Consider the following 59,659-nt stretch of genomic DNA (forward strand, 5'->3'; position numbering starts at 1 on the left):
CTTGGCAATAACGTGGCATCGTGTTTTCTCTCGGAGAAAGTCATCAATCGCTCAACAGCTCCTGATAGCTCCTCCAGTGACTGGTAGAGCACATGCTGTACCGGAGGCTCAGCACACACACACACACACACACACACACACACACACACACACACACACACACACAAAGCACAAAGCACAAAGCACACTCTTCTACATGCAGACGGCCTCTCCTTTCTCACCTCAGTACTCCATAGATGGCATTTTGTCTTCTCTCTCTCTCTTTCCCTTTTGTTTGCACAACAGTTTTCTTTTTTAACATCTTCATACAAATTCATATCTGAAAATGTGTAGTTACATGCGACCATTGTTTACAGCAAATAATCCACTTAAGAGGAGGAAACAATTCTTGGTTCGTAATTCCTCTGTGATACTGAAGGCTGTTGCACAACTCCCTCTGCTATGAATAACAGGAAGACAGTTATTTTTCTTCTTGGTGTAATTGCCTGTCACTCACCAAAATCCTCAGCGGCAGCCTACATACATGCAAACCAAATATAAAGGTAGGCGTTGTTCATGTGACATACCTTATACATGACGCTTTGGATAAGAGAACTTTCAAGATTTTCTTCGGTTTTTCTTTGTTATGGAGGCACTTTTGTTATCACGTGCTGGGGAACACAGCCTAATCACATGCAGTATCTGCTACATATACTCACATAATACTAATATTGCTAACTAACCGAATAGACATAGGTCATGTGCTAATTTTCTTATGAGTGAATCACATGTCAGCATTTCTTTCCTGTTTGTCACAGGATCAACTTAAGGGCTGCTTGGGTTGGCCCCTAACCCTTTTCCTACACAGGGACAACAGATGTAAATCAGCTTATAGACAACTCTGGTACAGCAAAGTACCTGTGCACTGCCCCTGTAATAAAAAATAATAATAATAAATAAATATTTTGTAATAATAATAATTCTTTATGTGTTCTCAGCTCACTGACTCATGATCTCTGGGACCCATTTATGTGTCGATCTGTTCAAAATGTTCTCAGAAAATTTGAGTCATAGGAGAAATTTGGCTGTTGGTAGCTTACAATATGTTTACACACAGCACTGATAATAAATGCATGCTTAAGATACCAATATAGTCACACAACTGTACAGAGAACAATATAGACAGTGTTTATAAGCAGACAAGCGTATATCTATTTGCGGACAAGACACATGAAGGTGGTTGTCGGTCATTTATGCTGACATACTGTAAATGGGTCCACATTTTTCTATAATTATTATTGTTATTCAATATTCTTATTCTTAATTGTAGTGGTAGTATTTGTATATATCAGTTTCCAGTGGCCAGGCAACTCAGTTTTATACTCTTAAAGGGTGGAAATTCAATGTCCAAGGCCATAGCCAGGATGTTACAACAAATGAGGTTCCCCAAAATGCAATGTAAAAATGGTTGTAAAAATTGTGATGTGATCGTTGATTTATTCACTTCACTGTTCAGTTATGGTAGCTGGATTTATTTTCCTCTTTGCCTTTCTTGCTGGCAAATAGTCAGAGTCAGCACGGTAACCACGGCCATGACTCTGCCACGGTAGCAGGAGTGAATTTCAGTTTTGTTTTTCAAGAAGGGTTTAGAGGGTGATCCCTTATGAGTGCTGCAGCCCTCAGAGGGAAACGGGTCAGCATGAGTGTCCTGTAGTGACAGGCTGGTACAGCACAGTCATATGTATATTGCTCATCAGCAGTGTGTGAGTCTGCTGATGCAACTTCTCCCTGATACTGTGTGTTGGTCAAACACAAACACATGACTCACACTGCGGCACAGGTAGGTCTGCTCTCTTTCCCATATATAGTCATAACAACCGTAATCTTTGTAGAGGCAGTGGAATTTGTAAGCTCCACTCGAGCTGTGACATCGAGTGAAATGACAATCCCAGAGATAACCTGGTGTTCCTGCTACGACTGATTATAAAATAAAAGCTTGTTTTACAGTTTTGAGGCACCACTGTCATGACTTACCTCTGAGTCATGAGTCACTATAAATGGCTGTTGGTCAATCCCTGTGAGAGCAAATTTCCTGTTGTTAGCATGCCTGCATAATCTCACTGATAGCAGACAGGATATTGAGTTGAGGTCATTCAGTTGGAGATGGTGCGCAAAGCCAAGTAGCACAGCACATTCTGCTACGTATAAGACCGCCATTTGGTATCATTTAACAGCACATGCTCTGTCACAGGACTTGCACTAAACTGCTTTGGGATGTTGATTCAGCTGAAGTTATGAACCTGATGAGAATTAGAGTAACAACACAAACACTTTTTTTCAAAGAATCAGCTGCTAAAAGTGTGTAATCTTCTGTTTCTGTTATGTAGACCCAATGAAATCCATCATACAAATGGCCCAACAGCATGTTCATTGATGAGTCTGGTTCAAAGTACATGGATCTCATTACAGTGAGACAGTCAATGTGGGCTTCCTCTGTGTAATCAAATCATGTTTACGTCTTTGGCAGCAGAGGGAGGACTCTCAAGTCTCTTAAACAGCAGCGTATAGTAACTGAGGTACCCTCAGCAACTGATCACTTTTCTACATTTTTACATGGACACTTGTCTATATTCTACCATGAGCCCTCAGTGAGGACTTAAAAAAAACACCCAAAAGAAACACTCAGAGCCCAGTAATTGTTCAATATTTTACAATGAAGAAGACAATGATGAATGAACAAATAAACAACTTTACAAAAGAGCAACAAATGGACTCTGGTAGATATTCAGTGGAGAGATTGGCTGACTCTTTTATGTTCTTTGTACTGAAATCTTATCGGATTAATTAATTCCTTCAGTATCATTTACCTAATATGTTTCTCTCAACATAAAAGCTGATATTTATGATTATATTATTCTATATGATTATTATATTATATTATTTAACAAACCAAAAAGCTGGGGAACTGGTGATGTGTTTGAAGTCATACTCTGTCAGTGCATACTGATAACTGTAAAACAGAGAAGGTTTTCCTGATGATGCAAGTCTTTTTGCATCATCACGCCTTTTCACATTCACTCTGCTTAGCAGGGCTTTCCCAGCCTTATCCAGGGATTTGAAGTGGTGACCATGAGACCTTTAGTCATCTCCGCTCCCCTTAACTCTATTCAAACTGGTTTGTCTTCCAGCTTCCAACTTTTTTCAGACTTAAAAGTAAAAAAAACATCAGTCATAACATAAAGACTTCTCATAAAGGCTTGGTTCTGCTGACTATGAACATTTGTCATTTTTAATGTGCTCAGAAAAAAGTTAAATTGCATCACCCAGTGGTTGCATTGCTTTATTACAAGCATTTGCATTTAAATACTCCACTCCCTGAGTCACAGGTGCAGTTTGACTTAACAGACTTCTTCTTCTTCTTCTCACCAAATTTAAAATCTATCATCAAAACTATCATATCGCCTGCTGAATAATGACACTTCATCAATTCAGAATCTTTACCTGAAGGGGAAGAACCACCATAATGAGCCCTGCCTATTACCGATTTCATGCTATGTCAAATGAATGATGTCCAAAATCTTACTAGTGTCTGAGATTGGTACGATACTGTCCACTGCCTATTGTACTTAACAGAACACTAAAGTGGATTCGATAAATTCCTATTTGAACCATAATTGCACATTATATCCCTGCATACCAGTCTTCCATTTGCATTTATATGACAACAAAACCCCTCAATCTCAGATAACGTATGCATAGAAGATGGAGCATTTGGTCACAGACCATTGCTTTTCTTTGTGGCTGATACAATTTCTCATTCTCCTAAGCCCTATTCACACACCCCTTGACAATATGCAAATAATGTCCCTGGGCTACCATTGTGTTGCTGCACTTGAACAATATGAGAGAGAGGAACATAATTGTTGCTGGAGTTGTTATCAAATTCCGTGAGCCTTTAAAAATGGCTGCAGCATCATAATGTAAGGGCATAAACAAAGAGATCTATGTGATCTGCCTAATGTTTGGAAATGAGAGTCCTCTAGTATCAACAGCATGGAAATGAGATGCTCACATTTATACAGCTCATTTCAATTTAGTCCACCTTCTAATATGCAATTGATATTTGGTCATTTTGAGATAAAGAGATAGAGCATGATTGCCAGTGATAACTGAGACACAACGACCTATCATGAGGATAAAGCTACACCATTTGAAGATTATATTATATAATTTCACCAAATTAATTCAATAGTAAAACCTGAGCTGAATAAAATGAATGACAACGAATAAAAACAAATAAATGAATAAAAATGTCTGGCACTCATCAAAAGATGAACATCATCTGTGAGCAGTTAAACCAGATAATGATTTTAACTTTTCAGAAGTATCCAGTTTTTCACAAAAGCCACAAAAAGAAAAAATCAGAAATGCTGTGTATCAGAATTATATTTTATCTATATTTTGTCACCTCTCGGTGACTCGCTGACACGATCCCCCTTAGTTTCTGCACAGGGACATCTGAATGTAATCAAACACTTTGCGCATGTACGAGGAGGGTCTCAGCTCCCATCTGAGGACAAAAATCCACTCCCCACAGAGATAATCTCCTGTTTATACACCACAGAGTCTTTGTCATCCAATTCAGTCCAACATGTTACTCATTATTTGATTATATTTTGATGTTGAGGACAGTACATTTACTAGTACTAGAATTTGGTACAATTTTAATGTTCGTGTATGTTACTTGAGTGTATCAGTTTCAACTTGGAGGGAACTCTTGTACTTCTTACTCCACTGCATGTATCTGATTATTTTCCAGACACAAATTAATATACAAAATATTATCAACAAATACCCTTTTGTATTATTATATCAGTCATATTATATCATGTCATGACTTTATTGATATATATATATATATATATATATATATATATATATATATATATATATATATATATATATATATATATATACACACATATATATATATATATAAATACATTCAAATTAGTCCCACATTTACCAGCCACAATATTAAAGTGATGAACAATAATGCATCAATAATTATTATCCAATTATATAATAAACATTATCCTACTCTGCAAAAAAGCGTTTCTACGCTGTGGAATTGCTACTTTTCCATTTAAATCAAAGGTCTGAGTAATTCTCCTCCGCTGCTCATTCCCTCTGGAGTGGCTCTCTGAACTCTTAACGAACATTAAATCAGTTGTTAGACTTGTCACAAGATGGCAGCAAAAACCCACTGTGACTGTCCACAGTAAAAGTGTGAAACCCCACTGAACAAAGTCCACTTATAAAATGCAACCACCACAAAACACATGCCAATTATTTAATGCACTCTGGGTGGATGCTAGTGTTTCTGAAGAGAGAGTAGAGACATGGTACAAAGTCTGACCAGACAGTCTAACTGCCTGTCTGCCTGCCAGCCCGTCCGTCTGTCTATCCATCCATCTGAGCCACTATCTGTCTGTCTGTTTGGTCAACAGTGCCTAATATCCAGTTACAGCTGGAAGAATTAGATACTTTATCTCTGTCCCATGTCAGGCGTACAGTTTTATATTTCTGAAACCCAGTGAGTTCTGTTGACTTGTTTTTTGAAACATAATCAAATCAATCGCAAGAAGTTGGAAACCAGAAGAGAAGACAGTTTATGTGTTTGTCTGTAAATCAGAACTATAGTTTTTCTCCCTGATGTTAATCCTGTAGGATATTAACCAAGATGAACTTTGTGAAGATTAATATTTTCTCATTTGCTCTGATAAGAATGAAATCTCACTCAACATCTTCACCTTCATCTTATGTCTCTTTTACACTCTATTGTTGTGTTATGTTATGGTTATGGCATGTCTATGGTGTCATTTAAGCCAAATTTATCAAAATTAGCAAAATTATCTCTTTAAATGAACCTTTTATACTCTGTTTTAGGCTCGTGCATATTTATGTCAGCCTAAATTGTTAGGAAAGCTTCGATGAGTCATTTATTTCCTCCAGTGTGTCCTTGGCTCAGGTCTTATGTGTGGTGGTAAATGACTTACAACTGATATGCATATTCTGTAATTAAGAACAGCTTTGTGCCAGATACACCTGAAAAGCAACATGTTGTGATGTCTTTTAATGCCATGCAATGATTTTGGCAGCCTGTATATAAAACTCTTAAGTGCGCAATTAGAAAATAAGGTTGTAATACAGCAGAACAAGAAAAACAGCCAGCAGAATCCGGTGTTGATGTTATTGTCTCCCATGGATCATTCAGATCAGTCTCTCTCCTTAAAGTTAGAGCTGTGAACATATTCAGGTCAATATGGTCAAAACTCCGGTAACTCTTGTCTGTCTTGTCAAACCAACCAGTTTTGGTAATCATAAAACAAGGTCATCACAAAAACACACTACAAAGAACATTTAAATAGGGTTCATAAACATATGAAAGACAACCAATTAGACTTTTTCCTTTCTTTTCTCACTTCTGGTTTATTCATAATATCAAGAACTAATGTTGCAAATTAAAATCTTATATAAAGAAGACATAGATTTTCACTCGTATGCCTACATGACCAACCCTGTTAACCTTATAAATGGACATCAGTTACTGCTTGAGGAATGGATGGATGTTGGCTTGTCATGTCGCGCACAACCTAAAAGATTCAAGTTCTATGTATCTACTGTCTACAAAAGACATTTTTAGTCTTATTATTTAACTATCTTCAGCTTTAGTGGACATTCTAGTCAGCTAATATGACAATTTGCTTAGCATGCAGTTTGCATGCACTGCAATACATTATTTTTAAGGTTTTAATGGATCACATACATATAATGATGCATTCAAATGACTGGCATCAATTTTCCATTACAGACTGTAAAATAAGAAGGCATACTTTATTAATCCCTCCAGGGAAACACTCCGCTGTTATTATACATACAGGCCCGAAATACACACATGCATAAACAGAACCTATACACATGCATTAATGTATGGAGGGAAGTTACCTTGCTCTAGGGGTTTGTTCAAGTGCGCATCAGTAGTGCCAACCTCTCCGACTGAGCTCCTACCGCCTCTAAAGGTCTTTAGATTTCTGTCTATTCACATCTGGACAAATGGATTTCCTTACTGTAGTGAAAGAAGTGGAAGCTAATGGCTGTCATGAAGGCAGAAAATATAGTAGTCTTGAACAATAAACTGTCCAAAGACTCCAGCTCGAGCTCTCCAGTGATTTCATGTTCAATGACATGTTTTTGGAAAATTCCTGTGAAAAAATGCACCAAAAAGAGTGTCATGCACCTTCTGTGTGGTGATAAAGTGTTAATCTTACAGTGTCCAAGTAAAGGATAACTTGCATGTATAATCTGTCATACACAATATTTATTGAAGATTTTATCTTGTGGTGTAACAAGGCAAACCCCAGAGCAATATTACACCAACATTTCTGTGGTTTCTACCTAATTTCTGAAAGAACATTGGTGCTTTTCAGACCTTGAGGAAGTCTTGCTTTTCATAACTTTCCAGCATACTACAGTGTAAATATAAGAACAAAACACTGAGCACAGAGAACAAAAAAATGGGATTTTAAGGCAGCAGTGAAAGCCAACTGTAGCGCTGTGGGGCATGTGTCGACACCTCCTTCAAAAATCTTAAGAAAACCAGTAGTCACGATAATTTTGCCTTCAGGGCTCAGGCTGGTACTTGCAACACTAGCACACTGACAGGCTGACATTAATTTCTCACCTCCACCTCAGTTTGATTGACAGCTTCATACAAAAAGCGTGAGAACCCCCATAATACACTTCAGCGGGGCAGACCTGAGGACAAGCGTGGGGACTTTGATTTGAGCTGATGCTTCCCTCGCTGCATCTCTTGTTCGACACCCAAACTCTCCTTTTTTGAAAGACTATCTGGTTACTGCTGCAGGAAAACAACACAGTTTTATCTTCTCTTGTCAATATGATGAGTCAAAAGTGAGTTCTCTGAAAGTGAGACCCCTCAGTTTCAGCCTTTTCTCTCCGTTTTTAACACCTTGCTTGAGACAAAGAGCGAGGGATGAAAAATGACTGTATACGTCTGACTGGTTCAAGAGGAGGTCAGACAATAAGGCTTTGTGGCTTCAGTTAGCCGCCACAGTTCATTAAAACGCTTTGATATGAGGAATAATGTCTGTGTGTGTCAAAGAGAGAAAGAAAAGAAGAAAGGAAAAGAGATGAAAGAGTCACGTTTAATGTCTCCAACAGTTTGAGGTTGTCTGATGCAGAGACCTGCACTTTTTATGTTGGAGTACAGTTTAGTCTCTGATACAAATAGCAAATAATGCTGATGCCACAGTTTGTAGACGATATGGGTGCAGCTGGTTAGAGCAGGAATAATTATACTTACAAAGATGAAAGCCTTTAGAACTGATCCATTATGTTTCCAATGTATAATTAATGATTTTCAATGATTTTATGAATAGGTAGGCCAAAGACAATTTTAAACGAACAGTTTGAAAATGTAATTAACCAGAATTTACTTATATTTTATTTTGTTAAAAATATAAAAATCTCATATCTTCTGGACAGGTGTATAATGCAGAAAAGCTCTGGAGCAACTTACAGCCAATTGATGTATAATTATGTTTTTGCTGCAAATGCCTTTTTCATTTCAAACCAAGGTCAGTGTTGTGCCTCTAGAGACGGCAATGGTGGTCTGTTAGTCAGTACATCGCTTTAATCCAGACCAGAGCATTTCAACAAATATTGGATGAACTGCCATTCACATCCACTAATAATTCCCCAGATAATGAATCCTAATGACTTTAGTGATGTCGTGATTTATAATATAGAACCACCAAAAGGTTCACATTTGTGGTTTTGAGTGAAACAAATGTTGGATTGATTGCCACTAAATTTTGCACAGACGTTTATATTCCCCCCAGGGTGAGTTGTTATAACTTTGATGATCCCCTGACTGACTTTAGCACATTCATCATGTCAATATCTTAATTAGCTCAGTACTTTAGAGTTTATGAGCAAAAAAACCTGCAGAACTAATGACAATCCCATCAGCCTTAGCTAGTGTGACACGTATGCGCTTTTGCATGCACCATAGGCATTTTCATCAGGATGGGAGACAATTATTCCAGTATTAGCACACCTACACAGCTCACTTTAAAACACCATGGACGCAATGAACGCAGCATTTTCGTTGCTGATTGTATTGTGCTGTACGATGTATGTAGTAAGCTTCCCAGAGTTTTATAGAAAAGATCAATTTTCTCTTCAGCATGACAGGTAACCGTTAGCATACTGACAGGTTCTGTTAACAAGAGCCACAAGCTATGACTCATAGACTAGTAACAGCTTTGACAACTACACATTGATTGATTGACACACATAAAGACCAATCAGATATGTGGTGCATTGTTTATGTTTTCTTTTCTTTTATGGCACATGCTATTTACAACCAGGTGTCAGTTGTCAGCAACTGCACCTGGGTGTAAATAGTGAATGCGGGTATGTAAACTTCCTTTTATGTTTGTATTTTACTTATTATTTTAACCCAAACCATGATATTTTCCTAAACCTAAACTGCAACTGAAAACTTATAATATTAAAAGAAAACTGATTACTGAAACTGTGATTAAACCACTCAGCCACCACACCCACGTTATTCTGATTTATAATTTATTGTTCTTTATACTGTGTGATTGGACAAGGTGTAATAGCCAAAGAGCAGCTGTCTATTTGTACCCATTATTACTCTAATTGTGATGAAAACTGGGACATTTTACTATTTTTTAGTGTCTTTTTTAATTTGTCAGGACTCGGGACATCCATCTTAAAACCAGGACAAATCTGCATGGGTCTGATAATATGTTCAAAATGTGTTTCTTCCTTTTATATTCAATTATTACCATTGTTTCCTCCATTTTTACTTGAACTCCCTCCAACTTCGTGTACAAAAAATCTAAATGTTTGGGGAACAGACACTCAAGCAGTCTCTGTATGAACAGAACATTCCCACCGCCAGTTTGTCACGTTCCTCAGTGTCTGATACCCACACCCCTCCATGGCAGTATTACACAATCTGAGCAACTGCTCCAGTCGGCCCTTTGTGGGTTGTTTTGTGCCAGGGATCACCTAACTGAGCAGACAACGTGGATAAGTCAGCTGTCTGATGTATACACTGTAAGTGTTAAAAATCAATTTGATTCAAATTGATCTCAAAAGAGTGAGAGAAAAAATAAAGTCGTACCTTAACATCTGTCCAAGGAAGATAACAAAAGGGCCAGACAGGGTGGCGGTGGTAGGAAGACCTAACTGTGGTGTCGGCTGCAAAAGTGGATGGGACAAAACTGAAGCCGTGTTATTAGCGAAGTCAAGGTAATGCAAACCATCAGTGGCCTCCTCCAAAAACGGCTGGATGAACGATGACCTGACGGCTGCAAAAAGTGGTGAGAAAACTCAACTTCAGCCCTCGTGTCCCAGCCTGAGATTCTTATGAATGTTACATCAGTTCTGCCACCAAAGCTGCTCACAAGATAACCACGGCTGTCATAGCGGGAGGTTATACAAAATACATCCAGGCCCCCGATCAGCCATTTAAAAACCATGAATCATATGACAGCTGGATGGCAGGGGACGTGGACAAAGATAACACTGCAGGAAGGAACATGTTAAAGTGTGGGACAAGCTGGATATGGAGCCGGCGAAAAAATCCCTCAAAGTATGTGTGTGTGGAGTTGATTAGCTCTAGATTGCATAAATACAGAGATGATGGTGTAGGATTTCATTCCCCTAAAGCCCAACTTTAAAATGAGTGTGTGTGTTGATTAATTTGTGGAATATTGTTCTTCAAGGTGTGTGGCCTGACAGTGGCAGCTGACAGCAGCGAGGACCACCTAATCCACTGTTTCAAAGAGGGAGAGCCATGCGGATCAGGGCGAGAGTTGTTGGCTCAGACAAGACAGGTAGAGTTGGCTGAAGAAGAAGTTAAGAAGTTAGGAGGAGTAAAACGATGAGGAGGAAGAGTTCAACAACGAATGAATCCATGCGATGTTATACATCTACTGCAGCAGCTTGTTTATGCTATTAACACACAGCCAACATTAGCATGGTTAGCTTGGTTAGTTGGTGAAATGTCAGCGTGTTAAGTAAAAATTTCTTAAGACGTACCGGTGAGGGAGCGGAGTGTTCTTGCTTAATCATTGCAATGAAATTTGTCACTTATTTGTTTGAGAAGGCTTGCAATGACACAACCATCAGTTAGGTGACCCTGCAAGCATACTGGTTCTTCATCATCATGGTAATAATCATAAATACATAGTTAACATATTGAAATTGTTTTGTTTGTATTGTTTTATTAGGTTTTCAGCTCTTAGGTTCAAAACTACTTGGCTAGGTTTAGGAAAAGGTGATGGAGTGGACTTTAAAATACATTAGTTACATAAATTAAGTTTCACTTTTCGTTTCCCACTGGACAAAGACCCCAGTCTCCTGGGTGAAAGTCATGTATTTGACCAATCCATCCCCCCTGCAGCTTCCTCATACAGCATCTCACACAGACGCCAAAGGGTGCCTTGTTTGTCAGTATCAAATGCCAAAGGGGGTGACAAAGCGGTGATATTTGACGACCTGGGAATGGGAAGGGTCTGGGCTGCCAGAATGCAGAATAATGATGCTGGGGTGGCTGAAACATACTGTATCTACACGTTTCCTTTTTCCTCATCGTCTCATTATTTCCAAGTTATTTGCTTTTTACCATGTTGGTACATTTATTTGTGTTTTTGAGCTGTGCTGTCCTCATAGCTCCACTTTAGTTCATCTACCTCCAGCTAAAACACTGTCAACAGTTTAGATTACATGGATGTTGAAGTTGACAGAAGAACTGGTTTGCAAAGAGCTTGATAAACAACCGTCAAAGGATGCCTTTGGGTCAGTTTAGTAGCATGCAGTGTCCACTGGGAAATAACAAGCTTATCCTCAAGTCAAGTAAACACATTTCCACAAGATCTGAAATGAGCTGAATGGGCAGTAAGAGGAAAATACTGTGTTCTTCTGAGGCTGGAGAACTAAGAGAGGGCGGAGACTCCTGAGGTCTCTCTCCCAGCGAGAGGAAACCTGAGCAGGGTCGGTACCGCGCTGGAATCTACCGCACTGGCATCTGCCGGAGCCAAAACCTCATTGTGGAAGTTTGGAAAGCAAAGTAGAGTGACAGCATTTCCTGCATCCATTTAGAGTCCCACAATATGGAAAACATTTGGACCTCTTAAAGAAGAAAAGTCAAGTCATACATTGGTTGTGCCGTGATTTTTTTTCTGGTGGTATTTTGGATAAATGCAAGTTTTGTAAAGGAAACCTTTTATCTGCAAACAAAAACAAATTGAAAACAGAGGGGGAGTTGTTTTGATACTTGATTGTGTGGTCTTGGGGCAGGATTGTTCTTTGTTATGGATTTGTAGAATGAATTATATCAAAATTTCTATGAAAATAGTCAAACATCCTGTGTGTCTCTGGAAATGTGCTGCAGTTATTGTCTGGGTGGTGTGGCTCTGTGCCAGGATAACCAGGCATGATATTTATACTAACCACTACTGGACCACTATTTAACCACCTTATATGTTGTATACTTGTTTTCACTGCTTTTAAAACTGTAAGTGCATCAATTTCAAAAGTGTGTGGGAAACACAAAAATGGCATGTCAGCCCCGAAACCAGAGATAAAATATTTTTTTAAATTTATGAATCATTCCTAAATCATGTTTACTTCATGTGTGGGTGTGTCGGGTCAAGTTTTCACAACTTTATTTCAGACACATAAGTCCATATCGGTATGAAAATAAAATAAAACACGAGGTCAGCAGTGCAGATATGTAATATTTCCCACAACCCAAAAATCCTGTTCAGGTGTTTAATATTTCTATCCACACCAACGTATTCTAAAAGTTTCCTCTCCACACTAAAATCTAAAACAATCCAAAATGAGCTTCAGTCTCTACTCTCATTCACCTATTTTCATTTGCTGCATGGATCCTGGATGGATGGAGTGAAAAATGTCAACTCATGTCTTTTGTGAATGACTCCTAAAACATGAACTACTCAACAGTAAATAGCTTGTTTTTGTTGGCATGAGTCAGCCATTTTTGTGGGGGGGTTTTCACATGACAATCATACTTGAAAGGCTAAATTTCAGTGGTCTTCTTTCAACCTTCAACAAGGAGCCAAAAGTTGTGTTTTCAGTTTTTTCTTTATTAGTGCAGACATAGTCTGTGGATTGCTCCCTGCACAAATAGAGTTTGTCTTTTTTAAAAGAAACCCATCGGAGTGTTCTGTGGTTTTGGCAACCATTTCAAGTTGTACTTGCTGTGTTTACATCCTTTTTTCCTGCTCAGATGTCCACTCAAATGTCATATGCAGGTGTATGCAGTATTGCCAAATACACAGTTGCCCCTATGTGACCTTTTGTGACGCTGCTTTTGGAAATACTCAAGTAAAATACAAGTATCTCCAGGTGCAGAAACACAGGCATAATAAGATGAAGGAGGCGTGAAGCAGACACATTTCTAATAAAATGAGGCTAATGGCAAAAAAACCTTTAGTCTTTGTTCATTTTGTGTACTTGTACTGTGTACTGTGTAAGTGGCTTTGGGAGCGACTGAAGAAAAAGACACAGAAGTAAATGTTCCTATCCTGTCATCTACAAGTAGCAAAAAGATTAAACTGCAATGTGTGTAAATGTTTCATGACTAAAAAGTTCAAAGGTGGACATTTTTAGACATGACAGATAAATATTCAACATCTTAGATCAGAGATTTTTTGAGGAAACCGTCAGGTGAATTGGAAGAAAGAGCTCTTTGGGTGATCTAAGGGGTTAAACAGGAGTCGAAGAGTCTCTTGGCTGCTATTCAAGAGGCGAGCAGCTTCAGGCGGTACTGGTCGCGGCTCACAGCAGCTGAAAGAGAAGGCTGTCTCCAACGCCTCCCCCCCTCCTGTGTCTCTGTCTCCATATAATTACACTATGGCTGACAGACATGGTGCTTAAAGTAACAAAACAAAACCAGGCTGGAAAATAAACAGCACCTCAGTCATTCACTGAAAGGGCGAGCCTGAGATGTGTACATTTCTGAGTTTTATACTAATAGTTTAGCGGAGAGTTCACAGTGAAAGCAAAGCTATGTGCGTGGAAGCCAGGTGACTGACAGACAGTCATCCTATTTCTCATTTCCAAGTATTAATGACGTAACAAAAAGCTCCATCGCAACTGTTATTATTGTTTTATTTCCAGTGACATGAGTGAGTCATGTTTTTTTTTCAGTTTACAGTGATTTCATGCTTTAAATTCCAGAAATAAAACTGGGGGATGTTGATGTTTGCAGAGAGATGGACGGAGTGCAACATCTCTTAATACTTGACTATTTAAATATCATCGTAAGACACCAGCAAAGATACTGTATGTTTTCATTATAACTGAATGTTCATGTAAAATGTCAGCAGCCACAATAATGGGACATCACGTTTGTTTCATTAATCAATTAGACGATCAACAGAAAATTGATGATATAACTGTTGTAACAATTTAGTCATTTATCAAGTTAAATTACAGATACTTTGCTGGCTACAGCTCTAAGACTGGCTTACCCTCCACACTCTCTCTTATCAACACAAAACTGACTAGAAACCTTCACGGCAACTCCCTACAGTCTAACCCAACCACAGGAAGCCAAAACACGGGTTATCATTACACATTCATTAAAATGTCATAATATTTTGGTTCAAGACTGCATGAGCTAACATTAGTTATGTTAGGTAGCACTGCATTATAAAGTATGGTAGCTAGCCTTCCTAATGTTAGCTAAACCTTTTTCACTTCGACTAAAAGCATGCCAACAGCTCTTGCATGGAATAAAGCTAAATTTATGTAGATTGATAATTTTTTACCTGTATTAATATTATTATTATTATTATTACAATATCTGTAATGATTTTCTGCTCCAGAAAAACACTATTAACACTTCATCTTCCCTTACTGGGAAGATAAACGTACCTTGCAGAAGATAAACAATTATCTAATAGATGTCCTTTTTTCTTCTTGTGTCCAAAATGTCAGCTTGGTGCAAAAGCTGCTTCATAACCTTGCAGGCAGATTGCCACAAAATCAGCTTCTTTGTTCATGTTATTATTATCTGAACCAGAGTTGATAATGTTGGCCAGGGCTAACTAGCATGACCACAGCTGTGTTACTGAAAGTATCTGAGTCAATTAAATTCATTAAGCCATAATCTGCAGTGAAATTTGGAGATGGTGGGAGTGAATGAAATTCAAAACTTTAAATTGACAGTAGCACACTTGGAGAAACAAAGTAGATCCCACTTAAAGTGAATAATATGGAAATTTCAAAAATGTGGTTAGTTTCAATTGAAAATTTGCATTTGGGACTCCTTAAGTTTACACTCAATAAATCACCAGTGAAATGCTAAAGTGGTTTTACTTGCAAAGTAATTTTAAGAAAACAATATTGAATGATTTATTAAGTAGATCAAGCAGGATGTTTTTTAATCAGTGCACTGAGAAAGACCCTACAGGCACACTAGTTTCGGTTTGGCAGAGTTTCATAGACTTGAGCCGAGTTTGTACCAATATCACTCTAACATAAATTTATTTTGATTTGTCTTCTAGTATTAAAATGACTGACGATGGCGGCAGAGTCACAGAGTGGCGCCTTTAAACAGCTCTGACCTCGGTGTCATTGGATGTTTACTCTTCACTTACTGATGACTCTGCAAACACACTCCATGTTTCCAGGATAGCAACTTTAAACTTTGAGTTGTCCATTGGTGAATTTGTTGCTGAAATCTGTCTAAATTTTACAAGCGTCCAGGAGCCACACTAATAATCCTGGATTATATGCAGCTAAGAAACATCAGAAATAGCTGTGGATACTCTTCACCTAACAGACTTCAGAGGACATAATAGGTTTATAGTTTTTAGTAACCGCCAGCTGTTTATTTCATGGTTCAGTGAGAGACTACTTAGGATCATCATTCTTTGACTGTGAGGATGACATTAACAAGCAACGATGAGCAATCAGGAGCGAGACAGTGTGGAGATGTCTGAGCTGTCTGCGGTTTCACACAAGAGGGCTCGCTAACAGCCGATGTATCGATCCGCATGCTCTCTGAGCAGTAAAGTGACAAAACACTGTCAAGATGATGATGGCGTGAGGAGGGAACAGGACTGTGGATTTTGGGCTCTTTCTCTCTGGTGATCACTTGTTATGCTTCAGGTTTCTGCTCTCATGGGAGCTGAGTGAAAACACTCTTTTGATCTCTGTATGGACTGATTTATTCTATACGATGTTGAAGACGGCCTCCTTATTATATAACTTCACTATACAATTACTTACTTGTCATTATTGTGTTATAAAAACTTAACAAAATTGAGTGACTACAATAATATTTATAGGATTTAGATATAAAGTGAACATACCTTCAGTTTCCCAACAACTTAACATCCTCTTTGCTGACCTCCAGTGGCTGCAGTGATGCACAGGTGTACCCCAGGATGCCATGACATCACTGTGGGGTGTGGTGGTGGCACATTTTTGACTTTGCCCAGATGTGAAACTGGATTGAAACTTTCAAAGAGAGGGCGGCAACACGCTCATTTTCAGCCTGCTGTTACCGTAAATTAAGTCTTGAGGTAAAATTAGCCTGTCAGATTTTGTTGTGTTGTCTGCAATTAATCAGGTTTGACTGGATATGAAATGTTTCAAAATAATCACCATCATCAGTTTGTCATCACTGGTGTGTTGCAGCAGTGATGTAGTGTGGTAAATCCATACATTACTGGATTTTACTCATTTCTAGACAAAATGAAACTATTTGCAAGACATCAAGTCTGCTCTAGTGGTTAGTGTGCTCTAGTGTTTGTCCAACTTACATTTCCACTATATCATAGTGTAGACTTTTACATACATACATACATACATTAGTATTTTTGCTTTCAGTCATGATTGTCACCTACATATGCCCCCCAACTACTGTACACACACTATAGACCTACACTAGCTTTATTTTTTACACTATACAATAAGTATTTAGAGGTCAGAGGTCAACAGACTCCTTTGAAAACGGCTATGCTAGTTTTCCTTCCAGAAATCAAACTTTGGAGCATTATTTGCCCACCTTGGTGACAAGCTTGGCTGATATGGTTGGTACCAAGCCTGCCAGAGCCTTTTTAAGACCTTGCACCTTGGCCATGGCCCCCCTGGGTAGTGCCACTGTACCGCATGCTTGGCATTTTGTACCGCTCGTAACATAATTTAATGACGTCATTAACTTGCAACACGGGTGTGCAACGTCGGTCGTCAGTTTTCAGAGGGTTAAACACTCATGAAGGTTTCAAGAATCTGACAATTGATTTTCAAACCGTGCATAAATGAATTTACCCTCATCCACCTCAGCAGGCTCCAAGTTGTGTGTTTGTGGCTGAGCCACAGCGGCTCCGACCAATCAGTGTGAGCTGTGGTTGGGGTTCAGGTGTGACAATAGTGAGAAGCAACACTTCGTTCAAAAACAATAAAGGAAGAGCAAACAACAGCACTGAAGGCTTTTCTTGGTGGAAAATCTTCTCCTTGATGGCTTCAGCAAGAGTTTTGATCTGATTGGTTGAAGTTAGACTGTGTTAAACTGTGATAGGCAGATACTTCATCCAATCACCTGGCTAAAAAACCACTGACTGCTTGCTAGTTGTGACCCATTCAGCCCCTACATTTCTTTTTTTTTGTTTTTTTGGTTCATTTTACTGCTTTTAAAACGGCCTGAAACACCCACAATTATCCAGTAAAACACAAGAAATAAGAAACGATGCATGAAAAATGTACATTATTTTGAGCAGAAGCTTTTTTTCTTGCAGCCTCTCAGATTTAACTTGAAGTCCTTTTTAGGGGGCCCATCCCACAGGTTTGGAAACGCTGCTTTAGGACATGCATTTGGAAATGATCAATAAATACACTGGTATTCCTTTAAGCAACTTGTTTGTAGCAAAAACAGAAAATGTCCTCCATTAATTACCCATCCCTGATGTATTCATTAACATAATTATAACATCATAATCTGGACAGGGATAATTATACGGTGAAGGGGTGGAGCTCGAGAGCCAGCGGCAGGATTCAGCCCATTTTCCTTCAGTTCACAGTGAGGTCAGCACACACCGCAGCCCCGAAGACGAGGGCCAAAAACCCTCCTCCACCACTCGCTGCCTGGGATCCATTTCATCGTCTCCATGACTCTGAATCTTGACAAAGGAAAACAATTAAGGCAGGAGACTGGGGGTGTTTTCAGATGAGAAAACCAAAAAAGAGATTGAAGAGAAACATGGTAAGTTTTTGGACTAGTTCTGCCAGCAGCAACTCTCCCACCCCAGTCCCTCCTCTGAATCCTTCCATTGTATCCTAACCACAAATCCCACACTTTGCCTGGAAAAGCAGAGAGGAGACTTGACTGGAATATACATTGGAATTTTTGGGGGGTGCATGGGAATACCCAGAGCTTTAATAAAAGGTTTTATTCAGTTTTGAATGTTGCAATGTACAAATAAGAGTTTAAAAGCTAACATACTGTAGTTCCAGCGCACAAATGTGTTTTTTGTGTACTCAGACTGCAAGCCAAGAGCTTCATTTTTCCTGAGGATCGCTGCGACTTTGTAATCAACTGCTCTTTACTTTTACAGCTAAAGTTAATTACAGGTTTCAGCAAGGAGCCTGCAGAGGTTCAGGGTCAAAACAAAAATGCCTGGCTGCCTGAGCTGAGCGAGGTGCCGCTGCTGCTTCATAAACACACGTCTCTGGAATGGTTATAGCTTTTTAACTGCTAACATTTCTTTTTCATCTCACTGTTCTTGCTCTTCAACCTCTTGCTCAAATATAAGTTTCCATAAATAATTGTGTTGTTGAAAGACTCAAACAGGATGCCATTATGCTATAAACACAGAACTTTCTCCTTACCAGCGTCGGTTTGGGCCTGAGTGCTCTGCGGTGGTTTGTTGTGTAATCTCTCAGTTATGCACTTTATTTTCTCACCACTGGCACTATGACGCCTTTCACTGTTTTCCATTGCCACTGGTACCTTAATGCCAAAAAGCTTGATTATAATTTATACAGTTTGAACACTTTTCTAAAAAGAAAGTATGCAGTGTAATCCTTTTGCATAAATACAAGTACAAAGAGCAAAACATCTGAGCATGAAAGTTTATTTTTGACTTTTTGTAGAGAAGCTCAAAGGCCCATTTAGTAGTTTTCCAGAGCTTTTAATTGCATCTCACAGTCTTCCTCAGCTGGCTCAGATGTCATCATGTGACCCATAGCTGAGTCTTACTTGACAAAACGATGTCGGCTTTTACCATTTGATTGTACAACCACAACATTAGATTTATTGCACATGATCAGGCTGTGTTGTGCTTTAATTATATTCCACACAGTAACTGTGTCTTTCATTTACTTTGTGGCGTACTGTAGGAACTGGTTTTTACAACCTCTATTTAGCCGTGTGCCATTACTGAAAAGAAGTCTAATGTCATGTTTATGTTCTTTCATTCACTATTATAGAAAAGGGTGATTGCAGCGTTGCAGTGGACATGGCTTTGTTAGAGGCGTGATGCTGAAAAGATGAAGAGAGCTGAGCCTTTGACCTACATTATTTGGTCACAGCCAAAATTTCGTCTCATAAAACTAAAAATAACAAATTGAAATAAACATTTCACCTTTAGGTATATAAAAGATCTTTAAGCTGTGTCATTTAACGAGCTGTGGGGTGGAAATATGGTATGCAAACACTTTTTTGATGTTAGATGTTTGGATATTTAGTGTTAAGTTAATAGAAAATTAAATATTAGCCCTCTCCACTCTACCAGAAATTTGTTTTCCTTCCAAACCGCTTTAAGACCTGAATGTCAGAGCAGCTCATACTATGTGCATATCTGTCCATTTAATATGAAGCCACAGCTAAGAGACAGTTAGCATAGCTTAGCATAAAGACTGGGAACAGGGGGAAACAGCTAGCCTGGATCTGTCCAAAGGTAGCAAAGGTGGCAAAGTGTTTGTCTTAGTGTCGATGAAGATGTTATTAATGGATGCTCTTAGTAACCAGGTGCTTGGTCATGGCTCTGCATGTCAATAACAAGTCCAACTAACACATAGCTAAGCTTAAGAAGCACTTAAGACCAACACAGAAACCTTCATTTAATACAAATACTTTATTGACAATGTGTTTGTGGCATACTTTTTGATGGAAATGCTAAGTCATGAGAACATAAACCAGGTTTGTCTTATTTTTTACAGTTTATATTTTGCAAAATGACACTGAGAAACTGTAATGCATATATAGAATCAAAAGTGCATATTCTTGTTCCTTTTTTATTTTGTCCATATACACGGTACACTATACATAAATAATTGCATTGTAAAAATGACTCAAGTATTTACATGTATAATATATTTTATATAATATATAAATTTTATATTAAATCTAGGTAGATTACATTAAGGATACTGGGTCGGGAAACCTCATGAGAGTCTGTGGTTGTGTGTGTGTGTGTGTGCTATCTGTGGTTATTGAGTAGCACCTCCAGCCAGCACGGACAGGAGGTGATGAACTGTCTGGAGTAGCAGGGGCCCCATCCTTTAGCAAAACTGATACGAACACTGTGGGGGTCCCAGGGTCCCTCCTGGCTCTCAGGCTTCACGCCGTGCTCCGCCATCCAGCTGGAGCGCTCATAGTCAAACACCTTGAGGGAGAAGCCCGGCATCACCCTCTTCACACTCAGCCCTCGAGCACTGGGTGGGTCCAGAGTGGGTGAGTGAACAAACACCGGGTGCTGGCTGCGATTGTACACCCATACTCCGTCCGGCTCCCGACTCAGCACGATGCCGTAGCCGATTTTACTGCGAATCTGTTGCACGCTGCTGCTGCTGCTGCTGCTATTCCCTCCACTTCCATGGCTGTGATGTCCATGAAGAGATGTGCCGTGGCTGCCCGGGTCGTCGCGGCGGCTGTGGTAGGCGTTGGCGTGGAGCTGGCCGAGGCAGAGGCCCGTGCCCTGAGGTAGGTCATAGAAGATGTTGAGCGAGGGCTCGTAGGCTGGATAGAGGCGACCCACACGTGTGCGCTGCTCCCAGTAGGCAACACTGCACCAGTGAGAGCGATGTCCACCAGAGGTCGAGGAACCGAGGGAGGTACCAGTGTCTGAGGGGAGGAAAAGAGGGGGAAGAATTAATGTTTGCATTGGTAAGTGCACTAATTTTTTACGACTAGTACGATTGATTCCTCTTGAAGGGAGGAGAATGATGTTATGTTAAGGGGGGGGGAGGAAGGGAGGATGGGAGAGGAAGTTCCTATGAAAGCAAGAGCCAAACATTTTGGATGCTCATTCCTTTCTGTGTTTTCACTAGGGGTGGAAAATATCACAAAAATACCAAGTAACGCCAAGGCCAGAATCACCATTATCATCACCAACACTTTTAATATTAACAGCTGCTAACACGCTGACATGAAGTGGAGATGATGTGTCATGATTCATAAGGTAAATGCATCAATACTAGGCTACTTTATTCATTTTAATTACCATCAAATGCTTTGCAAAAAAATAAGTGCTTCTCTATATCATATGTTAATCACTTAATTAAGACCATTAAGGCTATTTATGCTGGTGAATAATGAATATTTATTATGCAAGGCGAATCTTCACAACAGCAGCACAGAAGCAAAGAGTGCATGCACTATAAGTGTTCATGGCCCCAGAATGTGATCAGACGTTCTTGGTATCGATCCCACTGATGCTAGTCGACACTCAAAACACCCTCCACGACCGCATTCGTTCTTCAAACGCAATCAAATGTTACAGCTCACTACAGCAACAAGTTCGAATTTTATGTGACAAAAGACAAATCATTCCTCCCACTGCTTGATGTGCATAGTTCAGTACAACCTTTAACCTGTAGACCTACACAAGAGTAACGAAATAAAGGAAAAGCCCACGCAAATTGTCTCTCTCTGGGTCTCTGAGCTCTACTGGAGGGAGGAAACACCACTCTTCCAAAAAGTAGTCTCTCACTTAGAGAGCACTGTCTAACTCATCACTGCAAAATCTGCTAATGGCCGCAGAGGCTATGATATATGATTAAAAGATGATCAAATAAATGCTCACTGTTGTTTCGCTCTCAGTTCTTGTTTATATTCAGTCGGGGGGCTGCTGCATATAAAGTACATCGCATCTATTACAGTGTTTTTCTGTATAGTAATAGTACCTAAATAAACTAATTGATAATATAAACAAATAAATAGCCATGACTGTGTGTTCACCAATGATCCTCCTCACTTGAGGAATAGATGGAAGCATCTGTATCCACCATGTTTCCTCACTTGTTTATTCATGTTTTTTCCTTTAATTCGTCACTCAACTGAATGTTTGGAAAAGGTGGCTAAAACTGCCAACGCTGAACAGCCCACTTCCTCCACTGACATCCCTCATCATCTCCCTCCGCAACGCTCCTTCAGGTCTGGAGTTAAAGAGGAGGTAGAGAGCAGTGGAGAGGGAGGTCAGGGGCGGGGGTGGTGGTGGTGGAAAGCATTCAGCTCTCTGTCAACCTAGCGCAAGCCCGTGAACCCTTGACCCCCCAGCCCTCATGCTATCAGCTCACATTAACTCCCACACAGAGTGATGCCATTATTTTGCTCCAGAGACTCTATTGACACAGAAGATTTAAAGACCCATGTGCCTGTGGCCCCATTCCTTTCATATTCCAGCAAGCACCCCCTCTTCATCCGCCAGGGGCCAGGATGGCTGCGGCCCTTCTCCCGTTAACAAGCTGTTTTCTGGTGAAACTGGGACTGAGATTAGGCTAGGTGTGTTATGTTTGCACAGCGGCCATTTTCATTTCAGGGGATGGGGTCGAGGAGGTGGCGGTCGTACGGGAAGCTGGGAGGAGGAGGAGGAGGAGGAGGAGGAGGAGGAGGAGGAGGAGGAGTTGTGCGTGTGAATGTTTGTACACAAACACAAGCACACACACACACACAACACACACTAGATGATGAGATAGGGCCTCACACAAATACATGTACACACACAAATCAGGCCTTCTGATCCAAACAGTTTGACTATAACACACACAAACACACTAACACACACAAAATTGCACTTCTCATCTGAGGCCCACGTGTGTCATTAGTGAATTCCAGGCTGGCAACTCCTGCGGTCTGGAGTTTTTACAGCTCACCAATAAGAGAGCAGGCTGCTCAGCTAGCAGGATCTCTCCCTGTCTCTCACTCTATCTCACACACACACACACACACACACACACACTTTTACAAGCCATGCTCTTCCCTGTAATAAGGCAACACAAACATGTCTGGGGAAACACAGGGAGACTTTATGAGCTCACGATCAAATTAATTCCCAAGACATAAAACAAACTGGGACTTTTTAGGGGTTTTTTAGACATAGTATACTTTAATTTCTATCATATAATGAATAAGGCTGCACAGAATACAGTATTAAATCCTGGCTTTTAAGTTTCTAATGCATTAAGCTTTCATAGCACTCGTGGGATATTGCAAACAGTCAGACAGACAGAGAGAAAGAAAGCATCCATAGAAACCTGAACATTGAGTTTTTGTGCACCCTTTCTGCAAGAAACTCTCAGCGCTCCTGTTGAATCTGTCTTCTTCTATTTTACCTTATTTTTATATTCTATTTTATTTTGCTCTTTTTTTATTCTGTTTAAGTCTTTTCATATTTTCTTGTGTTTCTTTTATATCTTGACTTCATGTCTTCTGTCTTGTCTAAATCACTCGGAATTGTCTTGTTGTTGACGCTTGTTACGCCAATAAACTTCAATACTTCGTATCTTTAAGTTGCTATTCAGTGTTTACTAAAGAGTGCTTGCTAGATTATATGTATATGTGTTTAATTATCAGAGCAGAGTTTGATTTCAATTGGCTACAAGTGTCACTGCCCACTTCTGCTTCTTTGTCTTCTGCCATTCATGTTCCTCCTTGGGGGTCATTGAGGGATCAATTAATGCCCAGAAAGTCTAAAAACCAATTAAATGTGAATAAGAGTGCACTTTTACATAAAACATTAGGACCACAGTCCTCTGAAAATTGACTGATATGCTGTGAAGTAAAAAACACTCATTCGTGATTTCCACTGGAGTCTGATTGCGCGAGTGGGTACAGCACGTCATGTTTAAGATGTTTCTGGTGCAGTCCTTAGTGTCATCATGCTCGGCCTGGCTACCATCCAACCAAAGGTATAATGAGCCTGTGTGTGAGAATGACGAGGGAGAGCAGGGAGGGAGGGAGGAGGAGGAAGGAGCGTGTGTGCAACCGACCTCTTCGGTGGAATTTTTAAAGGCGGGTTCAAACTGGAGGTTATCAGTATGTTTATGTTCGAGCGGAGGAAGTTGAAAAACTGTGCATTAGTGTGCGACTGTGTGAATGTGCACGCCTGCATCTGTATGCGAGGGCTGGCAGCAATTACAGAATCCTGCAAGCATTTAAGCCAACCACCATTTAACAGCTCTGTTTACCAATTAGATAAGTAGCCATTGTTATTTCATTTCAAGATCACTGTCTCTTAGTGCCAATCTCATCGAAGCGGCCAGTAAACCTTTTCACCCAAGGCCTGAACAAAGGTGGGAAGATAGGAGGGATATCAAACAAGCAACTTGCTGTAATTAAATCACAATAATCCACAACTTAAGTCTTTTTGGACTGTGATAAATAACAGTGAAAGTTCAGGGGTCAATGATAAGTTTCCTGTCGAACCTTCAATCAATGACAGCACCTCTTGTTTTTCCTTTGTCCTTTTTTCTGTTTTTTTTTTCCTTCCATCACAACTGAATAGATATTAAAATAATAGCTTGACATCTTGGGAAATACCCTTCTTCACTTTCTTGCCGAGAGTTAGATGAGAAGATTGATACCACTCTCCAGCCTGTGCGGTAAACAAGAAGCTACAGTCAGCAGCTGGTTAGCTTAGCTTAGCATAATGATTAGCAACAGCTGGCCTGGGTCTGTCCGAAGGTACCAAATCTAAACTTCACCAATTAACATGTTATATCTAATTCATTAAAACTGAACAAAAAAAAGTGTGAAAACAACTATTTGTGGTTTTATGGGGGGGTTATGCCAATTATTCATTGGCTCTGACCAGTTTCTGATGGTTCCCTGACACTCACACTGTGGTCACAAAACAAGCATATCGTACAAATTAAAAAAAACTAGGTACAATATATTAATTAGTGAGCCTTTGGGGTGGTAAAAGGTGGATTTTTACCTTTGGACAGGCTAGCTGTTTACCCCTTTTTCCAGTCTTTATGCTAAGCTAAGCTAAACTAAGCTAAGCTAAGCTAACTATATAGCTGACTATAGCTTCATATGTAACAGACAAACATTAAAGTAGGCTCACTCTTCTCATTCAATTCTCATGTAAAACCAATATGCGTATTTCCCCAACTATTCCTTTAAATTCCCTGTTTCCTCTGTACCTGCAGTCTGAGCAGTGAAGGCTTCCTTCTGCTAACCTAAACCTGCACAGAGAGGAAGAAAGTTGGGGGGAAAAAGGGGGAAGTAGAGGAGTGAAAGAAAAGAGAGGGAGAGAGAGACTGGGTGAGAGAGGGAGCGGGAAAATGAGAGGGAGAGAGGGAGAGAACCTGCCAAGCATAACCAGCATCCACGGAAAAAATGAAGAGAGAGAAAGAGACTGTGAGAAAGAGAGGGAGGGAGGGAGACCCTCGTCTTTCATCCAGTGCCAAGGATTAGATTCCCCTCCAGTTATTAGACTCTTCCACTGTGCTGAAAGAAGTGGGTGGGTTGGGGAGAGGGAGGGAGGGGAGGCGTGTAAGGGGGACAAAGGGACGAGAGGGTAGGATAGGATTCAGCCACTGACCGTTGTCGGTCTCCTCTAAGATGCTTTGTTTTGATTCAACTTCCTCAAATTTCCCCTCAAAGCTCTAAAAATGTAGAAATATAACAAAATAAGGGGGGAGAAAACACCCCTCCCTGGACTCAAATGGTAGGTTCTGTGTTGTTTGAGACAACTATCATTACAGGGCAACTTCAATCCAGCAAGCCACATTTAAGCTGGCGTCTCGACTATCTCTGCCATCAGAGGGCTGCGTTATCGCCAGACATGGGCTTTACAGTCGAACACAACGGGGCCCTCGCTCACAAACACAAACACACACACATTCTTGCACACACACATACACACACACACTCTCTCTCTCTCTCTCTTGCTCTTTTTCCAGTGTAAAGTGGATCTTGTGCTGTAGCCGGCTGCAGTGTGCAACTAGACATCTTGCTCTGCTTCTTGCAAAATAACACACGAAACAAAATTCTCCAGCAGCAGTCTATTATTTCATACAGACAGAAGACCGCATTCCTTGAACCTGCAGGACAAACCGAGCCACCGGAAAGTTACTGTGTCCCGGTAAAATTCCTAGGAAGACGTGTTTGGAGGAGGCTTGGAAAGCTCCTCCAAGAGGAAGAGAGAAAGTTAACCAGTTTCCTGCATTTCTGCTGCTACTTCAAAGTGCCAGACAACTTCAGCCAAAGAATGTGTCAGGATTTGCATACATCATTGCATCCTGGACAGTCTGTGCTGTCATGTCACAAATAGTCCACCAAGACATCAAGTTCATGTTGTCATTGCGGACACAAAAACACTGGAAATCCAAATTTAGGTGATTTTGATGTTTTCACTTCAGTTTCAAGATTACAGTTAAAGAAATTCTCCTAACTTGAATAATTGTGAAACTTTTAATGTCTGTTGTTCTTAGCAGCTTGAAAGCTGACACATGACATATAGGTCTTATACTGAATTCATTAGATGCCATTGTTGACATTTATTCCTGTTTTTTTGGCAGACATTGGCAGACGTTTCATGGGAGCAAAGTGAGAGAAGAAACCAGCCAGGTAATCAGTGCCCCCGCAGGGGAAACTGTAGGCCTATTGTTCTTGGCTGTGCGTAAAGGCACGTTTACATCGCTGGTGTTTAGCTGTTGTTCTGATTTGTTCTCACTGGCTCCAGCACATGATAACAGCTCTCGTAGATGTAGTGAGGTTCCTTTTCTTTGCACAACAACCTTGCCACTGGAGATTAGGAATTTGGATGTTCAGAATTTCTACATTTTTCACAGGTGAATGCGGGAATAACGCGAGCTGCTCAGACACGCAAATTCACACTGTGAAATGTCCCTTGAAATTGAAGCTAAACAATAAATAAGCAGTGACAATGAACTGCAAGGCTCAGCTTAATGAGCAGCTAAAACTTACTGTATGTTTTTGGATGGTGCTGCCACTTCTTTGATATAAAAAACTGGATAAAACAATTAATCTGAATAAACAACATTGACTGGCTGATTTGATTCTTTGTCATTTTGGGGGGTCCTGAGCTGATCTGATCTTTTCATTGAAGCACGTTTAGTGTCACTTGCAACTGTTATAGTGCAAATTAACCAACTAAGCAGGAGGAGGGTGGGACTGAAGCTTATTTTATACTTCTACAGTGCATTAAGGTGTCATGGGAGGTACAACGTGAAGTGATTTATTGTTCTGCATAGGCTCCATCTCTTCACTGCTGGAGCACCACTGTTATAGTGATGTAATCAGGGTCAAATCCTTAAATTGTGACAGAGAGTGGGCAAAACAATCACTTCAAAGAGAAAGTTTGCACTGGAGACCGCTTTGCTAGATGATGATGAGCTAATCTGTTGACCATTTTTGATAAGGAGGACGTTAGTCCTTTCTAAAGCCTGCTCTGTGTTCTCGTCACCATAAACAAACACAGCAGCCAAAGCCCAGTTCATGTGGTGTCTGTACAGCCCCTATACATTACACTGACAGTTGCACTTTTCAAGAGGTGTAGAAAGTACGACTCCGTCTGTACCTACAGAGGCACCAGAGACACACACACAGGTATCATTACACCGCAATCAGGCATGACTTAGCTTCATGAAGAAAGATGGTATATTTTAGCTTTAAGAATAACTGGCCTTTAGTTTTGCACAAACGACTTAAAGAAAGATGACTTAAATCTGAATAGAGAGACAAAAGCAGTTATAGAGAAGCAGAGCTGTGTCGTTGACAAGCCTCCCCTCCCAACACATTCCTGGACAGGCCCTCTTCCTCGACACTTCCTCCCCCCGCTCAGCCAGTCACAGGGGTCAAGTTGACAAGTCTCTCATTGAGCCTCACGTGGTCCGACTATATGGCCTTCACTCCTCACAACATAATAACACACATTTATTGGTGGAATAGATCCATTTGTTCCACTAGGAAGAAGGAATTATGAAATTCCTTCTAAAACTTAATTTGAGAGAATTATCTGAATGTGAAACTCCAGTGTAGACGAACTGGCGTGGAAATGCACGACCGGGGACTGACAATACAATGCACAATCACTATACATAACTCACACAGTCATGGGGTGAGACAAGGACTGCAAATCATTTAGTAGATCTACCTTAGTAATAACAAATGGAAACACTTCATCAATTCATCAGAAATACTGATTAGTGCAGCTTTACCTGTGAAGCTGTGTGCAATTTAAACACTTTGAACAGACCTTTCATTTTTAAAGACCTGTCATGATGACTGTTGTCTTGTTCATAAGGCATTTTAGCCACTGAGATAATTTGAACTGAGATTGGTCAGTTGGTCAGAATCACATGACAAACAGGACTGTTTGTTTCTCTGGTGTTAATCACAAATATTTTGCCACTGGAACCATCATTTGGTCAAATGCAGACAACTTCGAAGACCATTTCAGTGTGAACCCACATAAATTTTTCCCAAAATGTGAATTATTCTTGCACCTTCCAATCATCTTGTGTTCTGCCTGAGCATTTAGAAATGCTAATATGGGAGTTAATAGATAACTACTGTACATTATACACAATACAGTACCATTTAAACTAACTACTGAAACTACTGAAAACATGGCTGTAATCTATGATGCACATGAGTTGGAAGTTTCAAAGAAAGAACTGAACAATGGCCAGTGGTTACTGAAAGCTCAAACACTCTTCTGTGTGTAAAAGATGGGTGTGTCTGTGTCTCTCTGAGTGTGTATATATACATGGCCATACATTCCTGATCAAAGTCTGATAGTGAAGCCTGAACACTGTATGTGTTTTCCTGTCTCTGTAGTTTCCAATATCACGGGTGAATGCTTAGCACAAACACACAGACACAATTGTTCTCACTAACAGCAGGCAGCTACATCGCCTGAAATCTCTTGAAAATGTAGCTTCCCTCAAATATACTTCAGTCTTAACTCAGCAGTGCATTCAGAGCTGAGAGCACAGGCGACAGTTTCCTACATTTCATAGAGTCAGAGCCTGTCGACATCTGCAAAGAATCTTTAGGTTCAGCAGCATGGCAGGATTCCATTAAAAGCCAAATTGCGGGTTGGCAAAAACTCTGAGGGAACAACGGAAAGCCACAGCCAGTCCTGTAATTTAAACCTTATTTTAAATTGTGATGGCCTGACAACATGGACCGAAGCAGAGGGGGCGAGAATAAGAGTTGCAAAGACAGAAAGAGAGAGGATAAGAGGCTGACAGAGAGCGAAAATGTGTGTACAACAAGCAGAGGTAAAATTAGCACTAAGACAGAGAACGATAAAAGTGGAGTAAAACAGAAGGAAAAGTTGATAGTGTAAAAAAAAGGAGCAAAGTTGATAAAAACAATACTGTTATATGGCACAATGTCACATCCCTACTTTATTGTCAGTGTTGCATCTGATGCATAACACTTCCGAAACTTGCAGAGGTCAAGGTCTGTTGATTCAGTGTCACTCATAATGAAACGCCTGAAAATGTCTGAAACATTTCTGCTCCTCCGAGCCTGTAAACACATTTATATCAGGCTGCATACTGAACAGGATGCATCTACCAAGACAGATCAGACGCTAAATAAATATATCTATTTTAGAGGTGTGTGTGTGTGTGTGTTGACTGTTTGGGGCCATCTTCAAGCTACATTCACCCACAAAACGTTTTTTTTCTTCTCAACATCATATGCATCTTCACTGACAGATATTTCAGAATTAAAGTCTTGGAGGTTAAACGACTCCATTTGTTCCACTGTTGCTGTGATTTTTCAGATAACGTCTTTCTACAGTACAAAAAATGTTTTTCCAATGACATGGTGCCAAACATCTCTGTCTGGATTATGTTTACAAGCAATGCTATTTTGAGTGTCGTGTGTGTTTAATGTAAAGAGCAGGACTTTGACACCACAAATTTGGGCTTGTATCCTGAGCACTGTCTGTGGTTTGATTTAGGCAACAAAAACACTGGTTAATGTTAGGAGGAGGATGTGGTTTTGGTTGATAATCACATTGATTTGACTGTTTCTGTGTTAAACCAGAATCTTTCCTAAAACCTTAACCAAGTGTCGCCATTCCCTAAACATAACCATAAAAAGTTTAATAAAGCTGTTGCTATTACGAGTGGATGGTGTATTATAAGATTAAATATTTTGGGAGAAAGCAAATTAAATACAGTGGAAACATTTCTGCCACTTTCCATATACTTTAATTAACAACATTTCATCATTATGTTGATCTGGTGGGAATAACTTGTCCTTCAAAACACAGTGACTGTTGTATTAGATTAGACTATTAAATTAGTTGTATATAAATCTAACTGGTAGCAGTTTAAATCATAGTCTAAGCATTCTGCCATTCAAGCCTAAAATGTGAAAAAAAAAAAAACTAAAGGACTTCAGAGAGAAATGACCAAACTGACATAAAAGAGCTCTGAGTGAGTCGTGCACTGCGTCCTCAGCTGCTTGTGGTGAAAAAAAAACAAAAAAGAGCCGTGATGGAAAATATTTGAGGAAATGGCAAATGGTTAATGGGCCAGCACTTGATGTTGAATTCCATAGTCTAATGTGTCTCAGTCAGGCATAAGAGCAAGTGTTGTACGCGTGCCAGCAAACAGGCTGGAGGTTCAGGTCACTGAGAGGACCCGTCCAGACTTAGACGGATAGATTCTCACTGAGTGCATTATAACGTGGGTGTACTATTTTTATATTTAAAGATTTGCACAACCTATTGAAATTAATTCTACTTTTACAAAGGTGTCTCAATTAATGTGCATGCTTCTGTGACTTGAGATGCGTAGATCCTCAGTTAATGATTTCCAAAAACACGTCCTATTATGCCAACCTGGACTGACCTGGGAAGCTTCACACTTTCTGAGCTAAACTCGCTAAAACAGCAAAACAGCGCGGTGCAGTCAAACTCTTAAAAAAAAAGTCTCCCAAACCTCCAAGAATGTCTGCCCAGCTCCGTGTTTCTTAAGTATTAACGGTGATATGTTCAAACATGTATCAGATGTCACTCTCCAGAGTCAGACCCCCTCATCTCCCTCCCAACTCTTTCACTCCGAGACCCTACTCCCCCTCACCTTCCCAATTTCCCAACATTCCTGGGCCGTGCCCCATCAGTCAAAGGGCCAATTCATGGGGTTAATGCTGCAGCGAGTGCAGACAGGGCTTTGAGACAGGATGTTTGGTTGATACCTTGCTCTGCTTAAGCAAACAAGCCACCAAAATATGATTACCGAGGGCAGAGAGGGAGCAGTCTTCTTGTCTCACTTCAGTGCATCAAGGCCATACTAATGTCCACTAAGTATCATTGCTTTACTTGTTTCCACATGTTCAAAAGCCACAGACTAATGACAACAAGGTGGACAAATGTTTGACAAGTACAATGACGTCATGTGGTCAAAGCTGACAAGGACTCTGTGGTATTGTCCTTCTAGACTCTCAATCTCTTAAAATGAAATAATGTATACTTGACAGTGCTGTGAAAAACAAGTGCACACTTAAATGCTACTACTACTGAAAGGCAGTAGTAGTGTGTAGGACACAACTTCCTCTTAGTTGGAAGCCTACCATAAATGTAAAATATCGCCTGCATGTGTGACGGAGGAAAGTAAACAAAAAGGGTTTATTCAATGTACAATGGTCATTTTAAGGCATTGTGTGTGAATTTTTACATCATATCAGAATCAATTTGAAACTTTTTGCACACAGATTGCAAATATGAGCAGTTGCAGGGGAACCACCATTAATGTCAGCCCTCTAGTAGTTTTAATTGCAAGAGGGAGATTCTGATACGTATAATATCTTCTACTTGGCGGAAAGAACTAAGGATGTGTCAACAACACAACAATAAAATCCAATGTCCGTCGGGCTGAAATCAGCTATGACCTACCCAGTTTCTTTTCATGTGATTTAACCTGCAAATGAAGAGCTTTTAATATGATACACGATGAAAATTGATTCACGGACAGGTCAATACAGGGAACCCAACCAAGTCCTAACAACACCTAATTTTAAGTTTCTTCACATTCTGCTGACATGGCTTGAATGAGACATCAGACTCAGCTTGTCAGACTCAGAAACTTCATCAGACTAAACTGTACTTTGTCGGTCTCGTGTGGGTCGACTCAGCTTTGAGCTGAACTGCTAAAATGCCTACATGTGTGTTAACATCCAAGTCAACAATATTCGATGTTAACATAGTGAGGCTTAGCACTTTATCATCAGCATATTAGTATGCTAATCAGCATATTAGTATGCAAATGAAATGATGTTAGCGTAGCATGCAGCATGTTAACAGTTAGCATGTTTGTTTGACATTGTAATGTGTATCATTTTATTCATATCAATCATTTTATATTCAGCTATAATCTCAAAGTGCAGCTGAGGCTGATGGGAACTGATTTTAAAGGTGTCCTGCCATGAACTTGAACTTGAGGTTCTCTTTTATATACGTTTATTTTGACTGGTTGGTTGTGCTGAATGAAAACCAAATGGCTAAAGATACAAACACAGTCACAACTTTTGCGTTATGGCAAACCTTGATCCTGATGATAAGTTTATGTGATATTGGTAAATTATCATTGAATATCACGATGGGAAAGGACTATCATGCAGAAAGTATGAAATAATGTGAAGGGAGAAAAGGAAACACAATATGTGCTATGCACTATATAGCAGACATGTAGCTTTTAGTTATACGTCAATTATAGAGAGAAAAAAGCAGAGCTTTGCCTCCCTTCCACCAAATCGCGTGATTGGTGGATGTGTGTTTATACGTGTGTGTGTGTGTGTGTGTGTGTGTTTTGTCCTGATAGAACCCCTATGTGAGTACTCTGAGACGATCTTATCACTGAGTCAGACAGAAATTCCTCCCTTTCTCTCTCTCTGACACACACACACACACACACACCCACACACATTCACATATGCACGCACACACACACGCACATACATGCACACACACACACTGATAATAAGCAGCTGAATGATATGTTTTGTTGGCGTCACACAGGGATGGTCCAAGTAGATATAAGCCTACTAAACTTCCAGTAGACATTTTCCTCTTCAAAGCGGGGCTGTTTGCTGCGGTTTAAAGGGAACGTTAACTGATTGAATGATAAAAGAGGCCAGGGCAAAGGTATGTATGGACCACACCCTGCTGCAGCCTTTTTTTCCCTTAAAGCTAGGGTACATAGTTGGTTTAAAAGGAATAAAAAAAAGATGCTGAAGTGGCGGAGGACATGTTCAATGGTTGCATTTGTTCTAAAGAAAACATCACAGGCTTTAGATGATATGCCAGGGGATCACCTGCGCAAAAAAGGTTCACTTACACTCTTGAAAGATCTCACCAACATGAAGGGCTTTTTAAAGCTGCACGCAATTCTTTGATACAAAATTCATGTTCAGCTTATTTCCTGTTATCATACCAGCTTTAGCTCAAAGGAGGAGTCTTATAACCTGTTAAAGTTAACAACAAAAGCTACATGCAGATTTTTTGGCTACTGCTGTTGAGCCACTTCTCTTTCCTCCGCATGCTCTTGGCCTGAGCTCCAGTTCTCGGCTCCAGCAGTGTGGTGTGGGGGGCAGGGGATCAGAGACCACACACACACACACACACACACCCAAACACTACACACACCACATCTTGTAAGAAAACTGATCTGTTTCCACTCATTTCACCAGGCAGACAATAGGAGGTGCCCTCACTCACTGTTCAGCTTGGAGACGGCTCAAAATCACAGCCTAAAAGCTTCTTTGGATGATTTTTGAACGCAGCTTCCAAAAACAACACCTTTTGTTCTTGTTTTGCCTATGGAGGTAAATCAACTTTTGAATAGACATTTGGCCCATTTGAACTCTTCAGTGAGTAATGGTGGATACATGCAAGGAAAGAAATAGTGTAAATATGTGTATTAAAAACACATATTTATTATTCATCTCAAGACTCTGGTTGACACAAAACCCCTCTACACAGTGCCATATATCTACCATTGTGGACACTGACGTCATGGAGACTTTTTAGACTCAATGTATTCAATTTGGCTACTCCTAAGGCAACAAAATTAAAAATAGATAGAGGCTTCAGCGTTTATCCCCCAGAATTGTAGTCCTGACAGTGTAAAGAGGCTCTGAAACAGCATTTAGACCTTAATTCTGGGAAATAAAAGGCCCAGAAAATATAATCCAAGTAGTTGAAGATTAGGGGGACTCGTGCCCTCAGTATCTCTTACATGTTGGCTATGGCCCTGCCCCAAAACATAGAAAACATACATACCAACTCAATGAACTTTAAAGCTGCTGTGCAGGACTTTTACATGTAAATGAATGCCCGTTACATTCACGCCCTCAAACGAGTTCACTGAATTCTGATTAAACCTATGAGGAGTTTTAAATAGCCAGAGTCTCTGTCCACATTCCCATGCTGGTGATGCGTAGTGTGCATCCAGTAGTGATGCACTTCACGTCAACTGGCAGTGATTGGTTTGCCAGAACTTAAGGAGGGAGCAACTGTAGCTACGAGGTAAGCTATAGCAACTAGTACAGCGGAAAAATTTAAGAAGCGTCCAAGAAAGTTTCTGATGCTCCAGATACAAAATAAACTCATAATAGCTGTTGAAATACATAAAACTCGTAAAATTGGCATAAGTCATGAGCACGCATCGACAGTGTTTGTGTAATTATTCTCCCAGTGCCAGAAGGGGGAGACGAAAGCTGGCATGTATATCAAGGTTTAAATCTGACAAAAACTTTGAACAAAAAGTTCATTTCTGGGCACAACACACAAACAAACCCAAGACAGTCTTGGGTGCTGCTGGCTCCTCAGACAGGTACATGGTGCCGTGACAACACTACATAGACTTCATACGTGCCCATTCACCTTTCAACACCGTCCATGAGTGAGCCTTGGGAGGCTTGATCGAGTGGGTTTGTGGGTTTCTTCTAACGCTACAAGGACCTCTCCGCCCGACCCCAGCACGTAAACAAATAAAGCTCCAGTTTCATCATCTAGAGGGGGCTGTTTCCTGTCCAAACGCAGCCCTCAGCCCCCACCCTGTCCACACATACACACACGCACACACAAAACTCTACACCTCTGCCTCATCAGAGCCGCTCGGCTCCCCCGCCCCCAAAATGCCAGCCTCTTTCCACTGCTCAATTGCCGAGAGGAATGGAGGGATTTGAGGGAAGAAAGAGGGAAAGAGGGGGATGGGTGGTTCTAGAGGCAAAGGGGATTGGGAGTATGCATGGGGATCTTATTGCAGCTTCATCCCAGTGAAATATTTTGCTGTGGAGAAAGCGCAGGGAGAGAGAGACAGGGAAAGAGAGACAGAAAGGCTACACTGCTGTGGCATCTAGATAGTGAGAGACCCCAGACCCCCACCGAGCCCTCCATGCCTCTCTGACAATAGAAGCTTTATGCAGGGGAGTTTTGAGTTGTCTTAACAGCCTTTGAAAAAAGGAAGGAAAGCACAACATAATAACACCAGTAAATGTAATTTACCCTTTTATGTAAACAGACAGGGAGGACACATGCTGAGTGTGTTTGCATGCACAAGTGTGTGCGTCTGCAAATGCACGCACAGTCATGCAAACATTTTTTTTTCCTTTTGTGCTTCCAAACTTATTTGTGGGGCAAAGTTCCCCCTTCAGGAACACAAGTCGACTTTCAACTTCAGACGCTGCTGCAACAAACATCTGCCTGGTCACAGTGTTCACGTACTTCTGCAGCAGTGATGCAAGTTACTCACCTGTGTAGTCTCTTGGCGTAATGTGAGGCGGACTGGACGGGAGGGCAGGCACGGTTTCAGTGTAAGACAGAGATGAGTCTGAGAAATGCAGGAAAAGCACAAAACATAGGCAATTGATTAATGATTTAAGTCATTCATCCAGTAAAAATGCCTGAATATTCACTGGTTACAGCCTCTTCAATGTGATGCTGTTTTTTTATTTTATATAATTGGGAATATTTTTGGCTTCTGGGTTGTTGGTAGTAAAAAAGTTCAGCTATTTTTGCCACAGTCACTAACCATACAGCGCTCTGCCTCCCTGTTATAAACTCTAGATGTCATGCTCAACAAAAGGGAAGATGAGCACCGCAGGTAAAGCCCGACTACCTCTGTGTCACTTTCAACACAAGCAGTTCTTCAAGAATAATCTGTGTGTTTCCAAAACTGTGATGGTGACGACACCTTCTCTGAGGTTTATTGGTTTGTGATGTGGTGGCCATTTTTTCCAAACTCACCCAGTGGCTTGTGTTCATCTGAACGGGACAGAGAGTACGGGGGAGGAGGTGATTCTGGAAATACAACAAAAATGAAGTTAAAGGCTGTGTGGTCTTAATCCTAAAAAAAAAAACCTGCTGAACTTATCATGCCTCAAATAGTATTCATTGCTTGGAATAATACATTTAAAAAAAATAAAGTGTCATACACCAGCACTACCAGCTGATTTTACCATGTGAAATGCTTACAAATAGTGTGTTCATGTTTTATTCATTGTTTCAGGGCCCAGCTCACACATGCAGTGGTGAAAATTTCTCAGACAATAGCAGCATTACAAAAAATAAATCTGTTATTAAATAAAATCTGCCACAAAAATGGTTTCCTTCCTAAAACACAGCTCGGGTTTCTGCTAATCGTCCATTAAGAAGAACTCTGGGACATTTTACTAAAAGCTGAAGCCCTTAAACCATCATGTAATGACCATAAAAATGTTAAATGGTTTTCATCTTCGGTCTTCCCTTATCAGGTAGACCATTAAACTGACATGTTTCTATAGATAATAGTGATCTCGAGACTGCGTACCTGAATATAACTGTGCACACAGAGATCACATAAGGCTCCATACATTGTAGTGATTATTTGTGAAATAATATGTTCATTATTTAGGTTTGTGCATCAAAAGACCATCCGTCCTTACACCTAATGTGTGTAAACGTATCTATTTGTTTATTTGAACTTGCAATGTATAGTTCAACATCAGAACTCAACCTGCAAGTATTTCATCCCAGACACAGAATCTTTGCTTTTTAAGAGATGTGCACTGGGCCGCTCTGTTTTATCCTCCGCTTATCTTAAACCCTCATGTCAAGTGTCAGCTGAGATACTGTAATTCACTCACTCATAGGATGACTTCTCTGTGAAAAGCAGGACTGTAAACTAAGCAGTGCTGCAGTGCTGCTGCTGCTGCTGCTGCTGCTGGGATAGTCCCTTCAGTCCAAAGTGGACATGGGTTTGTGGCTGCGGCCCCTTTAAGAGCAGAGCCAGTAATTGCCGGAGTCCTCAGTCAGTCAGATACCCAGCGAGTCAGTCTGGCGCCAGCGCTATGCAAACTGTATATTATCGGCACTCCTTCACCTAAATAACAAGAGGAGGACCTCCTTGTCAGAGAAAAAAGAGCCTAAGTGCAACTTGAGAGCGACCTTCAATTGGATGATGTGGGAAGCAGCAACGTTTTTTGCGCAAATTTAAATAAGTGTGTAATGTGTTTGGAATGTGGAGAGGAAATCAAAGCAGCCCTAATGGTTGAAGCAAAAGCTGAGTTATGAAAATATTATAAAACTGTAGGGTAGGCAATAAAACACGAGAAGAGTGTCAGTGACATTTATTCTCAGGGGGTTTCAGGGTTGCATTTTGAACTTTTAATTGCAATCAGTTAACAGGACTGTAAACGTAAGATGACTTCATCGGTAATAAATGAAGAAAAATAAATAAGTTCATGGTTGTGGCGTTATTTGACACTTTGATCAACAATGGCAACATTCATCTGGAGCTGCAGGCCTCAAGCAGTGACTCCGATTCGTTGGAAATTCACATTAATTCCGCGCTGTGGTTTATTCTGCAGTTTATATGTGACATTGATCGTTAAGGACTATAAAGTCTAATTAAATTCATGAATCACTTCACTTGTGTGGAATTGAGTTTAGTCTCTGCGCCTGACTTCGGACCTCCAGGGGCTCTTGAGGGGCTCCCATGAGGATGTGTGAAAGTTTCATTTTAGTGATGCCTGAGTGTGGTGGGAGTTAGCAGGACACAGTGACTGCATACATTTACTGCTATCTCCAGTTGTTGCTCATATATTTGATGATTTGCAAGTTGAAAGGTCTTTTCCAGATGCCCCCTCACCCCTCCCCTCCGGTGTTGATGTCCTTACCTGGCCCACATAAGCGGCTGTAGTGATAGGGGTTGCAGCACACCTTTGCGCTGTCCACTGCGCCGAAGCTGTGGCACTGGCACAGCGCTTTGAGCCGGGCTGACAGCGGCAGGTCGCTCCAGCGGTACATCTTACACAGGAGATACTGCTGAGAGATGTGCTGAGCACCGAGCCGCAGCTCCGTCCTCGGCACCATGACGCACTCGCTGGATATCCCTCCTTTGGTCTCCACAGCCTTCACCAAGGCGTCCAGAGATCTCTCCTTGAGTCTTTTCAAAAAAGCATGAGCAGTGCTCGCGAGTTCCTCCTCCAGCCCCGCATGCCGCGGTGCGCACTGACAAGAGCCCCCTCCGTCTTTTCTCGGGACCCAATAAGGGCTCCGAGGTCTGAGATCCCATTCCCCAAACAAACAACACGTCACCGTCCTGCTGTCGCCCTCCTGTCCCCGCCGAGAGCCCCTGTGCTCCGTGACGCACATGGCACCCCGGTCATCGTCAGGCTGCTCCTCTTCCTCCCTCTCCGCGCTCTCCGTCAGGTCTCCAGCCTCTCCTGCGAGTCCCGGAGCCGGGTCAGTGTGTGTCACCGACCGCTGCTCGTGTCTGTGGAGCTTTCCTGGGTGTCTGCCACACGGACCGGTCCGTCCTCCCTCACCTCGTCTGCTTCCATCCCGCCCGTCGCTCTCGGTGACCAGACGGCTTCTCCAGAGTCGCCGTACAAGACCTGAGCGTTTCGACTTGAACATACGACAACCTAGACAGTTTTGGATGTGTCCTGTCGGTCCCGTCCGGGTCCCGGGAGATGCCACATCGATTTACACTCGTCGCGCAAGACCGAGGGTTTGTGCACGGTGCGCACAGCATGCGCTGCCGGTGGTCACCGTCTTCTGGCTCTCCCGCAGCATTAGAAAGTAATATTTAATCATGCGTCGCGTTAAACATCACTAATCGTCTGAGGAAGGAGAAGGCTACGCACAGTCACTGCTCAGTGACCTGCTGTCGCCAACTCAATTAAGCCACAACTTTTGCCAGCCCTCTCACAAAGCCTTCAACTCCCCAACACTCTGGAGATCCCGCACACAATCCACAAAGCATAGTTAGACCCCTCCAGGAGCAGTATCAGTTTACGTGAACAGAAAGAGCATCAGAAACATACATCCAAAAGTTTTCCAGAGTTTCTCCTTGAGCTCCGCGAACCCCCTTGATCCGTAAAATCCTGCCTTCACCCCGAAATAAATCCTCGCAACTGTGAAATCCCGGTGATTTCTGCCGCAGTGGTGGAGGCAATAATCCCACTGCAGAGTCCCGGGATAAAGCAGAGATGGTCGGGGACTCCAGTGCCAAACTCCGGGACGGATTCCGTGCTGAGAAGTTGTTTTAAAGAGAGCTGGAATTACTCCACTCTCCACTCCCCTGCAAGTCCTTCTCGGACGCACACACACACACACGAACACACGCAAACACACACAGGCACACGCACACACGCTCCTGCACACACACTAGCGACAATCCAGGCAGACTAAACCACGTTTACGCGACTAAGATTTTCAAAGTAAAAACCTCTTTAACTGTTGGTTGAAAAAAACGATGATACTTTTAAGATTGAGTTATTTTTCCTTTTGAAATCCAAAAGCCTTTGTTGATATGCATGTCCCAAAATATAGAAGCTTAAGGCCCTCTAAAAACTCAAAAACACACAAGTAAAGCGAAGAATTTAAACTCAAAGTTTCCTGTAAGTTTCCCGGACAGACCTGACCTGAGGCTGCAGGAGGCTCCTCACACAGAACAGTGAAGATATTGGTGTGATAGTGAATCCAGCTGCCTCGCAAGGTCAGAAAAAGTCAATGTGTTTTTGTCAATGTTATAGGGAAAATTGTTTTTTGCTTGAAAGAATAACTTTGTGCACTTATTATTAGAAATTTCTTCATGACATATGTTGCATATTGAGACTTTTTTTTTTTCCATGTTCAGTTGAACTGCTGTAGGATTTCTGACTAAAATACTCTAATTGATGTGGCAGCAATTATTTGGAATTAACTAATTGCTCATTAACAACCTATATTTAGTGCCAGAAACACCAATTATCTAAAAGAAAAGGGGGGAAAATCCATTTTATTACACAGCTGTCAGACTTAACGTAAATATGAGCTCTTATTTTGAAATCCAGATCACTGAGCCTCCTATGTAACTCTGTCTATATTGACTCTCTCTCTCTCTCTTTCTCTCTCTCTCCCTCTCTCTCTCTCTCTCTCTCTCTCTCTCTCTCTCTCTCTCTCTCTCGGGGCCCCAGAGGAAAGCTCTGGAGCCATTGGTTGATTCCCGCCATCATGTGCCAGTCTAGACACTTTGGCGGCTTTGTTGCGCAAACGGTTTCAAGTTTCTTAACTCTTAAAGACGCAACATCCTGCTCTGCTCTGCTCAAACTGAAAATGTCCTGCAGTGAGGTGATCACAGTGAAAACCACACTGATCACGGCTGAACAGAGAGATGATACTTGAATAAAATAATAATAATAATAATGATAATAAATGTCCTCATAGCCTGTAAATGTGCAAGTTGCACAAGAAAGCACAGAAATTATAGATTAAATCCACCCAAAGTTTAATAATAATAAAATTAACAATAATAATGCAAAGATCTAAAGAATTATTGATTATTCAGCACCATTATTGTTATCTATTATATTGCCATGTTATTATCATACAGTCACAAAGCGTTCACATTGTACTTTTTTAAGTGGAGTTTCAGAGCCACCTGATGTTTTTAAGGATGTAAAATAGTTTATGTGTATGAGCTGAGCATCTTGGGCTTCAAGTTTCAGAAGCAAATGAGGACACAAAGGGTTTAACTGTGAAAGTAATGCAGTGTATGTGCATCAAATTCATCTTTAACAAGACCTTTAGGATTGTGAGTACTTCTAATTTTCATTCTTGAACACACTTTACTGCAAATGCATCTCTATTTTTACTACTACTAAAGGTGCATTAATAACTTACAGTATCACTATAATATGACTCAAAATAAAGGATTTGAAGAATTTTTCTATCTAAGTGTGTGATAATATAGATAATAGATAACAATAAATCTCATATGAAAAGGTCTCCCACTGACATCCACTGAGCACAGAGCTGGTGGTTCGATCCCCCGCTCCTCCTGTCCACATGTCAAACTGTCCTTTGTCCCAACACACTGAACCCCAGCAGTGTGTGAACGGGTGAATGAGTGGCAAATAGTATTATGTGTTATATAAATGCAGCCCTTTCCAGATAGAGGTTGAGTTACAAACGCTAACTGCCAAAACCTATTAAGCATCAGTAGCAAAGAGCACAGGGGGTAAACAGGGGGTAAACAGGGGGTTAGGGTATCCCCCAGTGGCACCACGCCAGTCCTCCCACTGCCCGTCTGTGCCAATGCGACCGCCTCCACCACTGCTCGAGAGTGGCATTTTAACAACCCTACAAGAGTTGGTTCAAGTGGATGTTAGGGCCATAAGATTAACACGGCCGTCCTGGTGGGTGACCGTTCTCACCTCATATGAGAAGAGGCGACTCTGCGTGTCAGTGGCGTGTCCAGTAAGTTACGGTATGTGTGCTGTACCAAACTCTGCCGGAGTATGTGAGGGACGACAGGGCTGGCTGAAGAAGTGGGAGTCAGGTTACAATGACAGAAGGAGAGAGTGGAGGAAGAAGAGGAGAGCAGTGTGTGTGTGTGTGTGTGTGTGTGTGTGTGTGTGTGAGTGTGGCTGCAGAGAGGTTCACTGGGCACCTGTTCAAAATGTGTTCCCCTGTGTAACTCAATCAGATGCAGAGATGCAGAGAGGGAAGTGTTATGGAAGAGCTTCGTCAGGGTTGAATGTTTCAGTGGCCACATAAACGCCACTGGGACTCACAGTCGTGGGAAACGTGATTTACTGGTCTTTAAAACAATATATTACCATAAAGATCTTTTCAAATAGATCACAGAAGTTCGGCAGCACTGACCATCAAACATCAGCCGACGTCATCAGCACTGCTGTCGTTCTCTATATATTTGTATATTTATATATATAGTTGTTCCCTGTGACTCATTATGGATACAGAATGAAAAGAAAAAGTCAGATGAGAGTTATTAGCTCAGCTGAGTCATAAATCAGAGTGGGTGTGACAGACATTCCTAGGAGTCAATACTCAGTTTCACAGAAAGTTGTCAAAGTGAGAACGCAGCAGGTTTATTACCAGGTCAGGCGTGGCTTTAGGACTATGTGCATTTTTTTTAATACTAAGATCAAAGGGAAGCTGTCACCACATTTTGTGTTTTGTTTTTGAGTGGCATCTATTGCACACCCTCTGGCTACCCACACGCCTGCAGCCTGTGGTTCTTCCGGGACGCCAACTACGTTGAATGACTGCTGGTTACAACAGGAGAACAACTGACTTTGCAGCAGGAGAACTCACTTTTCTCAGCCAATATAGTACACACTGAGGTATCTGTTGCTTTAATGACTACATTTACCATCAATACTGACTGGACGTCCTCATAAAATGTGGCAAAATTTCCATTTAATACCAGTAACTACTTTCCACGCAGTACCTAAAAACACATATCAAAATCTTGCTGGCAGGGAAAACTTAGAAATTGAAACTTTGACAGAAAAACTTGAAAAAACATCTGGATCTACTTTTTATTCATATATGTGATATAAATCAACTATGTAATAATAACAGCAACAATGACACTGAAAGGCTCAACCCAAAGTCCAGCCATGTGGTAATTAATATTAACCTGAGCCTGAACCGATCACAGCACACTCCTCTGGTGGACAAATACAGTTCCTATAGTGTGCAATATAATAACTGTGTACACAGTAGGTGACTTATATACACAGAGGCCAAGTTCAATAACTTTACGCTCTTCCCAGATCATAAAATATGGCAATTATGAGCTATTAAGCAATTATGTATGTAATGCTAATATGTATAAACAATAGCAGCAACAATTTTAATGGCTATATTCTTACTTCATTACTAAATATGTTATCTAATACAGTAATTTGATATTTATATTAGGATACTGGATATTCATATGACTGTAGCTGACTGGATATGCAACTGTAATCACACTGGAGACAATGACAATAAAGCGCTCTTAAATTACTTGAATCTTGAATCAATAGTCAGGGAACTATCGAGTCTGCATGACTAAAATTCAAGGAGGACAAACTGGCTGGCTGACCTGAGACAAACCGGCTATTGGACACTTGACAAAAAAGCAATAGTCTGTGCAGCCACACCATCATTGAATTACATGTTCACGTATTATTACTGTACTGTGCACATTGATTCCCTAAACAGAAATAGAAGATAAACTGTGGAATAAGAATAGAAGAAAATGAGAAGCATTTTCTTTCTTTTTTTAAAAAACAGCTTTCTTCTTGGACATTTTATGGCTTTCTGAGAGAAAAAGCGTTGTAGGGAGAGAGAGATGGAAACAACCTGCTGGATTTGAATAAAATTTGGTCTTGGTTGGCGCCTTAAACCTCTTCATCTCCTCGACAGCACTCAAAAATGTCCTAATTAATGTCGTGAATACTTGCCAGCTGACAGCAATATTGATTTTATATTATTGGAAAGTATTTTCTTCTTTGCACTGCTTTACCCTCAAAGTAGAGACTTGTAAAACTAAACGTGTTTCCAGACCTCACTGTGAACAATTTTCATTGGAATTACTTTCTACTGAAGAAATAGATCCTATAAAAACTGTTAACAGTTCATTCTGTGGGTTAAGTGTCTGTCTGGGGAGTGACGTTATTTCTAGAAATGTTTCTGTTGAAATTTTTTAATGTAATTTTGATTGTAAAGACTCAGGCGCACATTCAGTTTTTTGTAGACAGGTGTGTAGGAGGAAATGTCCATGAGCACGAGAGAGCAAGAAAGAGCTCCTGCACACCGTCCTTTTACACTAAAGTAATTCTGATTCTGAATTTACTCGGCAAAAGCAAAATGCTATTTATCTTATTTATGTTGTATCGAGGGCAGAAATTTAAGAGAAGTATAATTCAAAACCTCAGCAAAAAAAAAAAAAACACAAAAAAATCCAGTAAGAAAATATGTTGATTGTATAATTTGAGTGAATTGACCCTTTAACAGAATCTGTGTCAACAATTACTACTGACAACATATAAAAGCATCCTGGTTGAGTGTGTGTTAGCGATAAGGTGTGTGTATTGTGAATGTGGGAAGAGGGGGGTGGTGGAGTGTAAAGGTTGGTGGGAGAGTAGACAGGGTGTCCGGCACCAAACCACCTCCCAAAATAAACGCAGTCCCTGCGTCACTGTGTCTATCCAGTGGCAGACCCACGGGCTCCCACAGCTCCAGCAGCAGCTCCAGAAGCAGCAGCGGCGGAGGAGGAGGAGGAGGAGGAGGAGAGGAGTCTGGGGCCAGGCGGCCTGTCACAGGAACAACATGTCATCAGCTTCATCGCTCCCCTAATGGCTCTCCTCTAGACCAGAGACATGGCAGACAGTGTGTTGCCCCACCAAGGCGGCAGTTCACTCTGCACACACACACACACAGACAAGCGTACGTAAACATTCATGCACGCACAAACACTCGTGCCGCCCACTCCATCCACTTACAGGCCAACACTGGAGAGACTCGGAGGCCCCCTTATGAAAACATGCAGGGGTGCTGGAGATAATGTCTAGCCAGACTTCTGGACACACGCCAGGAAGTCCTCTTAATCTGAGGTCCATAGGAATCTCTGCAAAGAAACATTGCCAAAGATTAGTAACATTAGCCAGCTAAAATATTTATTTGTTTGGAGCTCGCTTAAAGGAATAGTTCACCATTTTGGAAAATACATTTAATTTAATTTCTTGCAGGGAGTTAGATGAGAAGCTTGATACCACTCTCATATTTCATATTTCATTTCATATTCCTGTCCATACTTGTACATTTTATGTCCATAGTGTAAATATTTATTTATCATTACAACATATATTTATTTGCTATTGCTTATAAATTTTCCACTGTTGTTTTCTTTACTCTTCTTTCTTACTCATTGTTGCTGCTGTAACATGAATTTCCCCCTATGGGACATCAATAAAGAAAAGTCTAAGTCTATATTTGTCTGTTGAATATCAAGCTACATCTAAGTTAGCTTAGCTTAGGTTAGCATAGCTTAGCCTAGCTCAGCTTAGTTAGGCTTAGCTTAGAACAAACACTGAATATGGAAACAATGAGCCCGGCTGCAGCCGAAGTTAACAAAAGTACAAGCACTACCAGCATCTATAAATCTCACTAAATAACTAGATTCTTATCAGATTAAACAAACAAGATATAAGGGCTTAATCAGTGAGCTTTAGATGTGCTGGTAGGCAGTTTTTAGTCTTTATGCTAAGCTAAGACAAACATAAGAGTGTTATCAGTCTTGTCAACAAAGTATCTACAAGAAAGCACATAACAAATATAACCATATTTCCCAAAATGTTAAACCATTCCTTTAAGTATTAATTAAATATTACAGCTAGCAGCTAGCTAGCTTAGCTGCGCATACGTCCACATACCTATACCACTAAAGTTATATCTTTTTTATCTGCACAAACAAAACACACAAAAACAAATAAAGCAAACACAAAATGTAGTTATTTATTTAACAATTAAAAATGGGACAGAACCAGGCTAGCAGTTTTCCTGTTTCCCCTCTAAATGCAAAGCTAGCTAACTAACGGCTAGCTGTAGCTTTATATTTAGCATACAGACATATAGTCCACAGCTTAACACTGGTACAAATATTAAGTGTGGAAGATGCATTTGTTTATTTTTGAGGATGCACAGTCACAAAATATTCAGCCCGTGTGTTTCTTTGAACAAACCTTTGCAACAGCATCTCATCTCAGCCTCCAGCTGTCACACCTTAAAAGAGCAAAAGAAATCAAGAGGCCGTCTGAAGTGCTTTCCTTGTTAACAGTTCTCAGTCCAGCACACACCCATCCCCGTCTGCTGGACTTCTGGCACCAGAGAGGGCGTAATCAAGCCTCGCTCTCTGCCCTCTCTCTCACAGTTCAGCTCTAATGCTCCCCCATCCCTTTGAAACTGCACTCAGCTACCCTTTCAATGAATTTCCATGCACTTTTTTCTTTCAAGAGCCACATATTTATTTTCTTCCTCCCTCTTTGCGGGTCTGACTCTCACGCTCACGACTGGAGCTAGGCGAGCCGCTGGCTGCAGCAGTTAGCTCATTAATCACTCTTCTCCGTTCTGAGAAACAGAGTCACTAATTAATGGAAAGCACTTTATGACAAAACACAGGGGTTTCCTGGAAATTAACCATTAATCTAGACTTCCATTATAGGTCTAATAGCATGAGGTGGGCGGGGATGGATGGGTTTGAAATGGTGGAAAAGGGTGATGGCAGTAACATGACGCGAGAAAGGAGAGCTGTGTAAAAAAAAAAAAAAAAAAGTGTGTAAAAGCTCATTAAATGTTAAATGTAGGCATTAGCCAAGTTAACAACTGTGCAGGTCGACGGATGCCGCATCACCAGCTTCATGCTCAAAGAAACATTTCAGAATATTTAGGTGCACTTCTGCAGCCTCACACATTGAGGCTTTCATTAGATAATTATAACTTAAGAGAAACTGGAACAACATACAGTACAGGTCCTTGTCTGAGCTCACACAGAACATTGTAATTACATGCTACATGCTACAGACCATTAGGCTATCAGGACATTATTATTATCATTGGATGCATCATATTTCCCCATGCCAGAGTCGCCACAGATAGTTCAGCATAAATTCCTCTTGATTTGATATCCTGTTACACTTAAAGGAGATATGACAGTATCCCTCTGCATGAACCCATTCACTGTTGCTAGAAAACACACATGCTTTCATTGCACAACACGGCATTCGGGAGTACATTTTGACAAACAGCTATTTTGGCAGAGTTTGGGACAGCGTAGGAGCTCAGGATTTAAGATCTGATGTAAATCTGTTGAATCAAAGTAAACACAAAAATGGCCCCGCAGTTAGTACCTTTCTACCACTTTTCCCAGCTGAGCGTTCCTCTTTTTAGTTTCTCTGAGACAAACAGGCAGATAACCTGCATGTCATCCAGTTGTTATACTGTCTTGTTTCTGTCTTGCATCAGCATGCTCGCTTTAGATATGTAAACGTGCAAAATCGCCAAATATTTTTCGGCTTTTGCTGCACCAGAGTCACAAACCACACTGGGATTCCAGTCAATCTTTATTGTAGCTTCTTAGGCAAGAACCAGTGTCTTACACCAAAGCCTTGTCTTGGGGTCCTCATAAAACTGGGTCTGGTTTTGGTAAGGGAGGCTGTAGGACATGATATTTGTGCATTTGTTTACTTTCACAGTATTGTATTTTGTTTAGACTTCCACTGGAGGGGAACAGTATCTAAGAAAACGAGGAAGGAAATGGGATGAAAACAAAGGAAGAGGAAGGGAACCCAGTGTGATGGAGCCTGTCCCTCACTGATCCTGGTTCAGCCGGAGCCGTGCGGACAGTGGCGCCACCGCTGCAACAAATGACTGTGGTCACTCACGGTGGACCTTTTATTTATTTATTTTAAATGAAAGCACAAACAACCAAACAAAATAACAAATGGAGGGAGAACTGACGGGGCCTGTTTTAGATGTTATCCCAGCGTAGAATCAGTCACTGATACTCACTGAGGTCAAGTGCCTGGGAGGATATGAAGTTTACAGCTTAGTGGGTGCATTGCCACACTGGATCCTACGACTAATATAAGCGGTAGTGATGTTGATGCATTGTTGCGTGCTTTTGTTCTAAGTATTTTTGGCCTTTTTATGAATTCATTTGAGAAATAGACAACAGGAAATGAGAGGGGAGAGAGGGGATGGCGTGCACCAACGGTCCACTGCCAGATTCAAATAGGGATGTTTGGTTCATGGTCGGCGCCTGGACTCAAGGCCACCATGGTGCCACAGTTGTGTGTTTCTTTTGAAGCACGCCAACACTCTGAAATAAATCTTTTTAGGCACTCTGGCCAAAATACATGGTTGTTAAAGGCCAAAATACTGCATGTGGGGCGGAACTGAGTGACTCACTTACTTTAGTTAATGAATTACTGTGAATATATCATATGTTCATTAATACGATTGAGGCCTTTCTAAAAAATAAAGAAAAATTATTTCAAAAGGTTTTATGGTATCTAAGCACTAAGAAAGAACTAATTATATGAATAATTATCTCTGTGAAATTTTAAAAGAAATCTTGGGAGGCATTTTATCCAGATTCTTTATATTTTTAAATGTCCTTTTTTTTTTTTTTTCCCACAAATTTTGGTAAAGCATTTATCCTAATGTGCATTTTATTTCATAGTGCAACACACAAAGCCTTAGTTTGTGAAAGATTTTAAAGTTTTTATTGCATTATTTAGTCTTTGGGTTTCCATGGAACATAAAAGTTTAAACCCTGTAAGCATCAAACATCAGCTGCAGCTACTCTGCTGCAAAATATCTAACCAGACCAAAGGAAAACTCAAAATTAGATCATTTCTTTTACCAGCGCCAGTTTCTCCAAGACGTAACTGAGCTCAGTTTAAGGTCAATATGAGATTTGGACCAAATTTCTCTTGCTCCTGAGAAACAGCCGTCCTGTTATCTGTTTTCCCCTCTCACTGTAGTGATCGTTATTTGTCTGGCACAATCAGCTATTGATATAACAATACGATCCAAAGGAAAACTGGTTTGGCTCATAAAGACTGCACAATATCAGAAATTTGTATTTCTGCATTTTGTCTGTTCTCAGAGTTGTCTCACCTCTATCAGTCTATCAGCATAACAAAAAACTCCTGCTTTTCTTGTGTTTCTACTTTTACTCTCAGAATGGAGAGGTTAACTTGTCTTGGATCGACTTATTCTTTTGCTCCTTAATTCCCATAAAGGAGAAAAAAGTCAGCTCAGTAATCTCCAAATAAAAAGATGAATTATGTCTGATGAGACAAAGAAAAGAGTTTTGCTTCCCTCTGGGTTGTCACCTTCTTTACACACTGTCCTCTCTATGGATGGATACTTCGTGCTCTGTGTGACATTGACAGGTGTCTCTTTGCTTAAATTCAGCTTAAATTAAACATGCTTTAGGTTTTTGAGTCACATAGGAAACTAAAAAATCATGTTGTAAATAAAAGGTGGAAAGTGCAGAAAAGCAGGATTCATGGTTTGATGTGCATGTTGGGTTCATTCATGACATTTTCTAAAATACACATAATTGAAGTGTGACAGGACTTAATGTGGAGATGATTTTGATACAGTGTGTTATATTAAGTTATTAAAAGCTCAGAGTGTGTAAGACTTTATTACATTCCTGGGTGTACCATGAATTATTCATGTTCAAACTCCAGAGCAGAACATTCATCATTACCCTGACATTTATGCCTGTTTTCTGATTTGTTACTCTGTCCTTGAAACTCCTCAAATGCATGTAACCTCAGATGAAGCACTTCATGTTCACACCGTTTCCCTAAATCAAGAATAACGTGAGTCTAATTTTCACAGCCTCTGACAGTGAAGAATTTCATCATGAGATGGCAGCAGCATGGGCTGCTGCTGCTGAGCAAGTTTAAATGGACAAAACAAGACTTTTATGCCTTCAAGTTCATAACCTTCCCAGTGAAGATTTGGCAGACAACAGTGAGTAACTTAATATAGACGACCTAACAAGGCTGAACTGAGATTAATGACTGAAACAAACCTTGAGATCCTCAGGATGTTCTAGTCGTGATGCTCATGATTTTCCCCTCAGAGTCCAGGTTGAAATACAGATTTTATCTTATCTGCACTGATGCCGGAGCTCTGGAGCAATTTCTGTTTAATATCAGGTCCGGTAGTTGCTACAACAAAATTCATTTCTGGAGAACTGCCTGATTGATAAATATTTGTTTGTTGCTTATGTGATAGTGTTATGTCACCACCTAATAACAGCATTTCACTTTTTCTTCTGGAGTTTTTGAGGAGGATTTTTGCTTTTATTTGATAGCAGGCAGGAGGATAAAACACACGGGGGCAAGGAGAGGCAGACATTGGTGGGATAAGTGCGATTAAGTGGTATATTTTTTTGTGGCTGAATTATTTTCATGCTACTTGGATTGCATTTTATTCCCCTTAATCTGAACTGTGTTTTCTATACGTCTTTGTGTTATTTAAACACATTCATTCTAATGATATAATTAGTAATTAATTTGTCACTACCATATATATCATTATATTAAATTTTTAAGACTTCCAAGTCTGCTGCATGGTCTGCAGTTCTTGGCATTCCCTCATCATTATTCTTGACATTAGCACATATCATTATCACCATTGTACTCCAAAAAACAGGAGTACTCTGCCGATTTAGCATTGCACTTCCACGCGTTCCTCTTCTTTGTCAAAACCTGGCATCACCCACAATGCAACTCACTTTACAACAGCTACGTCAGGGACTCAAACTAGTAGTAGCGAAAGAAGCCTCAAACCGCTGGCCTAGAGCAGAGATCTTTTACAAACTTAAGGTTGAGTCAAACCGACGTGACCCAAGTGACATTAATGCAATTTATCAGTTTTCACTCGGCTCCCTTTGGAGCCACAAAAGGTTTTATGTAGCTTTTTTCCACCTATGCAGTTAAACAGAGGCCTGTAAACAGACTTTGATGTGTAAAATCGGTGGAATTCCCCTTTAAAAGTCTTTAAATTGTGTCAACTTATAGTTAGTTTAATATGAGCACTGGACGATCTAATCAAAGCGTTAAAAGCACAGAGTATTATTTTTTTTATATTGTAAGGGGCAGACATAGTTCATTTTCAGGGAGGTGTTTATCTGCAGACACATAATTCATCATTAAATAAGTCTGGTGTTTCAATAGCAGGACAAGTTCCATAAGAAACTCAAGATGGTCAGTAAATTCTGTGAAACAGGCACATTTGCAGATAAGGCATCACGTCTGTGGATTTATTGATTTGTCGCATCTGTCTTCAGTTTGCAGTTGGTGACAAACAGGAGCAGATGAGAGGCTGGCGGGGGATGGAGCGAGATGTTAAACAGAGGTGAAAATCTCTGAGGAGGAGGGTGGAGTATTTGCCACCAAGTCTGATGCTCAAGACGTTTTCAGACACACACACACACACACATACACACACAGAGGAGTCAAATGCAGCAGGAATTCTTGACAGCTTCCTTTTAAGGCTATGGTGGGAGCTGTGAGCGCTGCCTGGCCGGTGTCATCTTTAAGCTAACGGATGATGCTGGAAATAGTGATGCTTATTTGTTATAAGCAAGAGACATCACGTGGATCATAAATGACAAATTAAAATAATTGCCAGACTGTCTTGAACTAATACTGGCCACTCCTTCACTACAAACTGTGATAAGTGTTTGGGTCAGTTTAGCTTGAGTCAAAACAAGGTCGAAACAGAGCCGAGATTATAAACTCGAAGCGGACTACACCCACAGCTCTACCAAACACACTCAGCGAGCTCTGATTCTGTTTACACAGTGGAGGCTAAATGTTCAAGGGGAACACACTCTGCATCGCATGTAATTGCTTGTGATTCTCTCTCTTGACTTCAAAGACAGGGAGCGCCGTAGTTCAAGGGTCAAAGGCTCGACTGTTGCCCAAATGCCCCCCAATTTCCTGTTTTGTCTGGCTCTGTGGGTGTAAAGGGATCTAAAATGTGAAGGCCATGTTCTGCTGGAGCCGATGAGACAAAAGGCTCTGCTTCAACCGACCCCATCTCCACTTTCTATCTCAGGTTGAAAGGTTTTTGTTAACATAGGAATTTATGTTACTCTCATAGCTAATATGGGTCTAAACTGTTGGGTTTTTATGGCTATAGCATGTAAAGCTGCACACAAAGCCTGGGAAATGGAATGCAGCCTCAATTGCCTTATTTCATCTTGTCAGGATGAACCTTTTTTTACTGCCATGGTAAACAAGAACCTCTCTCTCCCACTCTTTTCTTTTCTCTCCATCTTAAATCAGCAGCCAAAACAGCGACTCTCACATGCGGCATGTTATTTTAGGAGATACTTCTCTATTTTGTGTTGCATCTCAAAGTAAGACAGGAGACAATTTAGTGTTGGTGAGGAAGGGGAACGTTTGCAAAAAAAAACTTAAAGCAAATACAGTTTGCTTCCAGCCATAGTGCATTTTTCAATGATTTCACCGAGGAGTTTCTTGGCAGACAGTTGGTTGAGACAAAAACATTTCTGCACATCTTCCTGCAGAAAGCACAACAGTGAGAAAACACAAAGTACATATGTGAGTTTTGAGGGGGTGGGGTTACGTGCCAGTGAATGGCCCCAGCGCTAAATTACACTGCAACATGGTCCTTCTCAAAGCCCACATCTGGGATTGGCCCTGACAACTGGATGCCGTGCTGCTCTAATTTTGGTTACTTTGTTTATAACCCTATAATAGAGACAGTATAGGACCACAGGGCTGGAATGAAGGAGGGCAGGATGCAGACAAAGTAAAAGCAGTCATTTTAAAGGAGCTTGCGGGGGTATTGAAATTTGAGGAAAAGCATAAAGTTAGATAAAAAAGAACTGTTTGAATTTGTGCATGTATTAGATGAAAGCTAGCTTTGTTGCCTTGCTGTTTTGTTTTTCACACCATCGCTTCGAACCTGAAGACTGCAGGTTGAAGCTTGTCGAGATGGGTAGGCATGGATGTAACAATAATGAGAAATCTGTAATTATATTGGGAGCAGATCTGGGCTTTGCCAGCCCACTCAATCTCTTTGGAGTCAGAGCATGAACATAATCACTGAATACACTTTGTCAACAGTGGATAGACAGTAAAAAGTGACTTAGCAGACCTGATAATAAACAACATTATTCCCCCGAGGACAAGGCTAAACTCACCGGATGGAAAAAAGAAACGCTGAATGCAGCGGTTGACTTTTCTTCACTATTTGGGGATTAAACTGTCATCTGAGTGCTGATTTGTCAGCTTTAACTTTAAATCTCTAATCTCAAATATGTGAGCAACTTCAGGAGCCATTGAAAAAGAAAAACAGGTGATGATGTCTGAAGTGCCGCAGCCAGTAACTTTAATATGAATTGATTTGTCTGGCATTATTTGTCTACGTCTCATTGGGTATTTAAAATCAGAGCTGAATGACCTGAAGCTGCCACATGACACAGGAGGCCGCAGTGCTCACACCCGTAGGACAAATAGGAATTAATTGCAAATTAAGTTATTGAGCAGGAAATCAAAATAAATCCTTTTAAAGGATTATAAGTGTTTAATCTACCATCATCTATAAAACCACAAGTCTCCAGGCTTGGTGACTTTTTGTTCTCAGATACAGTAAATTGAAGGATTGCATGTGACTCGATATGGATTGAAAGCACCTGATAAAAACACACAAAGATTCACAGAAAATGAATCCACAATCATTTTGATAATTGATTACTAGTTTAAGTCACTTATAAAGCAAAACATATGGCATATTTTTGGATTTGGGACCATCAGTTAGATCATTTGAAAACATCAGCTTGAGCTCTGGAAAATTATGGTGGCCATTTTTCTCATTATTTCCTGACATCTTATTAATAAAGAGAACAATCAACGCATTAATCAATGATGAAAATATGTCAGTTGCAGCCTTGAAATGGCTAAACATGAGGAAGATCTTGAAATACCCCTTTAAGTTGCTTTTGACATAAAATGTAGTATGGCTGCTGAAAAGCCACTGAGCGTGTCATCATGACATCACTATCAGTCCTGCCTGCTCTTTGTACGTTTCCAGCAGAAGTAATGACAGGAAAACCAGATGTCAGGAAGGTTATTTTATTCCTCCCATCAAAGCATAAACCAACTCAAATCTCTGTTGAAAACGTCCCCATTTCTGTTTGGACGAGTGGACTGTGGACAGAGTATTGCCAAATGAAAATCATAGCTGCGACAGAAGTTTTCACATTAGTTACACTTGAATGAGAAGGTAAAAAATGGAATGACAAAAGTAAAAAAGACTGCCAGAAAGTTTTAGAAAGAAAAAAAATATGATACAGAACCATGTTTCAGCTGCTTTTAGAGGAAAATATGGATACTTCCCATGTGAACTGTCACGGGAAATTGAAGATAATTCCTCAGTGCTTTAAGTCAGTGCTGCAGGCCCAACATAAACAAAAATAAAACCTCTTCAGTCACATGTGATGATCAACTCCACACACTGGAGGAAGATTTTTATTGCAAAAAAAGTAGTTCCTAGTGAAACCTGATTCTATCCAGTTTATTTCATAGACTTAATAGCTCACAAACAAAATATCTTGGCTCTGTAATGAAGGCTCAGCGATGAATTCTGTTACATCAGAGACATGAAAGTAAAATTGAATAAAAATTAAAGACATGCCATGGCAAAAGTGGCACTGACAGAATAGACTGGCTATGATTTTAACTCATTTCGTCACTGTGTTTGCAGGGTTGGTGGGGGAATATCTGATGGAAATGTGCAAGGGGCAGCGTGATGTGATTGTGCAACAGCAAAACTCTCTGCATGAGGACAAATGGTATTTGGACCGTGACATTATCTAAATGGGTAAGATTTCATTTCATAGTTTAGGGAGAAAATTGCATTATGGGAGAAAGCAGAAAGAAAACAAACATGGAAAACAAGATTCCACAGTATCAGATTTGGATTGAGTTTAACTTAATAACAAAATTTCTTCCTGAATAACTTATGAGTTCCTCGCTATCTGTATATTAGATTCTGTGTATAAAAATACTGCTCCGTCTACTCTGCAGCATCAGAATCTCTTCATCTGTCTGCGCTCTTGTCGTCTCTGCTTCTTCTCATTCACTTCCTCTGGTGCTGATGGACTTTCTGCCATAAACCAGGGGCCCAGGAAGTTCACCCACAGCAGGTGCAGGGCGCGAGCCGGAGCCTGAAACACCCACGCAGAGGATGACATCAGGAAAGCAAAAAAAAAACAACAAAGGAACCAGGCAGAAAAATAATGGCTAACTCATAGAATTTATCAGGGGGACTACAACAGCTCTTACCAGCAGCCAGAGATACCAGAAATAAGAGGAGATTGTGCTGAGCACTTGTACTATGGCTGTGAGCAGGATGACATCCTTCAGGTGCCTAAAACCAGAGCACATGGACGATAAATGATCACCGAAAAATTACATGTTTGTGTGTTCTAAGAAGAAGAACTTTCTAATCTTCAGCAGGTTCATAGAAGTTGGGGGACAAAATTAATCCAGGGGTTCTTGAACCAGACATTTGACAGCTATTTATTTACATACTTTTATATCAAGCAAGAAATAAGTATGTTGTAATAAAAATGCTGTTTGTGCCTCCCATAAGGTCAACAAACTAGACAGACAAACCCAACTGAAGGTTACATTTGTTTCTTTGATAGAGATGTGAGATTAATATACTGTAATGTTCTGTAGGCATCTCTGACCACAAATATTAATCCAGAATACAAAGAGCCTAAAATCAAAATATAGTTCTATTCACCAACAAAATCCAAATCAGATTGTCTCAGGAGCACTGTCCTTTACTGCATTAGCCCTGACTTATGTTCAATTTCATCATGTTTTTATTAGAATTTTAAATTAAATATGGTCACTCTTAAATAAAGATATGAATTCAGTTATTTACGGAGTGGCGGAGGGAGAGCAGTATTTCCAGAGTAATGTCTACAAAGCTTCCTGTCCCCAATATGCTCCATCAATCAGAGGGTTAGGAGAGACTGAATGTAGCCTGATAGGTGAAACCCAGGGCAAAAAACAAGAGCCCTGCTCACAAATCGTATCATTACGAGGAGTGTGAAGGCAACCTCAAGAATACATCTACTGTATGCACAGTGGAAAAGCATTTCTCTTTCCCTGGTAAATCACGGGTAAAAATGGACTGTATGCCTTTTGCCTCGTGTGGTCTTCACCCCCTTTGATACGCAACACTATTTTTGACACAAATTAAGCTGCCTCACACATTCTTTGGTTAGTTCAGCCACCTGAAGTTGTTTTTCTTATAGTCACATTGTTTTCATAGTGAATGTAGGATAAAGATGGTGTTTCTCTTCCCAAAATATATGAATACTGTTTGTATTTTGGAGGTCACTTACTCTGCCATTCCCTGCTCCATGTTTAAGTCTATTCCTCCGTCCAGGAGACTTCCGTCCTCAGCAAATACTGGCTTGGCCATAGCAGACATGGAGCGGTAACTCCCGACGTACACCGCTAGTGCAAAGACAAGCAGCAGCTACAGGAGGAGCACAAGGTTTAGGCCCAGGGAGGTGAGTGGTGTCACAAGAAATTACACTGGATGTGTGGACATAGAGATTTTAAATAATCTTGTTTAAATGCACTTACCCATGTCCAAAATGTAGACGAACTGTAGAAAACCAAAAGATTTACGGCAGCATATATTGCCTACGAAGGAAAAGCACAACATTTGAAGTAAGGTTGGACGAGACGGCAGTATAGTAGCAACAATTAGTTGATTAATCAATTAGTTGCATTCATCTGAAACCAGTTAGATAAATGCTTATGGTGATGATTTCATTTGTCAAGAGAAAATTTATCTAGCTCCAGCTTCTCAACTGTGATAATTTGATGTTTTTATTTGGTCAAACATGACAGTCAGCTGACATCTTTGGGTATTACACTTGATAGGCACACAAAACAAGTAAATTGAATATACTAAAATAGCCAAAAGGACAGTACTACAGTTGAACACAGCATTGAGGTTCTTACGTTAGCTCCTAGGATGACTCTTGTGTAGAACTTCAGCGTTGCCTCATTCTCCTCATAGATCTGCTTCTTTCCCTTCGTGCCAACTTTACCTTTGGGCTGTCAGACAAAGTACAGACAGTCATAAAGCAATACCAGGCTGAACACAATTAATATGTTTGAGTAACAAGTTAAGGTGTACGGACTCATTCTCATGGCTAAATAACAAAAAAATGAGACCTCACATAATCTGTAAACCTCATGATTCGTGAATTTTATGTGTCATGACATCTTAATTAAATAAATTTGGGGCATTTACATCAAACATAAGTCACAACAAAGTTGTTTCTCCCTTTGCCCCATCTACTTTCACACATCAGGTGACATAAACACTACCCAGCTAGATCACTTCTTCGTAAATTCACTGAGTCTGTCGATGTCTGTGTTGATGTATATGTTCTTTACAGATTTATTTCATTGGCATCTTGATTTATTATCTTATTTTTCTTAAACTGTAGGCCGCCTTTCTTGTTTGCAAAAATGAACTGAATATGGATTTTTATGTTTTCCTAGGATATCAAAATCATAACAGAACTAATCTATTAGAAACTTCAGTTGAAGTTCTGTCAGTGTATATTTAAAATGCAAATTTTGCTCTGTGCAGTGTTTGTTTTGTGTTATTGTGTTGACTGTACATGTTTGTACCTCCATGCAAAGTTGTGTGTAGTTAAAGACGATGTGTACTGTTTAATTAAGTTATGAATCATTTAAATAAGATGGTATGGGAGGCTGTACATCTTAATAAATTCAGACATATTGTCCCAGAAGTGAATAAACCTGCTGTTAATTATCATCTATGCCCATTTAAGTTCTTACAACTGTGATTCACCTTTGCAAAATAGCCTGTTTGTGTGAAAAACTTAAATCAGATTTTTGTACTTGTGACATCCAACACAGACCATGTTTAGCCTCTCTTGCAGCTTGCAGTGGTCTAACTGCAGCTGAATTACTTCGCAGAGCATCATCAGCTACAGTAAGTCCTTTAAGTAAATGTAGAAGTGAACCACTGAGCTGTTCCTGTCTCAGACTGTCACTGTTGCAGCTGCATGTGTCTGATTCTCTCACCGCCATCGGCTCTCTGACCCGGTGCTGCTGATCTCTTCCACTGCGTCTCCTTTGACATCGACCTGTGACCCACCGCCGCTCCTCTCCGCTCTTGTACTACTGCATTAACGGGAAAGAAACTCAAAAGTCTCCCCGCGGTTCTTGTAACACATCAGCATTTGGGATAGCTCAGTGTGGGGCAACATATCCGGCGCAGGAAAATGTCGTCATCATGTCATTATCCCCGTGTGTTGAAATTAGGTGACAGGGTGCCATCTGTTGGTCATTTAATAACATCAATAAATACTCAAATTAATAACTATACCAACGTTTGCTAATGCTGTATATGTCAGTTGTAAATAAACAAACAGGTTTGAAAGTACCTCTCCTCTCAAAAGGACCTTTTGAAAAAGGAAAAAATATTCATTAATGCATTACCAATATTTAAACTATAACTGAATTCGTCTGACCTTAGTATTTGTGTAGCTACTGGGCCATGCATTGAGCTAAGCTAAACACATTTCCTCTAGAGGCTACAAAAAGAGGCTAAATTATACCATAAACAAGGGTTACACCAAAAGTACTACGTAAATGTAATAGTACAGCAACAAGGAACAGGTCAGTAAAAGCAATAAATCTGAGGTCACTTGTCCATAAGAAGCTATTTAATCTGGTCCACAAGAATAAATTACTATAACTAAAAGGATAAAAGTAGCTTGTCTAACATCAATAGTTAATGCTAACACTAGCATTGTGTAGCCCAACATAATGTTGTATTAGCAACACATTAGCTCAGCACAGTCTCAGACAGCTAACAATTTAGGAACTGGCTAGCTTGGTAAACCAGCAGCAGACAGATCTAAATGAACAAAAACCAAATCTACATTTATGAAACAGCAATAATAAAATAGTACCTACAGATAGTGCAGATAGTTAGGAATTAGCTTGCAAGTGAAAACAGTTGATGTAACAATGTCAGTTAAAGAGCAGCTGCCATGGAAACATGTCAGGAGAGGTCGCTATAGCAACAGAACACCCAATTAAAACCAGCTGCTGGTAGCCGATAGCTAGAAATAAACAATAATTTCAAATGCATTTAGCAATAAAAGCAACACATTTGACAAATAAGTAGATTTATATCATGTGAAAAGATATCAGGAGGCTGCAAATTTGGCCGAGGGCCTCAGCGGGGCACCTAGTTGGTAGCCCGATTATGAAAATGGCCGCCAAATAGGTGCTAAATATTCCTGAATGCTGCAGGAAACTGATGTGGGTGTTGATTGAATCACATGTCAGAAGCCATGTTTTTTTCCCTCTTTATTTTGTGGGGGTGCTTTTAAAGCATAT

At 40.5% G+C, this 59,659-nt stretch overlaps 2 protein-coding genes across 2 annotated transcripts; both read right to left on the reverse strand.

Annotated features, from left to right (window-relative positions):
* Positions 1–20,248: 20,248 nt before the first annotated feature.
* Positions 20,249–39,937, reverse strand: LOC139199218 (mothers against decapentaplegic homolog 6-like). The gene is made up of 4 exons (XM_070828259.1): positions 38,516–39,937; positions 36,606–36,659; positions 36,112–36,189; positions 20,249–21,205 (listed from the first exon to the last, which is right to left on the reverse strand). The coding sequence occupies exons 1-4, from the start codon at positions 39,255–39,257 to the stop codon at positions 20,562–20,564; spliced, it is 1,518 nt and encodes a 505-aa protein (XP_070684360.1). The 5' UTR covers positions 39,258–39,937; the 3' UTR covers positions 20,249–20,561.
* Positions 39,938–54,313: 14,376 nt separating this feature from the next.
* Positions 54,314–58,504, reverse strand: tmem208 (transmembrane protein 208). Its single transcript, XM_070830595.1, has 6 exons — positions 58,334–58,504; positions 57,233–57,328; positions 56,849–56,908; positions 56,602–56,738; positions 55,526–55,610; positions 54,314–55,407 (listed from the first exon to the last, which is right to left on the reverse strand). The coding sequence occupies exons 1-6, from the start codon at positions 58,337–58,339 to the stop codon at positions 55,270–55,272; spliced, it is 522 nt and encodes a 173-aa protein (XP_070686696.1). The 5' UTR covers positions 58,340–58,504; the 3' UTR covers positions 54,314–55,269.
* Positions 58,505–59,659: the final 1,155 nt, after the last annotated feature.

This window comes from Pempheris klunzingeri, chromosome 1 (genome assembly GCF_042242105.1).
Source record: "Pempheris klunzingeri isolate RE-2024b chromosome 1, fPemKlu1.hap1, whole genome shotgun sequence".
Lineage (NCBI taxonomy): Eukaryota > Metazoa > Chordata > Actinopteri > Acropomatiformes > Pempheridae > Pempheris > Pempheris klunzingeri.

Bases quoted from the DNA above. Each gene is read 5' to 3' on its own strand.
- LOC139199218 (XM_070828259.1), bottom strand. From the start codon at position 39,257: ATGTTCAAGTCGAAACGCTCAGGTCTTGTACGGCGACTCTGGAGAAGC. The intron at 36,190-36,605 runs GTGAGTTTGGAA...TGCATTTCTCAG, and splicing joins AGATGAACACAAGCCACTGG to ACTCATCTCTGTCTTACACT. The intron at 21,206-36,111 runs GTGAGTAACTTG...TCCTCCCCTCAG, and splicing joins TACGCCAAGAGACTACACAG to ACACTGGTACCTCCCTCGGT.
- tmem208 (XM_070830595.1), bottom strand. The intron at 55,611-56,601 runs GTAAGTGACCTC...CTCTGGTTTTAG, and splicing joins ATGGAGCAGGGAATGGCAGA to GCACCTGAAGGATGTCATCC. The intron at 55,408-55,525 runs GTAAGAGCTGTT...TGGGTGTTTCAG, and splicing joins TCTGGTATCTCTGGCTGCTG to GCTCCGGCTCGCGCCCTGCA.